The sequence below is a fragment of the Mytilus galloprovincialis genome, chromosome 9 (genome assembly GCF_965363235.1).
Source record: "Mytilus galloprovincialis chromosome 9, xbMytGall1.hap1.1, whole genome shotgun sequence".
Taxonomy (NCBI): domain Eukaryota; kingdom Metazoa; phylum Mollusca; class Bivalvia; order Mytilida; family Mytilidae; genus Mytilus; species Mytilus galloprovincialis.
In genome coordinates, this window is record NC_134846.1 from 51,790,260 (window position 1) to 51,862,348 (window position 72,089).

The following is a 72,089-nucleotide window of genomic DNA, read 5'->3' on the forward strand; positions in this document are numbered from 1 at the left end:
CCCCAACTGTTCAGGGTTCGACCTCTGCGGTCGTATAAAGCTGCGCCCTGCGGAGCACCTGGTTTACTCTGTTGACACAACTACCTGATTGTTATCCCTAAGTCTCGCTTTCTGGACTTTCCTCATCAGTGTGACAAAGTTATTTCCTTGAATTAATTTATGTTCAGTGGCTATGCTTTGGAATATAATTTCAATGAAACAACCAAACACAAAAAATTGAAAAAAAAATTTGAGAAAAACATTACTCTATTATATCATTTATTACAAAATTATCCTATTACAAATCACATCTTATCTTATATTCAATATAAATAATTACTCATCCTTGTTTGAAAATTATCAATTACAAATGCCCTCTAAAAGATAGTCATTAGGGTACAGTGATTTATATTTTGTGAAATCTTCTTTCCCAATCCAATAAAATCAAATAAATTAAGACTTTCATAAAATTACACAAATAATATGCATCCAAAATACAATCATAAAAACAAAGAATTTTAAAGAAATAAACTTACCAGTTAAAATTTACAATGTTTATACATTAATCAGAATATAGGTGTCCAGCTAATTTCTGGTTAATGAGAACTCTTGAAGATTGACAGAGTTTGAGTTTCAACACAATAGTTTATTTTTTCGACAGGAAAACAATGTTTTTCAGTGTCTTAAATTTTTACATAATTTTTAATTTCTCGTTTTGCTTTTTATCTTTTGTAAAGGTTTAGACACTAACCTTGTTGAATACCGTTATTGTCAATAACTCCTCACCATGAGGGGGTTAAACTAGCAACCTTTAGAGTTGACATGATAGTTTTCAGAACTACCTAGACTGCTCTGCCACTGTGGCAATGAACTGATAAAAAATTAGCAATCTATACAAATATTTGCCTTTCTTAAAGATTTTACAAGATGATAAAAATATTTACTAAAACAAATTGACATTTCACACAATTGAAATAAATTCATACCCAAAACAATTCATGTGAATCTCCAATTATTTAGTATAAATCCAAATTTTTGATTAATTATTACATTGAAATCTTTCAACTTATACTACAAAATCATGCATGTCTTTTCCTGAAAAACTCAAACACCAGCTGAAAAATCATTAATCACTCATGAAGATCATAAAATTTCTGATTTATAAGTTATATAAATATCTGGCTACACCGGAACTGAAGAGTAAAAATATCTTCTAAATAAGTTCATAGAGAACTTCAGGATGAATTAGAAGAACTTAGAAGATCACACACAAGCTTGGCAGACAAGGCATCTTCAATGGCAAGACCTATTAAAGAAATTAAAAAAAAATTAACATATATATGCATGTCATTTTCAAATTGTATTTTTACAATAATCTTAAGTATTTTGTAGAATAATTGGAGTAGAAAGGTTCTAGATTTATACCAAACTGTCACGACAACATTATCAAACTATTTTTAAATGTATTCTGATTTTTCACAAAAATTATTACCTAATGATTTAAATAAGGTCACTTCTGTTGCAGTTTTTCTTCCACCATTTTTACCCAGAATAACCTCACCAACTTCTGCTTCAATGTCAGCCTGTAAAAGAATATAAAGCTTTATTCGTATCATTTGAATTTGCCAACTACAAATTATGAAAAAGGAAAACATGTTGACATGAGTTTCTGTAAATTAAAAAAAAAAAAAAAATCCCAAAATACTCTAAAGGGGAGATAATCGAGAAATTTTAAACAAGTACTATTATTTCCTAAAAAAAAAAACATCTTGACTTTAGTTCCAGTCCAACTATTTAAGACTATTGGCAAATCAGAATCAAAATGTATAAAACATAACTTAGTTAATATATTTATTAAGGAATGACTGTAATAATTTTTCTGTCTATGAAGAAATAACCTAAGAAATGTGGTGCACACTGAATAACCTGTGAAGCGGGTTATTTTAAAGTGTGCACCACATTTTTTATGTTATTTCAAATAGACAGATAAAATATTACAGTTGTTATTTCTTATAAATTAATTCTAAATTCCATTTTAAACCGAAGTAAACCATGAAAAAACGCTGATGACGTCCTAGTCACATGACTAAATTATGTCTATGAGCTGATAAACTTAACAACGTCAGCCAATCAGAAGACATGTTACATCAAAAATTAAATTATTTAGTAATTAAAGAAAAAAGGAAGCGTTCAAGCTGCAGTAAAAAATAAACAAAGTGCACCAAACTAAAATCTGAAACCTTTGACAGTATGACATCTCCACTTTCTGTTAATGCTGCATCTCTACTATCAACAAACAGGGAAACAGATCTCATCAATTCTGGGTCAATCTCCTGCCAGTCTGGTCTACAAGCTCCAACAGCTTAAAATACATATTCAAATTTATAACTATAAAGTAAAGATATGTGTGCACTCAGAAAGAAATTGAATTCACTCTTTAAAGTTACACAGAAGAAGTAAAGATACAGATGTATAACTCTTTGTTTTAATTGTTGCAAAAGATTTAATTTTACTTTCTTTTTATTTATTTCTGTACACCTGCTTTGTCCTGACTATGTTTTTCTTCCAGTAAGAGAAAAATTTTCAAGCTTTTAAACTTATATTTCTTCGGCTGAATTTTTATACGCCCGTTGTCATATGGTATTTTGAACCCCCTAAAAATTGAACCCGGGGTCAAAATACCATGCAGGGTCATTTTTCACATATGGTATTTTGAACCCCCCTGCGGTATATTGAACCCCCCTGTTTTTGATAAATAGTATTGCAGATAATCTAATTTACAATTTATTGGCTATTATTTTTTTTATTTGAAGTTTTAAGTAGGGGGAGGGGGGTTCAATATACCGCAGGGGGGTCAAAATACCATGGCTATGTAAAATTTTGCAAAATATATTTTTCAGTATGCTAAATACATACAATTACTATTTATTGGAGTATTATCACTATGTTAAGGAGTTAGAATAGCTAGAATTTTTGAAATTATTGAAATTCAAGGTCTATAGTAGGGGGTTCAATATACCATGGTTGGGGGTCAAAATACCAAGGATTTTTTTTTTTTTTTTCAAAATATCATTTCCAGCATGTTTAATATATACAAACTACTTATTGGAGTATTATAGCAATGTTAACGCGTTAGAAAAGCTAGAATTTTTGAAATTCAAGGTCTATAGTAGGGGGTTCAATATACCGCAGGGGGGTCAAAATACCATGGGTAAAAAAAAATTTCAAACTATCTTTTCAAGCATATTAAATATATACAAACTACTAATTGGAGTATAATTACCATGTTAAGGAGTTCAAATAGCTAGAAATTTTGAAATTCAAGGAATAAAGTAGGGGGTTCAATATATCGCAGGGGGATCAAAATACCATGGATTTTTTTTTTCAAAATATTTTTTCCAGCATGTTAAATGCAAACAAACTACTTTTGAAGTATTATTACTATGTTAAGGATTAAGAATAGCTGGAATCTTTTAAATTGAAGGTCTATGGTAGGGGGTTCAATATACCTCAGGGGGTCAAAATACCATGGCTAAGTAAAATTTTCAAATTATCTTTTCCAGTATGTTTAATACAAACAAACAACTTATTGGAGTATTATTACAATTGTTTAGGAATTTTTGAAATTCAAGGTCTATAGTAGGGGTTCAATATACCGCAGGGGGTGGGGGGTCAAAATGCCATGGAAATTAATTTTTTTCAAAATATCTTTTGTAGCACGTTAAATGCATACAAACTACTTATTGGAGTATTTTTACTTTGTTAAGGATTAAGAATAGCTGGATTTTTTTAAATTGAAGGTCTATGGTAGGGGGTTCAATATACCACAGGGGGGTCAAAATACCATGGCTATATAAAATTTTCAAAAAAACTTTTCCAGTATGTTTAATACATACAAACAACTTATTGGAGTATTATTACAATGTTTAGGAGTTAGAATAGCTAGGATTTTTGAAATTCAAGGTCTATAGTAGGGGATTCATTATACCACAGGGGGTCAAAATACCATGGAATTTTTTTTTTCAATATATCTTTTCCAGCATGTTTAATGCATACAAACTACTTATTGGAGTATTATCACAATGTTAAGAGTTAAGAATAGCTGGAATTTTTTAAATTGAAGGTCTATGGTAGGGGGTTCAATATACCGCAGGGGGTCAAAATACCATGGAATATTTTTTTTTTCAAAATATCTTTTCCAGCATGTTAAATGCATACAAACTACTTATTGGAGTATTATCACAATGTTAAGGAGTTAGAATAGCTAGAATTTTTGAAATTCAAGGTCTATTATAATAAGTAGGGGGTTCAATATACCGCAGGGGGGTCAAAATACCATGGCTAAGTAAAATTTTCAAAATATCTTTTCAAGCATATTTAATACATGCAAATTACTTATTGGAGTATTATTACCATGTTAAGAAGTTAGAATAGCTAGAATTTTTGAAATTCAAGGTCTATAGTAGGGGGTTCAATATACCGGGGGGGGGGGGGGGGGGGGGGGGGTCAAAATACCATGGGTAAGTAAAATTTTCAAAATATCTTTTCAAGCATATTTAATACAAACAAACTACTTATTGGAGTATTATCACCATGTTAAGGAGTTAGAATAGCTAGAATTTTTGAAATTCAAGGTCTATAGTAGGGGGTTCAATATACCGGGGGGGGGGGGGGGGGGGGGGGGTCAAAATACCATGGGTAAGTAAAATTTTCAAAATATCTTTTCAAGCATATTTAATACAAACAAACTACTTATTGGAGTATTATCACCATGTTAAGGAGTTAGAATAGCTAGAATTTTTGAAATTCAATGTCTATAATAGGGGGTTCAATATACCGCAGGGGGGTCAAAATACCATTGGTAAGTAAAATTTTCAAAATATCTTTTCAAGCATATTTAATACATACAAACTACTTATTGGAGTATTATTACCATGTAAAGGAGTTCGAATAGCTAGAATTTTTGAAATTCAAGGTCTATAGTAGGGGATTCAATATACGCAGGGGGTCAAAATACCATGGAAATTTATAATAAATAATAAAATATGTATTAAACTTGCTGGAAAAGATATTTTGAAAATTTTACTTTGCCATGGTATTGACACCCCTGCAGTATATTGAACCCCCTACTCTAAGACCTTTAATTTCCAAAAATCTGGCAATTCTAACTCTTTTATGTAGTTAGAATACACCAATAAGTAGTTTGAATGTATTAATCTTGCTGGAAAAGTCATTTTGAAAATTTTACTTTGCCATGGTATTTTGACCCCCCTGCAGTATATTGAACCCCCTACTCTAGGCCTTTAATTTCAGAAATTCTGGCAATTTGAACTCTTTTATGTAGTTAGAATACACCAATAAGTAGTTTGAATGTATTAAAATAGCTGGAAAAGATATTTTGAAAATTTTACTTTGCCATGGTATTTTGACCCCCCTTTGGTATATTGAACCCCCTTCTCTAAGACCTTTAATTTCCAAAAATCTGGCAATTCTAACTCTTTTATATAGTTAGAATTCACCAATAAGTAGTTTGTATGTATTTAACTTGCTGAAAAAGATATTTTTAAAATTTTACTTTGCCATGGTATTTTGACCCCCTCCCCCTTTTTTACCATGGAAAATCAAACTACCCTTATATATATATATATATACATATGTTATAATTACAAATAATTAAAGCATTCAAGCTACATATGGTCTAGTTATAATGTGTCAATAAGTATTTTGAATGACATTTTGTTGGTAAAGACTTCAAAGCACTTATACCAAGCAAAGATATTTCTTTTAATTAAGCATGGAAAATGTACCTCCCCTTCTTGTATGAATGATTTTTTATTCATGATAAGCTTTAGAATAATGTAAAATGTTCTAATAATCATCTAGGATGAATAAAACAGGGGGGTTCAATTTACCATGGGGTTCAATTTTCCATGCAGGGGGGGGTTCAATTTACCATAGCGGTATTTTGACCCCGGGGTCAATTTACCATGGGGTTCAAAATACCATATGACACCGTCTTTTAGACGGGACGTATTATGGTATACCGTTGTCCGTCCGTCGTCCACACTTCGGACAATAACTCAAAAACACTTTCACCAATTTCCATGAAACTTAAGTGAATTGTTTATATCTATTGACGTAAGCTCCCTTTCGTTTTTTTTTTTAATTTCAGATTTTAAGTTTTGGATTTATGGGGCTTTATTCATAAAAAAGGGGGGATTTTCAACACTTTGGACAATAACTCAAAAAGGCTTTCACCAATGTCCATGAAACTTTGGTGAATTGTTTATATCTATTGATGTAAGCTCCCTTTCAATTTTGTAAATTTCAGATTTTAAGTTTTGGATTAATGGGGCTTTATTCATAAAAAAAGGGGGATTTTTAACACTTCGGACAATAACTCAACAAGAGGCTGTCACAACGACAGCAAACCGGATTTATTAACATTTATTTGTGTCCTGGCAATATCACAAGAACCATAACTGATGAACGGTGAAAGTGAAAATCGTCAATATCAAATTTGACCTATATTTTGTCATCAGTATCAACATATTAAAATTTAAAAGAGCTTAGGTTGAATGGTTCATGAGTAAATGCAACAACATGAATGGAAACGCCATTTTTTTATCTTTCAAGAACCATAACTCCTGAACGGTAAAAGTCAAAATCGTCATTCTTGAACTTGACCTCAATTTTGTCATCAGTAACAACATATTAAAATTTGGGAAGCTTTGGTTGAACAGTTCATTCGTAAATGCATGCACACGACTGGAAACACCATTTTTCAATCTTTCAAGAACCATAACTCCTGAACGATAAAAGTCAAAATCGTCATTCTTGAACTTGACCTTCATTTTGTCACCAGTAACAACATATTAAAATTTGGGAAGCTTTGGTTGAACAGTTCATGCGTAAATGCACGGACACAACTGGAAACACCATTTTTCAATCATTCAAGAACCATAACTCCTGAACGGTAAAAGTCAAAATCGTCATTCTTGAATTTGACCTTCATTTTGTTGTCAGTAACAACATATTAAAATTTTAAAAGCTTTGGATGAACAGTTCATGAGTAAATGCACGGACAACATTTGGTTGCCGCCCGCCCGACCGCCCGGCCGCCCGCCGTACATCCCCAAATCAATAACCGACATTTTTGTCACAAAAATCCGGTTAAAAAGGCATTCACCAATGTCCATGAAACTTTGGTGAATTGTTTATATCTATTGATGTAAGCTCCCTTTCAATTTTTATAAATTTCAGATTTTAAGTTTTGGATTTATGGGGCTTTATTCATAAAAAAAGGGGGATTTTTAACACTTCGGACAATAACTCAAAAAGGTTTTCACCAATGTCCATGAAACTTTGGTGAATTGTTTATATCTATTGATGTAAGCTCCCTTTCAATTTTGTAAATTTCAGATTTTAAGTTTTGGATTAATGGGGCTTTATTCATAAAAAAAGGGGGATTTTTAACACTTCGGACAATAACTCAACAAGAGGCTGTCACAACGACAGCAAACCGGATTTATTAACATTTATTTGTGTCCTGGCAATATCACAAGAACCATAACTGATGAACGGTGAAAGTGAAAATCGTCAATATCAAATTTGACCTATATTTTGTCATCAGTATCAACATATTAAAATTTAAAAGAGCTTAGGTTGAATGGTTCATGAGTAAATGCAACAACATGAATGGAAACGCCATTTTTTTATCTTTCAAGAACCATAACTCCTGAACGGTAAAAGTCAAAATCGTCATTCTTGAACTTGACCTCAATTTTGTCATCAGTAACAACATATTAAAATTTGGGAAGCTTTGGTTGAACAGTTCATTCGTAAATGCATGCACACGACTGGAAACACCATTTTTCAATCTTTCAAGAACCATAACTCCTGAACGATAAAAGTCAAAATCGTCATTCTTGAACTTGACCTTCATTTTGTCACCAGTAACAACATATTAAAATTTGGGAAGCTTTGGTTGAACAGTTCATGCGTAAATGCACGGACACAACTGGAAACACCATTTTTCAATCATTCAAGAACCATAACTCCTGAACGGTAAAAGTCAAAATCGTCATTCTTGAATTTGACCTTCATTTTGTTGTCAGTAACAACATATTAAAATTTTAAAAGCTTTGGATGAACAGTTCATGAGTAAATGCACGGACAACATTTGGTTGCCGCCCGCCCGACCGCCCGGCCGCCCGCCGTACATCCCCAAATCAATAACCGACATTTTTGTCACAAAAATCCGGTTAAAAAGGCATTCACCAATGTCCATGAAACTTTGGTGAATTGTTTATATCTATTGATGTAAGCTCCCTTTCAATTTTTATAAATTTCAGATTTTAAGTTTTGGATTTATGGGGCTTTATTCATAAAAAAAGGGGGATTTTTAACACTTCGGACAATAACTCAAAAAGGTTTTCACCAATGTCCATGAAACTTTGGTGAATTGTTTATATCTATTGATGTAACAAATAATACTTAATAATATCTGATGAAAACATAAAATTTGTAAAATCTTTAGTTCAATTTAAAACATTAAATTTCTTGTTAAAACTAGGTTCCATGAATGTCATACGTTTGTACTATTATTGAATGGTTGCAAGGATGAAAGCACATTAGCAGTCCCTGAGATACTTTTATCTTCATCATCAATGAAATCCTTACTTTCATCACCTACTTCCTCATTTAGATCATAACTTTCAGTAGAGTCACTTTCACCATCTTCACTTTCCCTGTTATCTTCTTGCTGCTCCTCATTGTCATTGTAGTCTTTTTTGCCATTTTTATACGTCTGTCGTCAATGAAATCCTTACTTTCATCACCTACTTCCTCATTTAGATCATAACTTTCAGTAGAGTCATTTTCACCATCTTCACTTTCCCTGTTATCTTCTTGCTGCTCCTCATTGTCATTGTAGTCTTTTTTGCCATTTTTATATGCCCGTCTTCTTTCAAACAACGGGCGTATCATGCGCTAAAGCGCAGCCCTTTATTCAGAAAATGTCCTACCATGAATACTCTTATCTTAACATTTAGTTATCAAAAATGTCCTCAATAATAACCTTATCAATTTCCTAAAAGCCTTAATAACAAAGGGCCAAGAAAATGAGTTTTCTACAACCTACCATTTATATGTGCTCCTGGTTTTACCCATTCCTTTTTCAGTATAGGTACTGTTGATGAAGTAACTGTTACTATGACATCTGCACCTTTTACAGCATCCTCTGCTGTGTGGCAGGCTGTTCCATTTAATTCACTTGCCAGACTTTCAAAGTTCACTTTTGTTCTGCCCCAAACCCATATCTAAAAGATTATCAATAACTTTTAAATGAAAAAAATAAACGAAATTGTACTTCTTTATATTTCATTTTTTTATTAAATTAACCAAAATCCAAGGCATGATAGATTTTGACTTTCTTTGACATATTTCAACAATAAATCATGAGCTATGACTGAAAGTTATTTCTTCTATTTTAAGGGTTAATAGAAAGCATAGGAATGAAATGTTCAATAACTTAATGTGGTACATAACAAGTAGTACAGAGAGATAACTCTGTAAAAAACAGTCTTAATCAAGTTCTATTAATAAGTTAATATTAAGCTTCTCAATGATCAAAATAAGTGCTTGTCCAAATGCTTTATGTGCAATGAAATTTTTCTGATAATGTGTTTTGTTAAAAAATTTTTAATTTTTAGATTTTTTTGTGAAAGTAAATATTTTGTCAAAATTTCAGGAAAATTAAACAAGCCAAATTGATTTTAGTCCAAGTGCCAGCTTGACGCATAGAGTTTACTGGGGGAACCAATCACTTAAGTGTCTTTCTGATAGGCTTCATCTGTTAAAGATGAATTTCACTATGGTATTATTAATGCTGCTGTGCATTGTATAATTTTGTATATTTGTTGAACTTTACTGTAACCTTCAAACAAATGTTGAATATGAGTGAACTATTGTATTTACTTGACAAATCTCACCTCTTCAAATGTATACAGTGTAGATAATGCCTGGAAATGTGATCTTGCCTGGACTCCACTTCCTAATAAGGCTAACACCTTTGGGTTTTTGTTGCAAAGAAACTGAAATTAAAAGCAAAAGGTTTTTATGACCCCGCAACAAAGTTGTCAGTGCCATATAGTTTCACCCTTGTCTGTCATTCTCTAATTCCTTAATTCCGTAATTCCATAATTCTGTAATTCCATAATTCTGTAATTTCGTCATTCCGCAACAAACCAATATATGGAGTTTTTTTCTAAACGCCTTCAGATATCATGCTGATTTTTGGTATGTGAGTTACCCATGATGAGTTACAGATCAAGTTTAAGTTTGGTTCTGCTCAGCTAATTTTTTGATATAATTTTGGGCTTTGGACTTTGATAATTTTTTTAAAATCACAGTTATACAGACTTTTTGTCTAAATGCTTTCAGATATTGGACTGATTTTTGGTGAGTTACCCATGATGAGTTACAGATCAAGTTTAAATTTCGTTCCGCTTGGCTAATTTTTGCTGTAATTTTGGGCTTTGGACTTCGATAAATTTTTGAAAATTACAGTTATACAGATCTTTTTTCTAAATGCTTTCAGATATTGGGCTGATTTTTGGTATGTGAGTTGTCCGTGATGAGTTACAGATCGAGTTTAAGTTTCATTCCGCTCCGCTAATTTTTGCCAAAATTAAGGGTTTACAACTTTGAAAATTGTTGAAAATCACAGTAATACATACTTTTTTTCTATACGCCTCCAGATTTTGAGATGTGAGACTACCATCATGTTTGTGTCCACATTTTTTGAGACGGGGCCATTCGTGTCGCTTTGACACATCTAGTTTAATTATAAATGACTATCAAATTTAAGGAAATGCATTAGACCATACCTGCCAACCCTCCTGTTTTGTGCGGGAGACTCCCGCTCAAAAGGCGAAAATCGGGAAATCTCCTGCTTGCTGAAACCCTCCCGCTTTTGGATATTACAATCTTGAATGACAAGTCAACATTAATTACGTGTTTGTATCACTGATGAAGATTGTTGTTACCTGCAAATCACAGACCATATGAAATTAAATGGCTTCACTTGACAGCTTGGGTGACAAACATAGTACTAATTAACGATCATTAACGACTTCTGCTTCAGAACACTTCAAAAGAAATTCCTAGTTACTTCCTCTTTTTAATCTTGTTTTAAGTAACCTCTCTTAAAATAATGTGAATTGATAAAACATAATTAATTAAATACAAATTAAAGAAAGAATCAAAAAAGGATGGCAATTAGTTGATTTTGTATGTCTAAGGACAAAAAAAAAATATATTTTAAAAATCACTTAAAAGAATTATACTTCTATTCAATATTTGAATTGAAATTTATAAGAAAGGTATTGAACCACCTTATTTTGAATATGTGGTTAAATACATGAAACAGAAATAACTTTTGTAAATCTGTATATTTCTGATACAAATGAGAAAGATTATTTTAAAGAATTCCTCAGTGGCGGATCCAGCCATTTTAAAAAGGGGGGGGGGGGGGTTCCCAACCCAGAGTAAAGGGGGGTTCCAACTATATGCTCCCATTCAAATGCATTGATCGGCCAAAAAAAAGGGGGGGTTCCAACCCCCGGAACCCCCCCCCCCCCCTGGATCCGCCCCTGAGGAACCAACATCACCATGCTTAAAGAAATTAAGTATATTTAGTAACACATATATGTGTTTTGTAGATAAATAAATAAAAAGGTCATACATTTCACTCGAAAATGAGGTTCGGGCAAAATCTCCCCCTCAGCTGTCATAGCTGAGTGGGAGATCTCCCTCTTTGAAGATTTCAGAGGTTGGCTGGTATGATTAAACTTTAAAAAAAGTAATTAACCATAAATCTTTAATGGCATCTCAGGTTTTGTTTCAAAGTTTAGGTCTTAGAAGGGGAAGTTAAATCTTAGATGTTTTCATTGTTCACATGTTTTTGAATAGTGAAATGTGCACAAAGGGTACAATATCCTTTTTGCATCAAAATATAAAAATAAAAGGATGTGGTATGATTTTCAATAAGACAACTCTCCAGAACAGACCAAATGACACAGAAATTAACAACCATAGGTCACTTTATGGCCTTCAACAATGAGCCAAACCCATACATAATTCCAACCTAGAATATAGTGAAAAATATAAATACAAAAAAGAGGGGGCGCAATAGGGGGTCTGTTAACATGTTAACAACACCTCGATATTGGCAAAAACAGTTAACAACAAATGCAAAAATGCTGATAACAGTTAACAAAGTGGGTTGAAAACAGTTAACAGTTTAAATTTATCTCAGATAACTCTTGAAAAGGGCCAAAACAGGTTAACATAAAAAGGTATTGCCCGTCCCTCAAAAAATGTCCTGATGTAAAGTAATTGAATAAGCTGTTTACGATAATATAAATAATTTTATAAATTTATGTTTCTTGTATGTTATTTTATAGGTTAATTTCAAAGTGCTGACCAATCATTGATAATATAAAAGGTTTTCGCTGTGCAAAGCAATGTCCAATATAAAGAGTTAAAATTAAAAAAAATTAAAATACAACAAAAACATACTTTGAGAGATTTTTGTTATAAACCTTGGTACTAGTTTCAGTTAACCTTCAGAAGGAAATATGGGGTAAATATCATTGACATAGTTTTGCTGATTGCATAACTTCAGTAAAATTCAATTTCCTCTGAGCAAACATCATAACCATAATCATTTCAAACTTTAACATTTTGGTCATGTATTATTAAAGTAGGGTAAGAGAATTTCTACAATCTGTCTAAAATCAGATCCTTCAGCTTATTTCCTAAGATTTGTTTTTTTCTGCCTGTAAGATCTCAAGACGGCCCATAAGGGTCATGTTGATATGATCTTTTATGCTAATTTTTAATTAACCAATCATTTTGAGTGACAGGCTAGTACTTTGATTACAATTTTCCAACCACAAACAGATTGACGGAATTAATTAAAAATTCAATATTCTTTTTATTGTAGATTTAATCAACTTGTGATTAATGATATAAACAAGATACACACAACGAAATGTCTCATCTGATTTACTGATCATGATGGATTGTATGTTGAAGTCTTAAATATAGGTTTTACTACTGTCACATAAACTTAACATTAGGAAGATTGATTTAAATGAAGTAAAGGTCAGATGAACCATGCCAGACAGACATGTTCACCTGACAATCAGTCCATATACCAAAAAAAGTAATCCTTTTGCTTATAGAAATAGTTCTTACTATAAAAACTTAACATTGAGCAATGAACCATGGAATGAGATCAAGACCTAAAAAAAATACCTGACCGACAGATATTTTCACTACCAGTCATTATATACATAAAATATACTGACCTATTGCTTTGCGAAACATACCTAACCACATATATTGACATTGACCAATAAAAATTTGTAAGGGTTCCGTGGAACCCAGTGTTTCACCTACTTTTTCTGTTAATCCCAGGCTCAACAAAAATGAGGACAAAAAATAATAAAATATTCCTCTCGATACTATCTTTTGATTGTAAGAAGCTTCTGTCCAAGTTTGGTCAAAATCCAGAATAGTTCATGAATCTAATAAATGTTTTAAAAACTAACTGCAGACTGTATGTAATATTAACTGGAAGAAAAACAAAGTCCATTTGTAAGTAAAATACAGATAAACAGGTACAAAATTTTAACATAAACAAGCTTCTGTCCAAGTTTGGTACAAATCCAGGATAGCTTAAGAAAGTTATTAAAAATTTTAAAATTTTAACCACAGAGTGAATGTAATGTTACCTGGCAGAAAACTAAGTCCATTTATATGTAAAATACAGAAAAACATGAGTTTCATTTTTACAAAATTTACTTCTGGTTACTACCTTATGATCATAAACAAGCTTCTATAAATGGTATAAATCAGAATAGATTAAGAAAGTAATTAAAATTTCAAAAAACTTTAACCACAGAGGTAATATTTGTGGACTCCGCTGCCGCCGGAATGTAGGATTACTATCTATCGCTTTTTCGACTAAATTCAAAGGCTCAACAAAAAAGAAAAAGGTCAAAGTCATATGACACCTGTCAGTTAGTACAGCAAAGCTTTAAAAAGACCTTAAGGGGGCTCGCAGGTCTACATCAATTATTTTTTTAAATATAGGATTTTGCTATTTTTTTTCCAAAAATAAACTTTATCCTATACTTAATGGAAAAATTAAATAAAAAAATGGGGTCACTGTTCATTTAAGCTCACAATCTGCCTTTGAAAGAAGCATGCATTTTTGATAAGGTACTTTTTTTCTGTAGGACTAATAGGAGAAAAAAATGTAAAATTGAAATAAAAAAAAGAACTGAATTACAGAAATCACTTAAATCTTACAATAGTTAAGTTTAAGTACAGTTCATTTGAAGAAAAAAAATATAGGTCACTGATGAGTTAAAAAAGTTATTTTAATTTGTATGCCAAAAAAATGACATTTGTTCACCACCGGGAGATAATTTGGAGCTTTTTCAATGATATAAACATTTCAAAAGTCATCTGGGGCCAAAACAAATTAATTTTTTTGGTTGAATTTTGAACCATATCATAAAGTAAAAACTAATAGTGTAATAAATAAAATTTGTAATGAAAAAACAAATGTTTTCATTTTTGCTGCTTTTTTTGTACCCTCGAGCCTCCTTAAGCTCATGGATCTGAGAAAGAGAATTTATAATGTAACTTTAAACTTAATCAATGATCCATGAAATGATGTCAAAAGCAGGTAAACCAGACCTTGCAAAGTTCCCATATACCAAATACAGGAGTTTCAGAGCGCATTATACATTTTTTTGTTTTTTCATGTCTTTTATCTATTAGATATGGAGATGTATGTCTTTCAGTTTGACTTACAATATTATTACTGCACTCTAGCTATCTTGGTACTGTTTAAAATGATATATAGCACCCTAAAGATTTTGCAATACAACTCTATACTTTTTCAATACTTAAAATTATCAAATTTGGTACAAAATATACAGCCTAATGAAAAGTTTCTTTACCTTCGTAGCGACCGCAGAAACAGCTGCTGTTCTCATAGCTGTAATAACTTCACCATCAACTATCTGTAATTATGTAACATTGTGGTTCAGAAATTTAGGATGTTACAATGATAATTTGGAGAAAAAGTTTACATGTAACAATTAATTAAAAAAATTGTTCTGTGCAGAAACCAAAGTGTTTCTTCTCTAAATCTTTTCCTTTTTAACTGACCTTTACTGTCATGAATGTGTACTTTTAAATTTTTACTTTGGCACTTTTCTCTAGTAAACTAGCCTCAAAGATAAAGTCTAGATACAATTATGACATCTCATATTTTGACTTATTTGTATGATTTTCTTTTCCCTGAAGCATCTTTGATTAACTGGTTGAATTAGAAGCATTTTGTTTTCATGAATCAATCCAAACCATATGTTTAACAAAAAGGAAATTGAACCATGTTGAATACTGCAAAAGAAAACAAATTCAAATGCAGGGATGTAAAATTTTGCCTAACAGCCGATTACGTTTTAAAAACCAATATATTGTAATTTCGTTCTATTTTTATCAATGCAAAGATGATAATAAAGATTGTATTCCACATACATGAGTCTTGGATTTAATATTTACAATCACATTTGACTTTTTCCATATTTTACCCATTTTGTATAGACAAACAGAAACCCCTAGCATGGGATTTTTTGGTCAAGCAGAATATGACTTTGTAAAAAATATATTTCCACCAGCAACTTTTTGGATACATTACAAAGGTTTGTAAAACAATTTCAGAAAGTGGTAGTAATATGTTACTATCATTATAAAAAATTTATGTAAATGAATTTATTTTGTATTTTAATACCTACAACTTCTGGTACTCCATTTGATGCATTAAACATGGCAATAACTGCATTGTGAGTGGGAACATCCTTGTTGTTCGGATAAAATGATACCAGTTTAGTAGCAAGAACATTGTCTTCAGAGCATAATGATGGCATCAAACCAAAAAATCTGTGAAAGAATACACTTGAATGATAAACATTTGATATAAGAATCAAGAATATGTTGAAGAGCATAATGAACAGAACACCATGTCATTCTCGTAAATGATATTGTCTCATTTCCATGTTCAGTGAACCATGAAATATGGGTAAAAATCCTAATTTGGCATATATTTTGTAAAGTCCACATCACAATGGACAACCACTGAATTACAGCCTCCTGACTTGGGACAGACACATTCATACAGAATGTGGCAGGGTTAAACATATGTAAGCAGGATCCCAACCCTCCCCTAATCTGGGATAGTGGTGTAACAGTACAACATAAGAATGAACTATAACCAGATGCTACACAGGGCGCAGCTTTATACGACCGCAGAGGTCGAACCATGAACAGTTGGGGCAAGTATGGACACAACATTCAAGCTTGATACAGCTCTGAATTTGGATTGTGATTAAATAGTTGACACAGCAAAGGTTTCTGACACAGAATGAATTTGGTCTTATGAACTCAATTTATAAATAAGGCCGTTAGTTTTCTCGTTTGAATTGTTTTACATTGTCATATTGGGGCCTTTTATAGCTGACTATGCGGTATGGGCTTTGCTCATTGTTGAAGGCTGTACGGTGACCTACAGTTGTTAATGTCGGTGTCATTTTGGTCTCTTTTGGACAGTTGTCTCATTGGCAATAATACCACATCTTCTTTCTGATATTAAAAACAAAATTTTGCTTTTAAGCAATACACTATGCTGTTGAAAATAAATATCCTCAAAAAAAGAAATTTGAAGAAAAATTCTTTTTAATTTCTGAAATCTGAAATGAGAAAAAAATTACCACCACCCCTCCCCATTTTTTCCCCTCCCCCAATCCCTTATTCCAAAAATAATCTCAATTCAAATTTCTAATTAAGTTGGCAACAATAAATACTCATTTAAATACATCATAAAGTATTAAAATATAAAATAGCTTACAGTCATGGTTAAAATTAATATTAATTAACAGTAACTTCTAAAAATGTATTTAAAAAAGCTACAGATCTCAAGACAATTATCACGTTCTTTAACATAATTTTCAAGCAGTATAAGGGAGGAAATCAAGTAATCAAACATATATATATATAAATGTCTAAGAATATAACTTAAACACGCTAATTTTCTAATAGATTTTAAATAGAAATACGCAATATTTCGCTAAACAAATTAGCTTCATCAGGCGTGTGCATCTCTCAAGGTGAAATTGGATGCATGACAAAAAAAATATTTTTGTAGCTTCATCTCTACAAGAGTTGAAGAAAAGTGTAACATGTTGATTGATGTTGCATAAAATATGTTAGTAGCTACAACTACATGAAGTTGGAATAAAAGTTTAACACATTAATAGATGTTCGATTAATTGTATGAATTTCTATAAATTAATTTGTATAATTTCAATATAATTATAAATGGTTTTGATTTGCTTTTAAATCTTTTTTCGTCTCTCTCATTGAGTCCATCAGGTTCAAGAGTTCGTAACTGGTGCATCCAAAATCTCTCTCTTTTTTGTCTTCCTTGTGTATCCCAATTTTGATTTTTCTCAATGATTTGAAATGTGACGTTTTCAAAATCATGTCCTGCTCTTAAAAGGTGTCTTGTAATTGGGCAGTTCCTTTTTTTTGTATAAAATGACCGATGGTTATTTAGTCGGATGTTAAATGGTGTTTCTGTTTCACCAACATATTGTAATTTGCAAGTTCCACACGTTAGAACATAAATGCAATTTTGCGTTTTGCAATTTGATGTTATAAATATGTTGTATTTTTTCTTTGTGACTGTGCTGACGAATTGGGTTTCGATGTTGGCGACTTTGCAGCACTTACAATTGCCCCTTCCGCATGGTTTATAACCTCCGATTGTTGATATCTCCTGTTTAGATACTTTGGATGTTACTAGAATATCTTTGAAGTTTTTGGGTCTGCGGTAAGCCATAACGGGAGGTGATGGAAAAATCTCTTTTAAGGAAGGATCATTTTCAATAAGACGCCAGTGTTTGTGGACAATTGATGAAAGATTTGTCAGGTGAGGATGAAAGCTAACAACAAACGGGATTTTATTTGTCTGGGTCGTCTTTTCTTTGTATTCAAGTAGTATTGTTCGGTCTTTTTCTTTTGCTTTACCGAAAGCTTCTGAAATATTTTTGTTCTTATAACCTCTTGATTTGAGTTGCTGTCTGAGTTGCCCAAAACGATGGTTTAATTTTGATTCCGATGAACAAATCCGTTTTAACCTGATGGCTTGGCTGTACGGAATGCTCCGGGAGCAGTGTTTCAGGTGACAACTCTTCGGAGAGAGAAATTGGTGTTTATCAGTTTTTTTGGTGTGAAGGTCGGTTGTCATGACTCCGTTTTCTAAAGTTATGGTGGTGTTGAGAAACGCAAATTTCTCATTTGAAACTTCAGATGTGAACTTAATCGATTGATGAAAGTTGTTACAGAAATTGAGAAATTCTTGCAGACGTTCTGCAGTTTCGTTCCATTTGATGTCGATGTCATCAATATAACGGAGCCAAGACAAGGGTTTGTATGGTACATTCGAAAGGATGCGTTCTTCGAGACTCCCCATGAAAATGTTGACAAAAGAAGGTGCCATTTTGGTTCCCATACTGGTACCGTCAACCTGCAAGTAGTGCTGGTCGTTGAATACAAAATTGTTGTTTTCAAGCACTAGTCGCAGCAACTGAACCAGACAGTCTGTTGGGGGATGTTTATCCTTACGATTGTTCCATACTTGTTCACAAGCGACTATTCCTTCATTTTTGGGAATATTTGTGTATAAAGAGGACACATCCATCGATACCAAAATTGTGTTGTTTGGTAAGGGATTTAATGAATCCATTTTCTTCAAATAATCTGTAGTATCTTGAATGTAAGATGGCATTGTTCTAACATGTGGTCTAAGACGGTAATCCACGAATTCAGATATTTTTTCGGTTGGATGGCCATTTGCAGATACTATCGGTCTTCCCGGAATTCCTTCTTTATGAAGTTTTGGGAGCAAGTAAAATCGACAGGGTGTGCAGGTTTCATCAGGGCGTAGATAGTCGTACGTGTCGTCATCTATGTGTTTTTTGCTGTTCATGTCTGAAAGGACCTCATTAATTTGTTTACTTATTTCTTTTGTAGGATCACTTTCTAAATGTTTGTAAAATTTTGTATTTGAAAGCTGACGATTCCCTTCTTCAATGTAGTCGGTTTTGTTGATCACTACAACTGCACTTCCTTTGTCTGCTTGTTTAATAACAATATCATCACGGCTTTTTAAATTATTAATGGCTTGGCTTTCTTGTTCAGAGAGATTCCGTAAACGTTTGCCACTGACTGATGATTTTACTTCAATTTTAATAAATGATATAAAGGATTCTAAATTGTCGTTCTTACTCCTTGGTGGATTCCATTTGCTTTTCTTTTTAAATCTTGGGATGCACTTGTCCTCTTTATCACTCTCATATTCCGAATCATTCATTCCGGCTTCTTGTAAGTTTTTTTTGTGTTGCCTATTAAAATGTTCTTTTAGGCGAAGACGTCTTGCAAATTGATCCACATCTGTCTCCAATTGTAGTTTGTTAATGTTTGCTGGTATAGGACAGAAGTTTAGACCTCTACTTAATAATTTTTCTTCAGAGCTGGTTAATTCTGTTGACGACAGATTAACAACTAAATTATTCTCCGCGGGGTGTGTCCGTTTTTTAAACCGTCTTTTTCTTGGTTGTTTTAAATCACTCTCTTTTAAAATATTATTTATATCAAAATTTGAAAATTGCTGTTTAAGACCATCTCTGGTATCGATGGATGTGTCCTCTTTATACACAAATATTCCCAAAAATGAAGGAATAGTCTCTTGTGAACAAGTATGGAACAATCGTAAGGATAAACATCCCCCAACAGACTGTCTGGTTCAGTTGCTGCGACTAGTGTTTGAAAACAACAATTTTGTATTCAACGACCAGCACTACTTGCAGGTTGACGGTACCAGTATGGGAACCAAAATGGCACCTTCTTTTGTAAACATTTTCATGGGGAGTCTCGAAGAACGCATCCTTTCGAATGTACCATACAAACCCTTGTCTTGGCTCCGTTATATTGATGACATCGACATCAAATGGAACGAAACTGCAGAACGTCTGCAAGAATTTCTCGATTTCTGTAACAACTTTCATCAATCGATAAAGTTCACATCTGAAGTTTCAAATGAGAAAATTGCGTTTTTCGACACCACCATAACTTTAGAAAAAGGAGTCATGACAACTGACCTTCACACCAAAAAAACAGATAAACACCAATTTCTCTCTCCGAAGAGTTGTCACCCGAAACACTGCTCCCGGAGCATTCCGTACAGCCAAGCCATCAGGTTAAAACGGATTTGTTCATCGGAATCAAAATTAAACCATCGTTTGGGGCAACTCAGACAGCAACTCAAATCAAGAGGTTATAAGAACAAAAATATTTCAGAAGCTTTCGGTAAAGCAAAAGAAAAAGACCGAACAAACCTACTTGAATACAAAGAAAAGACGGCCCAGACAAATAAAATCCCGTTTGTTGTTAGCTTTCATCCTCACCTGACAAATCTTTCATCAATTGTCCACAAACACTGGCGTCTTATTGAAAATGATCCTTCCTTAAAAGAGATTTTTCCATCACCTCCCGTTATGGCTTACCGCAGACCCAAAAACCTCAAAGATATTCTATTAACATCCAAAGTATCTAAACAGGAGATATCAACAATCAGAGGTTATAAACCATGCGGAAGGGGCAATTGTAAGTGCTGCAAAGTCGCCAACATCGAAACCCAATTCGTCAGCACAGTCACAAAGAAAAAATACAACATATTTATAACATCAAATTGCAAAACGCAAAATTGCATTTATGTTCTAACGTGTGGAACTTGCAAATTACAATATGTTGGTGAAACAGAAACACCATTTAACATCCGACTAAATAACCATCGGTCATTTTATACAAAAGAAAGGAACTGCCCAATTACAAGACACCTTTTAAGAGCAGGACATGATTTTGAAAACGTCACATTTCAAATCATTGAGAAAAATCAAAATTGGGATACACAAGGAAGACAAAAAAGAGAGAGATTTTGGATGCACCAGTTACGAACTCTTGAACCTGATGGACTCAATGAGAGAGACGAAAAAAGATTTAAAAGCAAATCAAAACCATAATTATATTGAAATCATACAAATTAATTTATAGAAATTCATACAATTAATCGAACATCTATTAATGTGATAAACTTTTATTCCAACTTCATGTAGTTGTAGCTACAAACATATTTTATGCAACATCAATCAATATGTTACACTTTTCTTCAACTCTTGTAGAGATGAAGCTACAAAAATATTTTTTGTCATGCATCCAATTTCACCTTGAGAGATGCACACGCCTGATGAAGCTAATTTGTTTAGCGAAATATTGCGTATTTCTATTTAAAATCTATTAGAAAATTAACGTGTTTAAGTTATATTCTTAGACATTTATATAATTTTAATTCAGTAACTGTATCAGTTTATTTTCACAAGCTGATCCACGCTTAAATAGATTGAATGTTGATTGTTGCTATTTTTAGACATTGTATATATATATATAAGTACGTCTGAGTCAGTGACAACTCTACAACAGATTAATCCATCGGATCGCCATCAATGATGGTGATACATGGCTGTGTACATTATGTATATACAACTCGTCTAAACATCAACCCAACAATGTTAGATCTGTAAATTTGCTTTCGCAAATTTTTGGTTCTTCCCTCGCCGGGATTCGAACACATGCTACTGTGATATCGTGACACCAAATCGCCTGCACTGTGTGGTCTAGCGGGACGGCTGCAGTGCAGGCGATTTGATGTCACGATATCACAGTAGCATGGGTTCGAATCCCGGCGAGGGAAGAACCAAAAATTTGCAAAAGCAAATTTACAGATGGGTTGATGTTTAGACGAGTTGTATATATATATATATATATATATATATATATATATATAAGTATTCATTAAATTGGAATTGGAATTGGATTACCTCCCGTACACTGCTTTTAACCTTTTTTGCCCCTAATTGCTTAATGATTTGATCCATTACCCCTATAACCACCCCTTTGTAGTACGGAAACTTGTGGTATAATTTCAGAGAGATTTATATACTTAAATACAAGTTATTGACTGAAAACTACAAAAATGCTTATTTGGGGCCCTTTTTTAGCACCTCACTTGTGAACCCCCCCTTGGAGCAAGAACCCCAAATCTCAATTCCAGGCTTTCCTTTGTAGTAAGAAACCTTGTGGTATAATTTCAGAGAGATTTATATACTTAAATACAAGTTGTTGTCTGTAAACTAGAAAAAATGCTTCTTTTTTGGCCCTTTTTGGGTCCCTCATTCCTAAATGTTCAGGGATATTAACCCAAAACTGACACCGAGCCTTATATGAAACCTTCTGGTACAATGTCAGAGAGATCCATACAGTTAAACATAAGATATTGTCCCAAAACTTCAAAAATGCTTTTTTTTCCCCTTTTTGGCCTAGACTGTTTGCCCCATAACCCTTAAAATAAATCTCAACCGTCTACTTAATGGTATGAACATTGTGGTTCAATTTCAGAGTAATTGAAATACTTTTTTGCGGTCGTATAAAAATCAGATGGATACATGTACACATAGAAATACATTTAACAAGAACTAGAGGCTCTAAAGAGCCTGTGTCGCTCACCTTGGTCTATGTGAATATTAAACAATGGACACAGATGGATTCATGACAAAATTGTGTTTTGGTGATGGTGATGTGTTTGTAGATCTTACTTTACTAAACATTCTTGCTGCTTACAATTATCTCTATCTATAACAGTACTTTCTGTGGAAAATGTTATTGAAAATCTTCAAATTTTAAGAAAATTGTTAAAAATTGACTATGAAGGGCAATAACTCCTAGGGAGTCAATTGACTATTTTGGTCATACTGACTTATTTTTAGTTCTTACTTTGCTGTACATTATTACTGTTTACAGTTTATCTCTATCTATAATAATATTCAAGATAATAACAAAAAAACAGCTAAATTTCCTCAAAATTACCAATTCAGGGGCAGCAACCTAACAACCGATTATCCGATTCATCTGAAAATTCCAGGGCAGATAGATCATGACCTGATCAACAATTTTACTTCCTGTCAGATTTGCTCTTAATGCTTTGGTTTTTGAGTTATAAGCCAAAAACTGCATTTTACCCCCATGTTCTATTTTTAGCCATGGCGGCCATCTTGGTTTGTTGCCTGAGTTACCGGACACATTTTTTTAACTAGATACCCCAATGATGATTATGGCTAAGTTTGGTTAAATTTGGAACAGTAGTTTCAGAGGAGAAGATTTTTCTAAAAGATTACTAAGATTTACGAAAAATGGTTAAAAATTGACTATAAAGGGCAATTACTCCTAAAGTGGTCAACTGACCATTTTGGTCATGTTGACTTATTTGTAGATCTTAGTTTGCTGAACATTATTGCTGTTTACAGTTTATCTCTATCTATAATAATATTCAAGATAATAACCAAAAACAGCTAAATTTCCTTAAAATTACCATTTCAGGGGCAGCAACCCAACAACGGAATGTCCGATTCATCTGAAAATTTCAGGACCGATAGATCTTGACCTAATGAACAATTTTACTCTTCAGATTTTCCCTTAAATGCTTTGGTTTTTGAGTTATAAGCCAAAAACTGCATTTTACCCCTATGTTCTATTTTTAGCCATGGCGGCCATCTTGGTTGGTTGGCCGGGTCACCGGACACATTTTTCAAACTAGATACCCCAATGATGATTATAGCCAAGTTTGGTTAAATTTGGAACAGTAGTTTCAGAGGAGAAGATTTTTCTAAAAGATTACTAAGATTTACGAAAAATGGTTAAAAATTGACTATAAAGGGCAATAACTCCTAAAGTGGTCAACTGACCATTTTGGTCATGTTGACTTATTTGTAGATCTTACTTTGCTGAACATTATTGCTGTTACAGTTTATCTCTATCTATAATAATATTCAAGATAATAACCAAAAACAGCTAAATTTCCTTAAAATTACCATTTCAGGGGCAGCAACCCAACAACGAAATGTCCGATTCATCTGAAAATTTCAGGGCAGATAGATCTTGACCTGATGAACAATATTACCCCCATGTCAGATTTGCTCTAAATGCTTTGGTTTTTGAGTTATAAGCCAAAAACTGCATTTTACCCCTATGTTCTATTTTTAGCCATGGCGGCCATCTTGGTTGGTTGGCCGGGTCACCGGACACATTTTTTAAACTAAATACCCCAATGATGATTATGGCCAAGTTTGGTTAAATTTGGCCCAGTAGTTTCAGAGGAGAAGATTTTTGTAAAAGTTAACGCAGGACGACGACGACGGACGACGACGGACGACGGACGACGACGGACGCCAAGTGATGAGAAAAGCTCACTTGGCCTTTCGGCCAGGTGAGCTAAAAATGATTCGCTGAGCGTAGCCTGATTGACCCTCAGAGGTCAAACCCTGAACAGTTGGGGCATGGTTGGACACAATATTCAAGCTTAATACTGTCTGAATTGGGATTGTGATCAAATTTTGACATAATAAAGGTTTCTGACACAAAAATAAATGTGGTCAAAGGTCTTAAAAACCTATTGTGCAATACTGTGCAATTGGAGATTTCTTCTGGATACATTTCAAAAAATTTGCAGAAAAAAATATGAAACCCTCCCCCACCCCTCTTGGAGTAATTACCCCCAAAACTCAATCCTAGAATTCCCTTTGTGGTATGGAACCTTGTGGTACAATTTCAGAGAGATCCCTTATTTCTCAATGTCATATGAGAAAGTTATGAAAATCAAAAGGGAACTTACATCAATAGATATAAATAATTCATTAGTTTCACAAGAATTGCTGAAAGCATTTTAGAATTACTGGTATTGTCTGAAAACTGGAAAATCACGAAACGTAAAATATGTAAAATTCTAAAGGGAGCTTACATCAATAGATTATAAACAATTCACCAAAGTTTCATGAGAACTGCTGAGTTATTGTTCGAAAACTGGAAAATCCCCCCCTTTTTATGAATAATACCCTGCATTTCGGAAATGTAAAATCTTAAATTTATAAAAATCGAAAGGGAGCTCATGTTAATAGATATAAACAATTCACCAAAATTTCTTGAAAGTTGGTGAAATTATTCTTGAGTTATTGTCTGAAAACTGGAAAATGACCTTTTTTTTTAATAAAAAAAAACCCCTATAACTCTGTTAACATCCAACATCCAATGGATTCAGTGTAAAGACGTCATAAATAGTTAAAGAAAAGCATGACCTTGTGCAATGCCGAGATACAAGTATCAACATTGTAGATCCATGAATGTGTATATATGTATATAACATTAATACTATTTACTTTTCTTTTAATTTACTGTTAACAAAATCAATATTTAAATACCAATAAAAACAATATTTCATGATCTAATTACAGTGTTGAATAGTTTTAACCTTTTAGAATAAGTTTATTTAAAGGATTGATTAGTTTACCAGGATCATTTCTAAATTTCTTGGCATGGTAAACAACATTTCGTAAAAAGCATTTGATAAAGTGGTTGAGGTAGTATCAGGTCCGTTCGCGCCCAATATACTTTCGCACCCTACACGTTCGCACCTCTCACGTTCGCACCCAAGGTCCGTTCGCACTCTACACGTTCGCGCCCAATTTTAATTCAAATTCCAGTTGAATAATTGGAAAATCATCATTGTTGTTTTTAATAGCTTTCGTGTAAATACTGAATGTATTTATAGCTTGGTATGAGTAAAAGATTGAAGATTTTAAATGAAAAACACAAAAGATAATTGTTTTTAACAGCTGGGTCCCTTTGATTTGAAACAATAAAATATAGCAATACAATATTATAACCAAAATATGATAAAATTTAATCAACACACAAAAAAAAAAAACGTAGTCAGAATCTCACTTCATTTTGAAACAATTAAGTCAATGAAACAAAGTTATAGCAATACACTAACCAAAACATGATAATTTAAAGAGTTATTCAACACAAAATAAAACGTTGACAGAATCCCACTTTATTTAGAAAGGAATATTAATTTTTTTAACAATACACTATCCAAAACATGATTAAGATTTATTCAACACAAAATAAAATGCTGTATCACTTTGAAAATAAAAAACAATAATACGTTATAAGAATATTACTTGATTACAAAGTTAAAATTAGGCGCGAACATGTAGGGTGCGAACGGACTTTGGGTGCGAACATGTAGGGTGCGAAAGTGAAAGGGGGCGAACATGAGTGGGTGCGAACGCGAATGGGCGCGAACGGACCCGGATTCGGTTGAGGTGAGCTTGTGGTTGTGTGTTTTTACATGAATTGTAATTCATTTATGATTTTGGGATGGTTAAATTTCTGGTAGTAAAGTCCTGTGACGCCAAGCCTTAGGCAATCCCATTGATCATGGGCTTATACATTGTGCCAAATGTTTTTCTTTACATCATAACTCATGATGGTGCTCCTAAGAAAGGAGGGTTATAAATATGTATATAGTGTGCATACATACCCACCAGATTCCTTGACAGGAATAACAGATCTTACAGGTTGAACAACTTTTTTGTCTGAAAATTTGGCAAGAGCCTTTTCCATTTGTGGAATAAGCGATTCAAATGTAAGAACATTTTTTACTTGAGAAGCAGATATAAATTTCATATGTTCCATTCTGAATTTTGACCTCAAGTTCTAGTATGAGAACTTGACTCCGACCTCAATAGTTTGGGGTTTTGTAAAATAACTAAAAAATGTATTTTGATATATGTACAAACAAATGAACAGTTTTCAAAACATAATTTTATTAAATATTCTGTAAAAGAGTATTTTTGTAAAATGTAAAGTCAAAAGGAAAAATTACATCAGATCCAGAATATTTAATTTAGCGCACCCCTTGTGAAAGGGAAATAACCAAAATGGCCGAGCGGGAAAAAGTCTATTGCCAGGTTTTAATTTCTTTAATTATTTAATCAATTTCATTCATTTAGTACATCAAACAGCATTTTCAACACATTTTGGCTTCAATGTTTCTTTCAAATTTGGTTATTTGTTCATTTAATCGCGTCTTTTTCTGAACCTTTTACCACTTTTCATAAAAAAAAAAAATTTGACCCACTCAAGAAAAACTTATGAATTATTTCTCTTAATTATAACGTACTATTTGGATCAGCTTCCATCTTTCTGAAGTATAAAAAAATGCAGTTTTTACAAACAAATGATACATATCAATTAAACCTCTATGATCTATCTGTCCGCTATCCAAACAATTGAAGGGAAACATCGTTTGTGAAGTCAGTTATTTTTTTTCGAGAAAAATCATCAGTTCTTCTTCCTAGTTAGGGAAAGACTCTGGTGCCGGAGTGCGGAATATTGTTAAGTTGAAAGATGATGTATTTTTGTCTTAAATGACTGTTTTTATTTTTTTTTTGTGTGTTGCGTTGCCACATCACATAATTCTGTATGTGCTTGTCCCAAGTCAGAAATCTGTAATTCAGTGACAGTATTTACTGGATACCTTTTTTTCCCGGTTCCACCTTTTTCTGGTTCGAATTGTTTTACATTGATAATTTATGGGGCTTTTAAAGCTGACTCTATGTATGTGGTTTGTTCATTGACAGTTGTTGAAGGTCCTTCAGACCTACACTACAGTGACCTATTAACATTTATATCATTCTGTCTCTGGTGGAGAGTTGTCTCATTGGCAATCATACCACATATATATTGTTTTCATATTAGCAAAAATTTACATGAAGTGTATTGGCATTTGTTTTGTCAAGGATTAGCCATTTGAATACAGTATGTTGTGAAACACAAGAACACAAGACTTTCTTACAAGTCACATTTGCATTAGATAAAGACATTGTACAATGTAAAAAAGAAAAAAAGTAAAAATCAATTATTATATAGTTCCGTCATTGTCCATAAGAAGCGAAATTATGAGACGTGAAAACCATCTAATAAGATTTTTACTACAAAATGAATTCCGTTTTGCCTTATTTCACATTGGCCTTTTACATCTTTGCTATCCATTATGGATTTTGTTCTGTGTTGAAGGCCTTGTATATGAATTAATTTTGTTGTTAATAATTATACTCTTTGTTCTTTTTCAGACTATATATGACCCAGCATGTACTGCAGGGTTGCAGTCAACATGGGGATTTGGGAACCAGCTGTTTGTATTTCCTGGAAGAAAACCAACTTTGTATCCAGGTATTTGTTACATGTACTTGTGTTATAGATCAAAAATCACATTTATTAGTCTTTATTTGTTTTCTTTTCTTTAATGTTTTTATTAGATTTTTTTTTTCATTGTCAGATTTTAAAAATTTTCTGTTCAACAGGTTAATAGGATTTTTTCATGAGATCATATACAGACATAATAATTTTTATGAAATTTGTTTAGTACCACCTATTGTAACAATGTGTTTTATGTATTCTTGTCACTGTGTGTATTATGCATTTTTGTCACAATGTGTGTTATGTATTCTTATCACAATGTGTATTACATGTATGTATTCTTGTCACAATGTGTATTACATGTATGTATTCTTGTCACAATGTGTATTACATGTATGTATTCTTGTCAAAATGTGTATTATGTATTATCTCAATGTGTATTACATGTATGTATTCTTTTTACCATGTGTATCATGTACATGTATTCTTGTCATAATGTGTAATACATTTTAATCTTGTCACTGAAATGGTCATTGTATTATTTTTCTGTTTTAGAAAATCAGTTACACTGTAGAAGATTACAAGAGATAAGGGAAGTAAGATGGGACATAGATTTATATCACCCTGTCATGAGAAAGCTTGTCAATGAATCTCATAGTAAGTAGATCATCTATATCAAGAGACAGTTTTGAATCTCATATAGTGAGTTATGGAATATTTAAGCCAATCATGAAACAGGTTGTCATTGTGGGAATATAAATTTACACCATTCATGAAACAGTTTGTCATTGAATAACATAGCATGTTATTGGCTTAAATATTCTCAATGGTACCCATTCACAAAATGTCAGTTATATATTTAGACTTTATTTGTTAAATATTCATAAGTCTTGAATAAAGATATTAAAGCATAAGTTATTAATTATGTATGTTCTTATTTGAAGAAGAAAACATAACACTTGAGCAAAAGAAAAGAAAAAGAATGATTTTTGTTTAGGCCAAATAAAAATATATGTGTGGTTCCAGTAACCCGACCGACCCTAGTTAAAACCCCCCGACCCTAGAACTTTTTTTTTCATTTCTGAAAAATAAATTTTCAAACGATCAAATTTTGAGGAATGTGAATTAAAATAATTAAATTCATAGATTTCTGTCATCTGAATTTCCATCACAAGTATCTGTTATGGCTAAAATGCAACAATTCATAACAGAATGCAACAAAATTAACTAAAAACGTATCATGACTGTTTATTTTACAACCAAACACATGTAAAAATGGTGCACTTCCGGTTGGGGCGTGTATAATACCGGAAAAAATTTCGGTAAACACACGATTTTTTTCCGGATTTTGACATTAAAAAAAAAAAAAAAAAAAAAAAAAATTGCCGACCTACCGACCCTATTTTTTAAAAGTATGTAACTGGAACCACACATATATTTTTATTTGGCCTTAGTTTTTCCATTGACAAAATTTAAGTTGGAGTTATTTCCCTTTGTATTCATGTTTAAATAGTTGGCAATGTGCAAAATCCTTGTAAATCAACCAAATTTAATTTGTAATACAGATTGATGTATTATGAATCATTTTCATTTGATTATACCATGTTAAATTCATAAACCACTATCTAGAAACTCCCATGTCATATTTCATTATTATACAGTTTGATTCAAAAAGTATGTAAAATGAGAAATTTAATAGCTAAAATCATACAAATATGTTTTTTTTTTCTATTTTAGATATTTTTGTCATGCTACAGAAACATGCAGCAGAAAAAGCTGTTGGAGGAAGTATACATCCATTGTAAGTGTCTGAAAATTTAATTAAAACATTTGTAATTGGAGTGATAATCATAAAAAAAACAATTATGGTAGTGTAATTGAAATGACTTGTTTCAGAAATTTTTGTATATATGTTTAATTTTTATATGATTTGTATATTAGGGAATATGTAAAGTCGTTGATATGATTGGATAAGACGACTTCCGGTAGTTGATCTTGGCGTTGTTTATTTTTTGATAGATGACATTGACCAAACTCTTTTCGTAACCAACGTAAACAAACGGCGACGATAATAATACCGATGTTAACATTATTTATTTTCACTGCATGTTAACCGTAAATTAAATTATAAACAAAAAGACATTGGTTTGAATGATAAGAGTTTTTGTAGTTTATTTTTTATCAGATTTCATTGAGCACAATTCTTTTTGCATAAACCAACAGATATATTCATGCACAAGACCTATTGAATGACACAAATATACAATTTAAGTGTGATAGAGGTTACGAGTGTGGAAAAATGTATTCCTTATCTCCAATTTTAAAGAATTATAAGGATTAAACGCATTTTAACAGAATTTATTGGTGTATAAACTTGACCAATTCACTCACAAACAAATAAAAGTCTTTATATCATAATAGTCCTTCAGACTTTTATTTGTTCGTGAGTGAATTGGTTGAGTTTATACACCAATAAATTCCTTTAAAAAGGTGTTTAATCCTATAGTATCTGCAGGCTTTTCAATGGTAACATGTCAGAGTAAAATAAGAGGTTAGGTTAATAATACTGTTGGGACTTGTAATAAGATAAGAAACCTTAATTTGGTTTAGCATATGTCAAATACATACAACACAAGCTGTACTGAGCTTTTGACCAAATGTTAAAGGAAAGTGATGTGCAATACAGCTAATTTAAATATACTGTAAATTCAGAAATTATTTGGAGGTTTTTATGTGAACTTTAAAATTATATGCAACTTGAAAGTTTTTACCTCAATTTCAAAGTTCACTGGACCATGAAATGACGAATTGTAAAATCAGTACATTGTCAGGTAACCCTTTTAGATCAAGGTAGTTAACAATCAAATTATAATCATATCAACTTGAAACTTAGTTCACATTTTTATACGACCGCAAAAATTGAAAATTTTTTGGTCGTATATTGGTATGATGTTGGCGTCGTCGTCTGCGTCGTTGTCGTCCGAATACTTTTAGTTTTCGCACTCTAACTTTAGTAAAAGTGAATAGAAATCTATGAAATTTTAACACAAGGTTTATGACCACAAAAGGAAGGTTGGGATTGATTTTGGGAGTTTTGGTCCCAATATTGTAGGAATTAGGGGCCAAAAAGGGCCCAAATAAGCATTTTCTTGGTTTTCGCACTATAACTTTAGTTTAAGTAAATAGAAATCTATGAAATTTTGACACAAGGTTTATGACCACAAAAGGAAGGTTGGAATTGATTTTGGGATGTTTGGTTTCAACAGTTTAGGAATTAGGGGCCAAAAAAGGGCCCAAATAAGCATTATTCTTGGTTTTCGCACAATAACTTTAGTATAAGTAAATAGAAATCAATGAAATGTAAATTCAAGGTTTATGACCACAAAAGGAAGGTTGGAATTGATTTTGGGAGTTGAGGTCCCAACAGTTTAGGAATAAGGGGCCAAAAAGGGGCCCAAATAAGCATTATTCTTGGTTTTCGCACCATAACTGTAGTATAAGTAAATAGAAATCTATGAAATTTAAACACAAGGTTTATGACCATAAAAGGAAGGTTGGGTTTGATTTTGGGAGTTTTGGTCCCAACAGTTTAGGAATAAGGGGCCCAAAGGGTCCAAAATTGAACTTTGTTTGATTTCATCAAAAATTGAATAATTGGGGTTCTTTGATATGCCGAATCTAATTGTGTATGTAGATTCTTAAGTTTTGGTCCCGTTTTCAAATTGGTCTCCATTAAGGTCCAAAGGGTCCAAAATTAAACTTAGTTTGATTTTAACAAAAATTGAATCCTTGGGGTTCTTTGATATGCTGAATATAAAAATGTACATAGATTTTTGATTATTGGTCCAGTTTTCAAGTTGGTCCAAATCGGGGTCCAAAATTAAACTTTGTTTGATATTCAAAAATTGAATAATTGGGGTTCTTTGATATGCCAAATCTAACTGTGTATGTAGATTCTTAATTTTTGGTCCAGTTTTCAAATTGGTCTACATTAAAGTCCAAAGGGTCCAAAATTAAACTAAGTTTGATTTTAACAAAAAAATGAATTCTTGGGCTTTTTTTGATATGCTGAATCTAAACATGTACTTAGATTTTTGATTATGGACCCAGTTTTCAAGTTGGTTCAAATCAGGATCCAAAATTATAATATATAGTATTGTGCAATAGCAAGAAATTTTCAATTGCACAGTATTCAGCAATAGCAAGAAATCTTCAATTGCACAGTATTGTGCAATAGCAAGAAATTTTCAATTGCACAGTATTGCGCAATAGCAAGAAATCTTCAATTGCACAGTATTGTGCAATAGCAAATATTTTCAATTGCACAGTATTGCGCAATAGCAAGAAATATCTAATTACACAATATTGTGCAATAGCAAGAAATTTTAAATTGGAGTTATCTTTCTTTGTTCAGAATAGTAGTTGAATCAACTTAAATCATTGTTTTATACAATATACAATGTATATTCACTTTTACTACCAACCAATCTTTACCATTCAGTGATAACAAGCACTTTTTTTTACATTTTAATATATTATGATGTATTTAAAAGAGTAGTTATTGTTGCAAACTCCATTAGAAATTTGAATTGATATCAGTTTTGGAAAAAGGGAAAGGGGTGTGTGAAAAAAAAATGGGAGGTGGGGTTAAATTTTTCTCATTTCTGATTTCATAAATAAAAATTTCTTCAAACATTTTTTTGAAAGGATTAATATTCAACAGCATAGTGAATTGCTCAAAGGCAAATAAAAAAAAATTAAGTTCATTAGACCACATTCATTCTGTGTCAGAAACCTATGCTGTGTCAACTATTTAATTTTAGATTTAAATAAGTTTGAAGAAGAAATCTTTAATTGATTTGTAAAATCTTGACATTTGTTTTGTGTAAAAAAACCATATAATGTCAAAAATTTGATCACAATCCAAATTCAGAGCTGTATCACGCTTGAATGTTTTGTCCATACTTGCCTTAACTGTTCAGGGTTCGACCTCCGCGGTCGTATAAAGCTGCACCCTGCGGAGCACCTGGTTTTATAACGATTTTGACCATGATATTTGGAGAAGTCAAGGTGTTCCATCAACACATATTCTTGTTTGTGATATACATTAAAACAGTTGATAACAAAATTGTATTGAACCTATTATTTGTTATTGTAGAATACTGAAATCAAGTAGACAATACATTGCAGTGTTAATAGCATACAGTGATGAATTAAAGAAGCTAGCTGGTATAGTATAAATAGAATTAGAAACATTACATAGTCAAGAAAGATAAAACAATCATTACTTTAAAATGTATTGTAAAAATACTTATAGGATTGGGAAACAATTTCAATCTGTAAACATAAATGAATTTTTTAGGTGAATAACATTGCCACAAAAACTTCTCAAATTGAAGACTAAATTTTTTTCAATTGATTATTATAAAATGCTACATGTAATTTCATATAAAAAAAAATTTTTTTGATTGAGGAAATTTCTTTTTCTTCTTTATGTAAATTGTAATGAATTGTTTTCATTGTAGATGCAACCATAGATGAAGACAAGAAGGAGAACTATTTAGATTTATTACGGTTGTTAAAGATGTCAGAACTTATCTGGAGTTTGTGTGAAATATTGTTCCTTGACAGCCCTGCTGGTAAAGTCTTAATTTAGATGTAAAATTCACAAGTAGAATTAGTGTCTATTGTAAAATAAGGTGGAAATTGTCGATTAATACAAACTGTAACATTTAAACTTCTACTGAATACAAGATTTGTATTATGTATGCCAGAATATATCACCAGTTTTTGCTGTGAAATTTAAATACATTACTCATCTTTTAAAGCAACATACCTAATAGATTTCTGCTTATTTCATAGCCTTTAAAGAAAACATCATATGAGGGGCTGACTTCAATTTAATTTAAGCTAAATGCAAGGTTCATTTGCCTCATTCTTACATCATGTATAAAGATTGTTGTCATGTTTATATTGTAAACTCTTGAAACTAACTTTTCTGTATGTGTTTTGTATTACAGGAGGGCTAGTGATAACCCAGCTATTGGATTGGATAAGAATTCATTTTACTGATGAAGAGACTATTTTGCAGATTTTACAAGAAGACAGACCAGATAGTCATCAATTCTACTGGGATTCAGTAAGTATTATAATTTGGTTGTTTTGGGGTTAAGATTGCATTAAATGCAATCAGAACCCTATGGTACTGACTATACATCTAAGTCTTCCAAGGTTGATCACTACTTTTGAGATACACAAAATTCAGTGCATTAAGATAAAATTCTAAACACCCTTTCCATGAACATTTACTGAAACTTAATAATGAAATTTATGCTCAGTTATTTAAGTTTCAGAATGATGTTATACTTAGTAGTTACATTACTAGTGCAGGGTGCAGGAATCTAATATCTGTCATGAAAAAAATCATTGTTAAAGTATTCTTAGAAATTGAAGTTATCTCCCACAATCCATAATTGTTGTTGAATCAACTACAACCAACGATTCATACTATACAGTATACAGTGCTCAGTTTGATTTCCAACTGATAAATAAAAGTATTCTTTATACTTCAGTGCTTACAAGCACTATGGTTCTTTTTTCTGTTGTAAGAGGAAAGAAGTAGATTAATTTAGAAAAAAGTTATATATATTTTACATATTAAATTAAATACCAACTTATTTTCTTTCCAGGTATATAGACTGGTTTTACAGGGTCAGATTGACCATGCTAGACGACTACTTTCAAAACACACAGCAGCATATTCTGACAGTTTTCAAAGCATAGATGATCTCTTGAAAAGAATGCCTATATTTTCTGTAAGTCATATTAAAGGATTAGTTTTGTGTACTTTTCTGACAATTCAAACTAAATGCAAAGATGTAATTTGTATTTTTGTTTCAAATCAAATTTTAAACAAACTTTCAGTTTTATACCCTTGTATTTTCACTTTCAAACCAGAATATAAAACTGTCAGCATCATGTAGTAAGATAATGCATATTGCACAATATTTCACAACTATCTACAAAAAAAGATAATGTTATGAAGAATTCACTTTGTGTATTGACAAAGGCATGAGAACCTCACCCTTATATTTTCAACAAGTGATGGGTTAAGAAAAAGAGATTGTCAAATGAGAGATGTATCTGATAAAAGAATGAGAAAACAACTATCATTCTTCTGTAATAACTTTTGTTAAAGCCGATATGTTATGTTTTCAGCAAATGTCAAGAGGACACTCTGTAGCAGAATTTGACATGAAATGGAGACACTGGCAGGATGATGCACAGAGGAGATTAGAGGAACAAGAATTTGCTTCAAATAAACAATTACGAACTATCTGCAGGGTAATTTACATGTTTGGCATAAAAATTGTCTTGCTTTAGTTTGAACATATTTATTTAAAGTGGATTGGGAAACAAATTATTAATCCCTTTCTACGTTGCATGTGCGAGTGCTGCCTTGTAGCGGCATTAGCCTGCTCTTTTTCGAAAATCTACATGGATATCTTGTATGTGCAAGATATATTGCTCTCTCACACAGGTCAGCCAATTATCGTCCCCTTCCAACAGACTAACATCTTTTCTCAAGATTATACTCTGATGGATTACACTAATGTCCTGACAATGTCCTGACAGTGTCCTGACAGAAATGAAAATGCTAAATTCTTTTTTATTATTGTAAGGATTTACTTGAAATATGGAATCAAGCAAGATGAGAAGTTATATTTAATAAATAAAATTTAAAAAAATAAAAAAAATATTTATAAGAGTTAGAAAACTTGACCTGACCAACTTGACTTTGAAACTACTAAATTATGTCCTGTCCGATATGCAACGGATTGCTATTTAATTTTACACTGTTGTAAGATATCATGTGTGATTTGCATATTGATTTTTTTCAATTGAGAAGTTTCAGATTAAATGTTCAGGAACATAGATAATAGACAATATTTTTTTAGAACCAGTTCTACAGTATGCTTTGGATTGCAGTAAAATTTTAACAATTTTTTACCATTACATCCAGATATGCATATCTTTCTGAAGATTTTTGGATCATTAGTTCAAAAGTTGTCACAATTTATGATGAAAATCAGTTTTCCTACATTGTTGTTTTGAATGAAGTTACATATTGCACAGTTGTTTACTAACACGTGTATAGTTTTTAAAACGCCTGTCCCATTTAAGTTGGGTTTTTTTGCCTTTCTGAATGTTCCACTGAAAAGCAACTTGATAGTTTACTACTATTGTTTTTAAAAATGTCCCTAAAATGTATAATGCAGATTTTGGCTGGTGAAGAAGCAGTTTTTACAGAATTGCAGGATATCTGTGGAACCTGGTACCATATGTTAGTTTCCAAAATGTTATATCAACATCCTACAGTCAAAGCCATAGATCTTCAGTATTATGTACAGGTAAGTCTCTCTCAAGTATTATATAAACATTTCAAAAATTGAGATCCTAGATTTTAGTATAAATTCTATAGAAATGAAAGGAGATGTGAAATACCACTGAAACAACAATTCATAAGGCCAAATAAAAATATATGTGTGGTTCCAGTAACCCGACCGACCCTAGTTAAAACCCCCCGACCCTAGAACTTTTTTTTTCATTTCTGAAAAATAAATTTTCAAACAATCAAATTTTGAGGATTGTGAATTAAAATAATTAAATTAATAGATTTCTGTCATCTGAATTTCCATCACAAGTATCTGTTGTGGCTAAAATGCAAGAATTCATAACAGAATGCAACGAAATTAACTAAAAACGTATTAGACTGTTTATTTTACAACCCAACACATGTTAAAACTGGCTGACTTCCGGTTGGAAAGTGTAAAATACCGGAAACAATTTCGGTAAACACACGATTTTTTTCCGGATTTTGACATTCAAAAAAAAAAAATAAAAATTGCCGACCTACCGACCCTATTTTTCAAAAGTATGTAACGGGAACCACACATATATTTTTATTTGGCCTAAAGGCGAAACGACAAAAAGATGATTAATTAAAGGTCACTGTACAGCCTTCAACAATAAGCAAAACCATACTGCACAGTATTAAAACTTCTTGGATGGCAAAATGAGAAACAATTCATAAGAAAAGACCTAGGGCCTTTGTATTTTATTGAACACTTTGATTTGTGGTTCATTTAAACCCAAAAAGTCTTCAAAAGATTGAACCTCAAAAACAAGTAATCCACAGTACGATATGAACATTCCAAAATTATTGACATCTTTAGTTTGTAGTTTGATACTTAAAGAATCAAACCAACAGACATGGATAATCATAAAACGTAAGGTAGGAAATTTTGAAGGCTTGAAATGATACTGAGAACACATGACTATGCCACTTGTTTTATCCATTAAAATTAATTTTTCAGTGGTTTGCAAGGTGCTTGTGAAATAGCAGCAACGTTTAATTGTTGATGCTTGTAGTAAGTCTGGTGAAACCGAGCAGGCCTTAGAGTTATTTAATCAGATTCAAATCTATTCCATGTTGATCATGTTTTGCAATCTATAAATGTTAGAATTTTATTTTGTAGAGTTGTTTAGATGTTTACAGAAATAGCCAACAGAGATTAGGAGAATTAGATAATATATTATTGGTGGCTTTAGAGTTTGATATACACCAGGTTATAAAGGAAAGCAGGTAATTTCTTCAAAAAGTATATATTGTAGTACGGTAATATCAATAAAATTGAGAATGGAAATGGGGAATGTGTCAGAGACAACAACCTGACAAATAGCAGATAACAGCCAATGGCCATCAATGGGTCTTCAACGCAGCGAGAAAATTCTGATATACTATACTAATATTTTTCTTCATTGACTTATTGCTGTGTTTACAATGTCATACCATTCGATGATAGTCCAAAAAGATTTTTTTGTTTGTGTGAAGTAACTGCTTGTTGTTGGTACTTAATATTACATTCTTAGCATAATTTACATTTTTTGTTTTAGTTCTATGTTCAGCAATTGGTGGTTTGTGGCACATCTTACAGACTTATTACAACATTGTGGTCAGTTGGAAGCTCATAAACTACAGTGAGTACAAATTGTTATGCAAAGTTGGTGAATTAATGGTTTGTTTAGTTTAATTTCAAATTGTAAAACAAAAAACTATATAAACATTACATGAATTTTACATAAGGCCAAATAAAAATATATGTGTGGTTCTAGTAACCCGACCGTCCCTAGTTTAAACCCCCCGACCCTAGAACTTTTTTTTCATTTCTGAAAAATAAATTTCATACGATCTTATTTTGAGAATAATATAAAATTCGTAGATTTCTGTCATTTGAATCTCCATAAGAAGAATCTGTTTTTGGTAAAATGCAAGAATTCATAACAATTTGTTGTCAAAATGCAACAAAATTAATGAAAAACGTAAATGACTGTCTTTATTTTGCAACCAAACACTTTTAAAATTGTCGACTTCCGGTATTGACGTGTGTAATACTGGAAACAATTTCGGTAAACACGATTTTTTTCCGGATTTTGACAATCCTAAATAAAATTTAGAAAAAAATAAATAAAATTTGCCGACCTACCGACCCTATTTTTCAAAAGTATGTAACTGGAACCACACATATATTTTTATTTGGCCTAAACAGTAATGCATTATGATCGTCAAATATTTTCAAAAGCATGCTAAACGCATATTTATTTCAACCTCATAGATTTCATAGAAATTTATCCACCAACCATATCCAATAGAATAAAACTACTGAATGAAAACAACAAAAATCAGATATCTAAAAGTAAATTACAAAATTGTTGATAATTTTACCCCAACCTACTTTTGAAAATCTGCACTTTCCATGTTTTGAAAATGGTTGACTATTACAGATGACTCTCATCATTATACACACATGATTTCTGTAATTTTGTATCTGAGTAATCTATAGAATTTAAAAGGATCATGGCAATATATTCAAATATTCTACAGTACTGATACATAAATGATGGGGGGTATAATGTATTGTTTTTATGCCCCAATAATGGGCATTATGTTTTCTGGTCTGTGTGTCTGTTCGTTCGTCCGTCCGTTCGTCTGTCCCGCTTCAGGTTAAAGTTTTTGGTCAAGGAAGTTTTTGATGAAGTTGAAGTCCAATCAACTTTAAACTTAGTAAACATGTTCCTTGTGATATGATCTTTCTAATTTTTAATGCCAAATTATAGATTTTATCCAATTTTCATGGTCCACTGAACATAGAAAATGATAGTGCGGATAGGGCATCTCATTGGGACACATTCTTGTTTAAAAACCAAAATAGTCTGTTTGTATCATGTTTTAGTTTATATTTAGTGTAATTAAATTATTTTACATTTCAGATATGGTTCAAATTTAAGAGAATTTTTATTATTAGACTTTACATTTCAGATATGGTTCAAATTTAAGAGAATTTTTATTATTAGACTATGCCAGTAGTCTTATGTCAAATAAAAGGTAAATCACAGTATTTATTTTCTCTCTACTATTTCTAAAGCTTATCTGATTAAATGAAACCATTTCCTCACTTTTATCTCCCCTTGATAGAGTCCAGGAGCGTGTCATACGTTTGCTGTTTACAGCATCAGCTGCATTGTAAACAATGTATTAGCTTGTGATTAGGGCATTTATGCAGAACCACAAGCGGTAGATCAGTGATATTTGGTATAAGCATTGGAACGTCTCCATTTCCATGAAAATTAATTGGCCCTGCCCCCTGCTGCTCACATCATGTGGTTAATTTGGAACCAATTTTAGTAGGTGAATGATGTTAGGTATGTAGCTGTATTAATATTTCACATCTTATTTTTTGATTGTTTGGCCCTGCCCCTGCTGCTCACATCATGTGGTTAATTTAAAACCAATTTTAGTAGGTGAATGATGTTAGGTATGTAGCTGTATTAATATTTCACATCTTATTTCGATTGTTTGGCCCCTAAAATATTGCTATTTTAATTTCGAAAATTGCATTTAACAATTAAAAATAAAGAGGCGAGACATATCTCTGTGTCAACAATTTAAAGTAAGAATAAGAAGTCTTTATTAATTGTTATAGCTTTAACAATATGAATATTTTATCTTGTGAAAAGTAATGGACAATGTGTGACCATTGCATTGACCCTGCTTTATAAAAATATTTCGAATTATTTCCACAAGCATAAAAGATTGTTTGAACAAAAACAATAATTTTATAACAATATATTTATGATTTTATTTTTTCAGTTTATGGGTTGTTGGTGTGAGTTATTTAGACCACTGTCCTGAATTTGGAAGGTAAGGAGGACACTTGTTTTGAGTAACATCTCTCCCAGGTTATGTTTTGCAATAGATATAAAAAAAAAAAAAAGGATTTAAAAAAAGAAACGAAATAGATTAAACACCAAGAACATATTTAAACTAATTAAACCAAAATATAAAAATCAACAGTCACTGAAAAGATCATGACATAAGACTGACACACAAGCATTGACAACTATGGATGGTAGATATTTAATCATTACATAATCAGATCATAATTTTTTACACAAACATCGTGGTGATGTAACTGATAAAAATCACTCCATCAATCCTCCAGCCCTTTCACATATTTAGCAATTGTCAGGGTTAGTAACATCTAAGGATTAGATCTACTCATTATTGCAGAATATTCAATGAATATACATTCATCGGTTTATTGAATATATCGGGTAATTGGATATTTTAAGCTGACATTTTGGGTATCCTATTTGCCAGAGTCTTCTGTAATACATTGGAAAATATATGCCAGAAGCAAAACAGAAAAAAAGTCATGTAATCCAATATGTTCTCTTATCAATGTGAGAGAAGACCAAAACAATTAAATTCTAAAAGTTGTTTGCTCACAATAGAATATTTGGTATTACATGTACATGTAGTTTTTTTAGTGTGAAGGAAAAAAAACAAAAAACAGAAAGTTTTTTGATACCTGTATAGCTGTTTTGACGATTAGTTATTTGACATTATATTTTCTTTCCTACTGTGATGCCAATGTACTATGGTCTTTTATCATCAAATAATCTTACATTTTATAAATTCATGATTTCTATTGATTAATTTATGTAAATGCATCTATTTGTAGACATTACTTGGAAAATTTCATAGAAAATATGCCTATAGAAACAGAAAGGAAAGCACAGAAACTATTGAATATTTGTAAGGAGAGAAATATGACTGAACAAGGTAATTGATAGGTGGTTTTAATGACAAGAATTTATATCTGAACTATGGATTGGTTTAGTTAGAAAAACAATTTAGAACTAATTGGTATTTTTATTTCAAAGATATACAAAGAAGGTTATTGTATAATATATATAAATGAATTGTGTGAAAATTAAACAAAAAAGTAATCAACTTTTACATAGCTGGACATAATTTTCTGACTTTAGCTATACCTCTTGTTAGATCCTCTGTCTTTAAAAAGTAGCTGCTATATATTAAGAATAAGACTTTAGATACATAATGTTTTAAGCTCTTCTATGTAGCAAACTCCATATAATCAGCAAGTTGTTCAAGATATTATAACTCCTTTATATCGCTGAACCTCTTTGTTTTTGCATTTCCCAGGCAACTAATCTAAAAAGAACATAATGCCTTAATGCTAAAAAAAATTGAAGGAAACTTCAACACAACATTAAGGTGTAATACCACCATTGATTTTCCCCTATTAGTCTTTGTTAAATTTGCACTTTTCAAAATAGTGTGTAGAATTTATCTTTGTTTCAAATAAAGAAATACTTGGCATGAGTAAAGTTTTATCCTGTCCAGTTCTATAGAAAAAAATCACATAACATTTCATTGCATATAAGAAAATAACCATCATTGGAAGTTAACCAATCAAATTTCTCCCCTTATTTTATCTGTGTACAAGGTTTAGTCACCATGTAACCTCAAGATTACAAAATTTTCTATAGAAATCCCAAATAAAAAATAATGGTATTTTGAAATACCCAAGACATATGTTTATGACACAGAAATGGTTTTACTGCAATAAAATGTAGAATTAATTACCTACAACTGTCAAATTCAAGGGAATATTTTTTTCGACCTACTTTCGTATACAACTGGATGTGACATACCATGATTTAGTGGTATTACACCTTAACAAGATTATTATTTCTGACTAGTTGGAATATGAAGAACAGTTAAATTTTTGGATAGATCTTGGGGGAAAAAAAAGAAAGTTATTGTTCAGTTCAAATCCATCTATCATTTAATAGATTTATAAATATTAGAGTGTATAAGATAACAAAATATTACTTTGTACATTTACAGCAAGAAGTATATGTAAAGTTGTTGGAATGAGACATCTCAATAATATTACTTTGTATGTTTACAGCAAAAAGTATATGTAAAGTTGTTGGAATGAGACATCTCAATAATATTACTTTGTATGTTTACAGCCAGAAGTATATGTAAAGTTGTTGGAATGAGACATCTCAATAATATTACTTGTATGTTTACAGCCAGAAGTATATGTAAAGTTGTTGGAATGAGACATCTCAATAATATTACTTTGTATGTTTACAGCCAGAAGTATATGTAAAGTTGTTGGAATGAGACATCTCAATAATATTACTTTGTACATTTACAGCAAGAAGTATATGTAAAGTTGTTGGAATGAGACATCTCAATAATATTACTTGTATGTTTACAGCCAGAAGTATATGTAAAGTTGTTGGAATGAGACATCTCAAAAAAAAAATTCTCAATAATATTACTTTGTATGTTTACAGCCAGAAGTATATGTAAAGTTGTTGCAATGAGACATCTCAATAATATTACTTTGTATGTTTACAGCCAGAAGTATATGTAAAGTTGTTGCAATGAGACATCTCAATAATATTACTTTGTACATTTACAGCAAGAAGTATATGTAAAGTTGTTGGAATGAGACATCTCAATAATATTACTTGTATGTTTACAGCCAGAAGTATATGTAAAGTTGTTGGAATGAGACATCTCAATAATATTACTTTGTATGTTTACAGCCAGAAGTATATGTAAAGTTGTTGGAATGAGACATCTCAATAATATTACTTTGTATGTTTACAGCCAGAAGTATATGTACAGTTGTTGGAATGAGACATCTCAATAATATTACTTTGTATGTTTACAGCCAGAAGTATATGTAAAGTTGTTGGAATGAGACATCTCAATAATATTACTTTGTATGTTTACAGCAAGAAGTATATGTAAAGTTGTTGGAATGAGACATCTCAATAATAAAAGACTAGGAGCAGCATTAACATGGTTCTTAAGGTCAAAGGTAATAAATGCTTTTACATCCACATATATTTTTACCCTATTAATAAACGCTAGGATTTGATCATTGTTTTTATGCAAAGCAGCTCTTGATTTTGCAAGAGATTTCATTAAACAATTTTATAAATTTCATACACTTTAAAAGTGGTGACTGTACTGCAATTCAGGGCTTCCAAAAAATATTTGAGCCAGTCCGACACTTTATATCTGATCCCGATTTTAATCCCTAAGACTAAGTCACAAAAGGCAATTATGGTAATTAGATGGCCATCCGAATGAAAAACAATATTAAACATTACTTTGATATGAATTTGTTGTGCTGACGTAAATTGTTAAATTGGCAGTGCATCATTCAAAGTATGCACATCAGACCGTTTTGGAAGCCTTGCTGCAATTACCTTGTCGTCTGCTTTTAGGTCCATTCATCCAACAAATATTTTCGTCACACTTTTTTGTGAACTTCTAAAACATAAAGACTTCATTTTGGTTTTAGCTACTTGAAAGTAATGATTAGCACCTTGGGAAAACTTTAAATTGTCAAATACTTCTTCCTGTTGCTGATTTTTTAAAACATTGATAGAACTTTAGAAAAATTTGTCACATTTTTAAAAACTACTAAACAGAATTACATCATATTTGTCAGTAGCTCAACAGTGATAAGTTGTAAAATGTGTGAGCACTTTCTGGATGTTTCCGAAACCATCATGTTTGTTAAAAGCTCCACATTTTTAAGTTACCAAAAAGGTAACTTTCATCTTGTCTTTTGTATATACGAAATAGGCTGATAAATGTTAACATCAACAAATATATAAAAATAAAATCTAATTAAATACTGTTTTTGTCCTTTTAGGATGTTGCTTTTGCTACTGTTATTGCAGAAAAGTAAGTACAACTTTTAAGCTCTGAATGCATGCAAATAGGCCTTTTTATTGAAACTAGCCCAGTTGGGATTTACAACATTAAAGTTGTGTCAAGAATTCAGGAAAACAGTGAAAAAATGCCTACATTTTATATCTTATATAATTTCGGACAGGTTATTTTATACTCTCATCTTAAATATTAACATATACATGTGATACATTAGAAATAATGAAATTTCAAAATAATACCTCGCTGAACAACAAACAGTATCAACCTAAAAAAAAAATCAAAGATCACAAAAAATGGAAAACAACACGTTTAATAATTTATTGCGTCCGAAGCGCTTTTCTGGATTTACCTTCATCAGGAACGCTCAAAGCCAAACATTTGAAATCCGAAGATGTATAAGTACCGAAAATCGTTGAAGAGCTATATGTTAAAAATACCTAAAATAAATAGCCAAATTCATCTAAAGCCAACTTTGCCTGAGGGAGTTGAAACCTTAGTTTCATAATAATTTCAAAATTTATAAACGGACAATTTTAGTAAAGTTTGTTAAATCATGTCAGTACCGAAGCACTGACTACTGAGCTGATGATACCCTCGGGGACTGATAGTCCACCAGCAGAGGTATCGACCCAGTGATGTAAAAAATGGAAAACAACACGTTTAATAATTTATTGCGTCCGAAGCGCTTTTCTGGATTTACCTTCATCAGGAACGCTCAAAGCCAAACATTTGAAATCCGAAGATGTATAAGTACCGAAAATCGTTGAAGAGCTATATGTTAAAAATACCTAAAATAAATAGCCAAATTCATCTAAAGCCAACTTTGCCTGAGGGAGTTGAAACCTTAGTTTCATAATAATTTCAAAATTTATAAACGGACAATTTTAGTAAAGTTTGTTAAATCATGTCAGTACCGAAGCACTGACTACTGAGCTGATGATACCCTCGGGGACTGATAGTCCACCAGCAGAGGTATCGACCCAGTGATGTAAAAAATGGAAAACAACACGTTTAATAATTTATTGCGTCCGAAGCGCTTTTCTGGATTTACCTTCATCAGGAACGCTCAAAGCCAAACATTTGAAATCCGAAGATGTATAAGTACCGAAAATCGTTGAAGAGCTATATGTTAAAAATACCTAAAATAAATAGCCAAATTCATCTAAAGCCAACTTTGCCTGAGGGAGTTGAAACCTTAGTTTCATAATAATTTCAAAATTTATAAACGGACAATTTTAGTAAAGTTTGTTAAATCATGTCAGTACCGAAGCACTGACTACTGAGCTGATGATACCCTCGGGGACTGATAGTCCACCAGCAGAGGTATCGACCCAGTGATGTAAAAAATGGAAAACAACACGTTTAATAATTTATTGCGTCCGAAGCGCTTTTCTGGATTTACCTTCATCAGGAACGCTCAAAGCCAAACATTTGAAATCCGAAGATGTATAAGTACCGAAAATCGTTGAAGAGCTATATGTTAAAAATACCTAAAATAAATAGCCAAATTCATCTAAAGCCAACTTTGCCTGAGGGAGTTGAAACCTTAGTTTCATAATAATTTCAAAATTTATAAACGGACAATTTTAGTAAAGTTTGTTAAATCATGTCAGTACCGAAGCACTGACTACTGAGCTGATGATACCCTCGGGGACTGACACAGTCTGGACCTGAATTATGATACTGAATTAATTATAACTATTCATATTTGAAGTAACTTATTTGAACTTATTTTGACATGTTATTTTTTACAGATTTTTGTTAGAATACAGTGAAAGTGGTTCCTTTACAAACTTAGATCTAATTGATAATTTAGGACCATCAATGTTGCTGAGCAACCGACTAACATTTTTAGGTTAGTATTATTTTTTATGTCCCCACCCTAAGGGAGGGAGCATTAAGTTTTACCCTTGTCCATCTGTACTTTATTTTATAAAAAAATCATTGTCTGTTAGCTTCTAGGACTTGACTTGTAATGTAGTTTATGTTCACTATAAAATCAATCTATAAATGTAGATTAAAAAAATACACATTTCCCTACTCCATTGTATTTTTTATAATTATGTCACCCTGACGGAGGTCGGGTGACATATTGTTATTGTACAATTCTTTTTTATACAACCACAAAATGTTTTTGCGTTCGTATAATGGTATGATGTCGTCGTCTGCGTCGTCGTCCGAAGACACAATTGATGTCCGGACAATAACTTTAGTTTAAGTGAATGGATCTCTATGAAATTTTGTAAAAAGGTTCAATACCTCAAAAGGAAGGTTGGGATTGATTTGGGGATGATGGTCCCTACCGTTTTGGAATTAGGGGCCCAAAAGGGGCCCAAAACAAGCATTTTTCTACTTTCAGGATATCTACTTATGTATAAGCACTTCAATTGCTCTGAAATTGTACCAAAATGTTTAATACCACAGGAAGAAAGTTTGGATTGAATTTGAGAGTTATGGTCCAAAATGTGTAGGAATTTGGGGCCAAAATAAGCATTTTTTTATTTTTCAATCAATAACATGTGTTTAAGTTTCCATACTTCAAAGGTATGGTTTAGGGGGGAGGGGGGTTACTGTTCAAATCATCAAGCAATTCGGGACAAAAAAGTGGGGAAAAAAGGGTTTTTCTTGTTAAAGGACAATTTAGAAAATTTAAAAGCAGTGAAGGGGAGGTAATCAAATTAAAAGAACACTGTTATATATATGTTTGATTACTTGATAACCTCCCTTACACTGCTTGAAAATTATTTATTAAGAAATGATGATTGTCTTGAGATGTGTAGCTGTAAATTTATTTTTTAGAAGTTACTGTTTATTAATGTTAATTTTAACCATGACTGTATGTCATTTTATATTTTAATATTTTATGATGTATTTAAACAAGTAGTTTTATTACCAACTCCATTAGAAAGAATTGAGATTATTTTTTTTAATAAGGAAACGTTGGAGGTGAAAACAAATGTGGGAGGGGGTTTGGGGTAGGGGTGTAAAATTTTTCTCATTTCAGATTTCAGAAATTAAAATGAATTTTTCTGCAAATATTTTTTTTTTGAGGGGAATAATATTCAACAGCAAAGTGTATTGCTCAATAGCAAAAAAATATTTTTTAAGTTCATTAGGCCACATTCATTCTGTGTCAGAAACCTATGATGTGTCAACTACTTAATCACAATCCAAATTCAGAGCTGTACATGTATCAAGCTTGAATGTTGTGTCCATACTTGCCCTAACTGTTCATGGTTCGACCACTGTGGTTGTATATAGCTGCGCAATGCGGAGCATCTGGTTTCTTCTTCATATTATTATTCCACACATTTTATCCATACTATTTCTTGGAATCGTATGGACCAATTGTAATGGAACTTTACCAGAATGTTAATAACCATTGTCAGAAGTGCAGTCGAGGTTGGCACTTTCAGGATGTCTGCTGTAAAAAAATTAAGTTTTAGTTTTTGGTGGATAATTTGACTCTGACAAAACATTTAATCGTCATATTTTTATACAATATAGCTGTCCTCTATATACATGCTGTGGATGTTTTTGAGATTCATTGGAAACTGATCAAAAATATCAAAATACTGAAAATTCTTTAAAATGTATAACACTTTTACAGAAATGTTGTCTGGCCAATCTAGACGTAGCATTTAACTTTGGAATTTCCAAAATGGCTGCAGTTACCTTGGAAACAAGGCAAAAATATCGAAATGCTCAAAACTTAGAGAAACTGTATAAAAATGGTTCACACCAAACATAGATGTTGTCTTTTATTTTGAATTTTCAAAATGGCCGCCGTTGCCATGGAAACAGCACAATTGTTGAAAATTGAAAAATGTACTTGAAAGATCTGTTGTTATGCATATATCTGCATTCACTGATGAAAAAAATCAAATTGGCTGCCATTTAGTGGCAATTGGGGAACCAGGGTGACATCGGCTATTGCTTGCAATGGCAATTCTAGTTTTATTTGAGTTTTTAACTCAATGACTTTGAGGTTCTTTGCACAAAATATTTAGAAAAGTATAGGTAATTCTTTGTGAGCAAAAGAAAGACGAAATCTATTTTTAAGGTGAATTATCAATGACTTATAGAAACATTGTATTTTATTTTACTACATGCAGTAGATATAAGTTGATAATGAAGTAGAATGAATGCTTTGAGAATCATGTAAATTTTGAATATTAAAAAGGGCACCTGAAAAAATTTCTTTGTACATTTTAGCTATTTAGGTTATTTAAAAATGATTCACTGAAAAGTCAGAAATTAATGTGTGCATTTATTATTACGAATCACTGATTACTGGTAGAATGTGAGATCTTATAAATGTGATTTCGAAAAAAAATGTTTTTTAAAAAATCACTCCTGAAATTATGAATGCAAGTTTTATTTTTATGAACCTAATACAATGTACTGTTGCATTATTTTTACATTAATTAAAACATCCCATTAGTTTATGAACTAACTGTATTACAATACGTAGTGATTTATTTTGAAAAAACTATATATAATTTCTCATTACCAAGTTTACTATATTTAGATATATTAACATATGTTTTAGGTAAATACAGAGAGTTCCATAAGTTATATGAAGATGGAGATTTCTTTGCTGCAGGATCATTATTACTTTCACTTCTAGATTCAAGGCTAGCTCCAAAAGAGTAAGTATACTGGACCAAAACTTGTGATATACACTAGTCTCAGTTATTTTTATGTCACTTGTGGACATCAGAATTTCTTTGTCATTCATAGTTCTCATAAAATCCTAAAGTAGGGAACAGATCTTCCTGAAATAAACATCATGTATGAAAATTAAAAAGAAAACAGGCTTCTCAAAATCAAAACATGCATTTTAACTTGAAAATCTGTAAAAAAAAAATAGCTGTCTGTTCTCACTGCCTCCAATACAAATTATTGATTTCATGGTAAACTAGTAAAGTTTCATCTTGATCTACAGTAGATGTCATAGAGGAATGATTTTAAATCAGTGGAGTTTTTTTTGTATTTAGCACAGAAGTTACTCTTATCAATTTAATAAATAATGGCAAATCTTGTCAGTTTGTTAAAGCGTTATCATTAAACAAGTAATTGGAAAGTGGGTGTGTTTCATATATAAATGTACTAAGATGGTTTATTAAGTCTGCATTTCGTTCCATTCTTATTTGACAAAGTAATCTAACATTTTCTTAAAATAGCTGCCATAATATTAAAAATGTAAGCAGAGCAGTTCTCTTAATATCTGTTGCAGTTTGAAATTAAAGCATGTTTTATAAAAGTTGACAGTGTATTTTAAGATATTTTGATTTTTTTTAGATTTTGGTTAACTCTGTTAAAAGATGCGATTCCTTTGCTTGAGGCAAGAGAAGTGAGTTTACCAATTACAAACTACTATTCTTTAATATCTTAATAGTCATAACTGATTAACAAAAATCTGAAACCTTAAACTGCTTAACCAAATTGAACATAAACATGTATGATAAAACCATCTTTTTTATTTAAAAGATGTCTTTTTTTTTCAAATAGGGCATTTAACAATGGCATTTTGTCATCTTTCTTTTTTCTATTTTGCTGTGTAGCAAGTAGGTCATAAATCTATTGTAACAAATTAACAGATTTATCTTTCAAGGGAGACAAGACCATGTCTCTGTTCTAATGTACAAACAGCCTATTATTTAATCTGAGCTCATTTCATTAATTTGTATAATTCTAATTTTTGTTGAGCCTTCGACTTTAGTCGATAAAGCGAGACATAGCGATCCTACATTTCTTCATCGTCGGAAGCGGCAGCAGCATCCACAAATATTCACATTGTGGTTAAAGTTTTTGAAATTTTAATAACTTTCTTAAACTATCCTGGATTTGTACCAAACTTGGACAGAAGCTTGTTTATGATCATAAAATAGTATCCGGAAGTAAATTTTGTAAAAAAAAATCCATTTTTTCCGTATTTTACTTATAACTGGACTTAGTTTTTCTGCCGAGATACAATACATTCACACTGTAGTTAAAAGTTTTTAAAATTTTATATCTTTTTTATACTATCATGGATTTGTACCAAAATTGGACTGAAGCTTGTTTATAATCAAAAGCTAGTATCTAGAAGGAAATTTTGCTCAAATTTTGTACCTGTTTATCCATATTTTACTTATAAATGGACTTAATTTTCATCCAGTTAATATTACATACAGTCTGCAGTTAAAGTTTTTAAAACAATTATTAGATTTATAAACTATCCTGGATTTTTACCAAACTTGGACAGAAGCTTCTTACAATTTTAAGACAATATTGAGAGAAATATTTCTATCGAATTTTTTCTTTCATTTTTGTTGAGCCTGCGATTAACAGCAAAAGAAGGCTGAATACTGTGTTCTGCGGAACCCTTACAAATTTTTTTATTGTTAACATCAAGTCCCAATTTAATTGCACAAGCTGACATATTGAATTTCTGAAACTCAGCATGTTGAGTAATGTCAATAAAATGCCACTAACCAAAAGTTTCAGATACCTATATGTTTATCCATTTTATATTTCAGTTGATATTTAGCAGTTCTGATACATACCAGTTGATGCACTGTTTAGAAGAACTAACAAAGGAGTTTGATGTGATGAAACAGAAAGATGGAAAAAGAAGGGTAATTCTTTAGGAAATATTTTAAAGAGTTAGAAAATAAAAGCAAAGATAAATAAAGGGCCCCAATAGTAATGATAAAGAAGAAGTCTCATAGCATGGCTATTGAGAGACTTACAAACAAAGATGTTTTACAACCAAAGATGTTGAAGAAATTGTTATGAACTTTTGATCTGACAGATGGATTCAACATTGTAAAATGATCTCCCTTTGGGACATAGAGCTAGAAAAAACTGTCAGATCGAAAATTCATAACAAAGTTCTAAGTATATTTGCTAATTTTTATGCCCCACCTACGATAGTAGAGGGGCATTATGTTTTCTGGTCTGTGCGTCCGTTCGTCCGTTCGTTCGTCCGTTCGTTCGTCCGTTCGTCCGTCTGTCCCGCTTCAGGTTAAAGTTTTTGGTCGAGGTAGTTTTTGATGAAGTTGAAGTCCAATCAACTTGAAACTTAGTATACATGTGCCCTATGATATGATCTTTCTAATTTAAATGCCAAATTAGAGTTTTGACCCCAATTTTACGGTTCACTGAACATAGAAAATGATAGTGCAAATTTCAGGTTAAAGTTTTTGGTCAAGGTAGTTTTTGATGAAGTTGAAGTCCAATCAACTTGAAACTTAGTATACATGTGCCCTATGATATGATCTTTCTAATTTAAATGCCAAATTAGAGTTTTGACCCCAATTTTACGGTTCACTGAACATAGAAAATGATAGTGCAAATTTCAGGTTAAAGTTTTTGGCTTCAGGTTAAAGTTTTTGGTCAAGGTAGTTTTTGATGAAGTTGAAGTCCAATCAACTTGAAACTTAGTATACATGTGCCCTATGATATGATCTTTCTAATTTAAATGCCAAATTAGAGTTTTGACCCCAATTTTACGGTTCACTGAACATAGAAAATGATAGTGCAAATTTCAGGTTAAAGTTTTTGGCTTCAGGTTAAAGTTTTTGGCTTCAGGTTAAAGTTTTTGGTCAAGGTAGTTTTTGATGAAGTTGAAGTCCAATCAACTTGAAACTTAGTATACATGTGCCCTATGATATGATCTTTCTAATTTAAATGCCAAATTAGAGTTTTGACCCCAATTTTACGGTTCACTGAACATAGAAAATGATAGTGCAAATTTCAGGTTAAAGTTTTTGGCTTCAGGTTAAAGTTTTTGGTCAAGGTAGTTTTTGATGAAGTTGAAGTCCAATCAACTTGAAACTTAGTATACATGTGCCCTATGATATGATCTTTCTAATTTTAATGCCAAATTAGATTTTTACCCTATTTCACGGTCCATGGAACATGGAAAATGATTGAGTGGGGCATCCGTGTACTTTGGACACATTCTTGTTATTGTATGCTGTGTGTATGTTTTTATCTTTCTATTACAGGTAGTGTTCTATCTAAGACTAAAAGATACTTTATGGGCTTTATGTTCTATGGTCTGTGCGTCCATTCGTCTGTCTGTTAGGTCCCGGTTTAGGTTATAAATTTTTTGGTCAAGGTAGTTTTGAATGAAGTTGAAGTCCAATGAACTTGAAACTTAGTACACATGTTCCCTATGATATGATCTTTTAAATTTAGATGCCAAATTAGAGAGTTTCACCCCAATTTCACGGTCTTCTAAACATAGAAAATGATAGTATGAGTGGTGCATCTGTGTACTTTGTACACTTCTTGTTTTGTTATGTTTATGGTTTTCAGTGGTCAAATGCTCCTTATAGCTTGTGTTACACTGTAAATTCAGAAATTATTGCGAGGTTTTTATTATTGCGAAAAATGTGACAGAGTTGTAAACGCAATAATTTAAACTTGCATTTTGAAATATTTTATATGAATTAAACAGGATTTTTCTCAAAATCGTAAAAATTTAAAACGCATTTAAGTCTTAAATGACAAAATAGCAATTTTAAATGCACGCAATAATTTCTGAATTTACAGTATATTAAACTTATGCTTAAACTTAAGTAATTGATAAAATAATAATTGATACACTGAAAAATTTTAAATGCACAGAAATTTATTTTGTGATTGCTTTTAAGAAACTAACAATTTGTATTTTCAGTCATTTTCTGAACATGAGAAGGAAAAGTTGGATTTACTGAAATTAGGACTAACAAGAAACTTATCTAGGGCTATTGTTACAGAGGGTAGTATTAAATTGAGCTGAGATGATATTAGTTTCCAGGAATAAATTTTGAGACAGACTTAAAAACAGAATAATGTGAATAAAATCTTGAAAAATGTAATTTTCATGGTTAAAAGAAAATGTGAAATTATGTGGATTAAAGTCAAGGTTACTGTAAAGCATCATGAGTGCTATGTCTTAGCCAACGAGACACAAAATATTGGAATGTCACTGGACAAGAAAACTGAAATGTGAAAGATTAAAATGTATGTCAAAATTAAACTTGTTTTGTAAGTGTGACTGCCTTTTAATTTTAAGTATACTGGGTATATATAATCAATATGTTTATCATTCTTCACCACTTAATTTCTTAGGAAACAAGTACATGGGTTGTTTTTTTAATGTTATCTATATTTACTGCACTCTGACATCCCACATCCCCATTATGTCATGATTCTCATGAAAAAGGGTTCTATATTAGAGTAATCTTGGACTAGGTAAATCCCTAATTAAAAGATCTGTCCCAAGGGGATTGTCTACTATAAGGATGTTACATTTATTATCTGAGCAGGTGCACTCATTCATATACAAATTATTTTAATGATTTGGATATTTTTCTGGATTAGTCCTGTTGCTGAGTAAATTCGATTCACAGGTCCACAATTTTAGAATGTTAATTTATTGTAAAAGGTATATTATATCTGACAAGTTCCAGTGATCAGATTTACTTCAGTTTAAGTGTGGAAGATTAGGTCTGTTTTCGATTATTTATGCATGACAAGGGAAAAATATTTTATATGTGATTTTCCTCACTGACATAGGTTAACTTTTTAATACTACTTCAGCAAATAAGTTTATAAGCAAATACAAATAATTTATGTTTTAATAAGGGGATGTAGTATGATTCCTTAAGAGACAAATTTCCACCAGTGTTCAAATGAGTTGAATGTAAGCAATTATAAGTCACTTTAGCCTACAACAATGAAAACAAAATTTGAATTTCAGGTCTAGTACCTGCTCTGTCTATCAATCCCTCCAAATGACATTAAGAAGAAAACGTTTGTTGAACTTTTCTCTGCTATTACATGTATTATGGAAGTGAATGATCTAAAATTTGGTCTGGAGCTTATTGCTAACCTAAGCTTTTTGTAGCCTAAAGCAATATTTTACTAAGAGATGCAACCACTTCTTGATTTCCAATTATTTGAAATTTTAATATGCTCACTGTACAAGGAATTTTTCTTGATCAGTTATGCTCAGTATACATGTTGCCCTTAATCAATTGGACAAAGCAACACAAGTTCGGACCTAGTTATACTCTTGGTCAATAAAATAATTGGTCTGTTTGATTTTAAACTTAACAGTACTCAATTATTTAAAATTTTACCATTTAGAATTGCTGCACTTCAATAAATGTCGACAAATTTGAGTTAGTACAAAATAATTTCAGAGAATTTACTTCTAATTGCCATTTGCATCTTGAAATAAAAAATCCACAGAAATAAATCTTCATGTATTTTTTCCTGTTGAGTATTTGTCTCATAATTTTTACAAGGAAAGACTCATGGATTAATAATTATAATATATTGTCAGTTTTTAAATCATCAATGCAAGAGTAAAACAAAATTATTTCATTCAAACAGTGAGACCATGTGAGTCAGCTGATGATGTATTCTGATATTGTGATTTTTTTTTTTTTTTTTTTTTTGCTCATAAATTGCTAGAAAAGTTACTATCTCGTTCAAAATCTTAATAAAAACATTCTTGCTTATATTTTGATTATTGAGGTACATGAAAGGATCAAGCAGAATATTAGTTATTAGTTATTAATCAAGAAAAAGAAGTGGATAGTGGGAGACTGAATTTATTACATTTGTCATAAATCCTAGTTGTGTATCTTTGATCTTCATCATCTTCATCATGTGTGCATTATAATATATTATAAGATAAATACTAGCTGATGGGGATTGTTAAGTCAAAGGACATAAATATATCTGTGATTGAAATTAAGTAGATTTTTTTCCCTGTTGTATTCAAGAAGATTTGCCCTAATTCTGCATTCCAAATAGGAATACAAGAAGCAGGTATTCTGGAAGGGGAGCACAATTAGTTTCCATCTGAAAAAGAAATGCTTATTCAACAAATGCAACACCTCAAATCAAATCAAAATTTTATTTATTATCGATACATTGTAAACAAAGTAAGTGAGCTTTTAAAATTGACATTATTAAATACATTAAACATAAGCAAAATGACATGCAATGCAAACAAACACACATATTAAGACAAATATACATACATTACACAAAACATAAAACATCTAACACATAAACAAAATAAAATAATACTGTTCATGCAGATAAGTTATAAAATCAAAGTGAACTAATTTTAATATAAAAGCAGCAAAGGTCTGCTTAATGAAATTAAAGTTTACTACAAGAAAGATAAACATGGCAACAATACAGAATTTTTTTCAGTTACTTTAACAAGGCTGTTCCACTTAAACAATATATAAAAATGTAATTGTTATTTTTTGGTGCTAAATGCCTATGTGTGTGTTGGATTATTATGCCCTGGAAAAAAAAAGACAAACTAAATGCACTAGTTTATTAAAGTAGTGATTAACATTTTTTCAATACTTTTTTTTTTTTTTTTTAGATTTGAAGAAGGAAATTTAAATTATTACCTTTAATCTACATTAATATTTGAAACAATGAAGGATAGAATCGATATCAGGCTTGATAATAAGCAAGAAAATCTTTTTTAAAAAAATCTGCCACATCATCTAGTTAATAGATATAATGGTTTTACAATTGATGTTGAATTAATCCTGTCAGAGTAGCAATATTTTATTTATAGTGCTTAGTTTACCTATATCACTACAACATAACTGCTGAATCACCCTACTACATTTGATAAAATAATAAATTGCTTTACTAATACCAACTAAAATATACTTTGTATCTAGGACGATTATGATTGACAAATTAATAAACCTTCACTGCTGAGATTTATCATTATTCATTTGTCCATTTCTGTAATTGTATATACCATCTATCATACCAACATATTAGTTATGTATTTAATCTGGTACCCCAGATACTGGCATCAAAGAGATCTGCATATTAGGATGACAGTTATCTGCTTCTAAGGGACCAGTCAGGGGTATATTTAAGTATTGCTTTGATACATAGACCCATTTTATCAGTAAATAGAATAAGATTGCGAAAAAGCCTTTTAACTGAAAGTAAATATTTATTCATTTTATACTGTAACGAAAATGAATTTATCTAACGTTTTTTTCTTTTTGTATTTTGTTAGATTATACTAACTTTACTGCCATCGTTTGAAGTTGATAACAAATTCGTAGATAAAATACCCCACATGTATACCTCTTAACAGTAAAATCTTGTATTTATGAAATTACAAAATCATTTTCAAATTTAAAATTTTATCTTCTGTGTATTGAAATGTTTTAATTGTAACTTCTACGCTTAGTGACTCACAACTTTCATGACAACTCTTACCAGCTTGTTTCTCCGATTTTAAATGTCGCCAAATTTTCCACTTGCAGAAGCAGATAAAACAGTTTATAGCAACACGCACCCTTGTTAATAAATTGTTACTCTATAACGCATTTAAAAGAATTGTACACTGTGGGTGGCTTAAAGTTCATGTTTTCTGAATTTGTACATGTAATATATATGTTTTTGAAAATCTGTCTGTTTTTAGAATTGATAAATATGGGGGCTTTTGAAAAGACCGCCTGGTTATGTTTACCGAATGATAAATCAAATATTCAGTTTAAACTGTTAAAATAAATTTCGCATGACTGTACAGTTGATTTTGCTTTAATGTCATAATAGACCTATCTTAATATCATAATTGATATTTGAGTTTTGTATTGATTACTTTCAAGTAGATTGATAGCAATATTTACGTATTTACACCTTGCCGTCAAATAAATCACAGAGTCGAGCGGACACATAGATTATGGCTTTCCCAATTTGTCTGGTCTGCTTATATGATTTACGATAGATTAAGCATAAATTTAAATGCAAATATGATGTAGAAAATAATGTACTTGTTTGTGTACTATTTTTTTCCTATTTACATCTGTGTGTAAAATTTATTTAATAGAAGTGTTCAAATCTTATTGAAAAAATAATTAATTACAGTCTATGGAGCAGGTCACAGTGCAAAACGTCTCTGAAAGTGAACTTATAGAGGAGTCTGTAATTCAGTAGTTGTCGTTTGTTTCTGTGTTACATGTCTGTTTTTCGTTCATTTTTTTGTACATTAATTAGGCAGTTAGTTTTCTCATTTGAATTGTTTAACATTTGTGATTTCGGGACCTTTTTTTTATATATATATTTGGAAGAAGGCAAGAAGAAGAGAAAAAAACACCCGTGGAGAATCAAAAACTTACCACACCATAATTTTTTTCAATTTGTAACTTTCTTGCATCTGATAAATCAGAGAACCACGATGATATTAAAATGAAGAAAAATGTAAAGACAAAAAAAAAGTCTGCGTTATATCTTTATTAAGCACATCTAAACAAGTCTGCTGAGTTTCATAGGAGACGGGAACACAGGACAAAACTATTTTGCAACATATTTTCAAAACAAAATAATAACTGAGTAATGAATCTTAGAAAACTGCAGTTTAAGCTGTAAACTCCCTTATACTTATGCAGTAAAAATACATATTGAAAGTGAAACGCTTACTTTTTTATGGGTTTATTTTACTTGTCAATATATTTTTTTGGCCGGGAAACAATTTGGTGTTGTGGTTCCGACCGTTTTACAGCCATGTTGTAATCGACATTGGGATACATGCACTACCCCCAAAAAAACGTATAAAACAGTCCAACCTTGTTCAATATTCTCATGTTTATGACATATGGCTATAGATTGATAATGATGATAACGATGGATTTGGGTTTAACGTCCAGCGGCAAATCTCACACATATCATAAATGGTTAATGATACGAATGTAAGCCTTGTTTTGTAAAAGACTTGACTTTTGACGTGTTGGTTCATAAGTCAACAATTAAAAAAAAGAGATGACCAGATACCATGTCTTGACTCTGAGCTGACCATTATGTGTTCTTACTCCTGAAAAGAAGTACTAGTATAACATACCAATTTTCAGATCTCTGGTTGACTTGGGCGGTTGTCGATATTGAGATCCCCCGCCCTTGAATTTTAATAAAATTTGGCACTTTGATTAAAATACAGATTCTTTGTCCAGATAGAACGTACTATATATAAATGAAAGTGAAGTGTGGACACAAGAAAATAGCATTTTCGGTTTTTCAGTTGACAATAAGATACAGCTTTTGAGTGCGATGTATGTTTTTTTCTTCTTCAGATGATAATAACTTTGTTAAGACTTCCTAGAACGTATTGCACATGAAAAAAAACTTTTAAGTTAACATCTACCGCAAAGTTTTTTGAAAATATATATCTTTCGTTTTCCGTTTTTTAACTGTAGATTTTGAAAATGCTTTTTAGGGTTAAGGATTTTAGACACCAACAACTGAGTCAAACTTGAAAATTAAAAAAAAGTTGTCTTCTTTTATTTCTTTTTTTTGGGGGGATTCAACAATATTTTTCAACTCACAGCAACAGTAGCAGGCTAGACACATGTTCTGCGGGAGCCTTCATGATTATTCTGCCAACAGTTCAACTTGTCATTATTCTTAAGATGTTTTATCTAGTTAAGATATTGATCCCGCTGTGCGCCAATACTATCAATGATTCCAAGTTGTCCAAATTCCAATCTTTGATTATATCATCTTTCTGTCAATTGTGGAAATAACATTCCAATTTATATATTAGGGAAACATGCATTATATCAGATTTATTGTACATGAAAGGATACACATAAATTCATCAAAAGATTATCCATCGGCGACAGAAGAATTTGAGAGTTAAATGTATTAAAATATTTAAGCAAGGGTCATCTTTTCGATAAGTTATGTCAATATTTTTGTAAATAGGTGTTATTCAATCTAAGTTATCTATGAAAGTTAAACTAGCACTATATTTTATGTACCTCGGAATATGTCTCGGTGCTAGCTATCATGTTTATATGATGTTTATTTCTTGTGTCACCATTTCGTTATACATGTATAATTTTTTTCTAAATAATCTTGTTGCATCTGTTTCATTATTTTTCAACCTTTTGTTTTTAATACTCTTATTTAGAAAATAGATGTAACTTCAATGTACATGCAACATAATTATTTGCTTTGCATGGTAAATAGTCGTAGAATTTTATAAATTTAAAAATAATATTATGGTATTCCAAGGGTGTTAAACGTATAGCAAATTGAAAAGACATCATACTCGTATTTCTCACGTTTTTTAAAAGTATTTTATAAACCCAAACACCATCCTTATAAGTTTGATGTCGTGGAACTAAGAAAACAGATTCCCCAAAAGGCACCAGTGGTTATTAATCAATTACTAGATATAGAACCATCTTTTTTTCTATCATCCAATCGGAATACAACATTTTTTTCTGAAATCACAAACAGACCCGGCAGATGACAACCTAGATTAACTCATGTTGTTCTTGAAATAAATTTTCCCTTGAAGATCATGACAAAATAAAAATTTGCCTATCAATCAACACTGAAATTGACAACTGTTTACCACTCGTCCATTACCGGTATAAACAAAGGGATTCGCGAAGTAGTTCTGCCTAGTAACCTAAGATAATGAGGAATACACATGTTATCTTCTGACGGATTCGTATCTTCCAAATACCATTGTTTCTCAAGAAAACCCTCCGCCGTGCTAATTCGACGTGATTTCGTTGTTCCGTTTCTTGATTTCGAAGTATCCGTAATACAAGAACAATAAAATAAATGATTTGCTTGAAGAAAACTTATTAAATATAAATCAATGAACTTCGGGCAAAATACAGACTTTTCCCAAGAGAAAAGTATGTCCAGACAGACTGCAGACAAATAGTTTGGGAACAAACACAAAAATTGGATATAATGTCCTGTTGAAATAATCATAATATCCTAAATAGGATTAAATTTGCAAAGGCAGTGTAGAAATAAGAATTTTAACATTTTAAAAGTGACGCGATATTTGTATCGTAAGCAACAACTTTAAGAAATGTCAGACAAATAAACAACCTCCGAATGTCTCAATTCGGAACTCCGGCAATTTTAACTACCACAATTACCTCCATCCAAATTTATGGTTCCTTTTAAGTGTCGAGTAAAAAGTAGTATATTAAAATGTAACACCGTGGCTAAGTTTTCATTTCTATCAAATAAATTACTTATGTTAATATGGAGAAAATAAAACTACTTTTTTTTAGACGTTGATTTTTGGTACTTTATTTTTTGGGCCAAATGATATGGAGCAAATAATATCAAGTATAATCAAATTGTGTTGTTGGGTTTAATTGCACTCTAAAATTCTGAAACAAAGCATTTCGATATATAAATGATTGATTTTAGTGTTTTTTTTTAAATACTGTAACGAAAGATTGACAGTCTACAATGGAACCAAATGCTCATTCTTGAGGATAAAAGTAATAATCCAAAACATGATTTTCCGTACAGTGCCAATGGTGTCTGAAAAATACGTTCTGTTTTCCAATTTAATATAATAATTGTTGTATTGGCTAATTATCAAGTTCAAATCGATAAATATCTAAGTTTTGAAGCGAAATTACTCTTTGAAATGAAGTGACCATACCATGACTTTACATGGAATTTCGATGAACATTGATATTTTTCTTCTTCATTTTTACATAAAAAAAACACGTTATCATCATGCATCACTGGTTAAAAACAGGCGCTTGCAGAAAAGAGAAAAGCGATACTGAATGTGAAGAGGGAATAATTCTAAACTAATTGATGTTGTTTGTGATCACAACAGGGTTAAGAATTTGAGTATTGACTATATAACTTTATAGGAACCAACCAAAAAACATTAATAAACTGAGAAATAAAGTACTGGGCATCGGACATGAGTTGCCCTGTCTGCGAATTCATTTCTCCTTTTCACCAATTTTATTCATTCTCTTAACAAATAAACAAAATAAAATAAACCTGCATGTATAAGTTTTAATCCACGTTTCTATAACCTTAAAATTTAAAAATAGCATCCCGTATTCCAATTTGACCAGGATTTTAACCCAAACATAAGACGTGTTCTTGTGCATGCTTTTATTAACTCTACCAGTGACGAGCGTCTGCTGCACATGTGAATGTTTTGTTTCTGCCCTGAGACGACTGAAAACTCAGGAAAGGGCATGCATGAGTGGCGAGAGATTGTGAGGTCTTGTCACTCCATGCTCATCGCGATAAGGATGTCAGCAGACCAAATATTCTGAAACGAGTTGACGAAACCGGCCATAAAAAAATCGGCTAACTCAAGTAGGAATAATAATTTCTACTGATACGATGTTTTGAACATATGTTCTGGCGTCAAATTGATATTTGAATGTTTATCTGACATATAAATTTCAATAAAAATGTTATAAAGTTTGTGTTAGTAAATATCTTTAAATATGAAAAAAAAAAAAAAAATAAAAAGTGTCCAAATTTCAAAAAATTTCAAGCTCACTGGGAATGACCAGAAAGCAGGATTTTGCACCATTCATTCTATATACTATTCTATATCAAAACAGTTTCGCCTCGTTTCGCTCGGCTCAATAAGTCCGCCTCACTGAAATATTATGCCTAGTTACGGTCTTGGCCCTGTACTAATAACTATGCTGAATTGCTTATCAAAGTGAACGATGGCAGCATAGACGCTGAGAAATCTCATATTTAAAAAAAGCACCAAATTCAAATTTTCATGATGAAAATACAATTTTATCAAAGAAAAAGGTTATGCGTATACCAGATCGACCTATAGACACAAAATACCAAAAACGACATATGGATATTTTTATGATGTATGATTTAGCTGACAATATGCAAAGTTTCCAGTAAAATCGAATTATAAATTCCAAAGAATATCAACAACTAACGTTCTTTTCATGTATTGGCAGTTTTCACTATAAACCGGGACTGAACAGTGGAAACTACCCTGACTGTTCAATTGATAGTAATGTAACAGCCCCAATGTCAAATTTGAATAATGTATGTAGAGAAAAAAAATAAAGCTCTTTGCAAGTATGTTTCATAGATGTGCAATTTATATATTTGTGGTGTGATTGAAAAGCTCCGAAATATAGTATTTTTCACAGAGGCGATATAATCTGGTCACCTGAATAAACAATTACCTTAAATATTCAATGTTTGATATATTTTAAAAAGTGTTTGTACGTTTTCTTCGTGCGTTTCAACATGTAATATCTTAATTTAATTTTTACTTTGATTCAACATCAAAATGAATTGTTAAAAAAAAAGAAGCTTTAGAATAAACCAGTTAATTGTGTTGAAATGGCAAAGGTTTAACAGACTGCATTTATATGCAATAACACCTGGAGAACAATAGAAACTAACAAGACCCGTAAAGAAATTGTACCCTTTTTTTTTTTAATTTATTTTATTTTGGTTCATTTTATATCAAAAGTGGGGGGTAATAATTATTTTTTTAATTTTTCAGCATACGATTGGCATTGGACGGAATCACCCGATGATTAAATATTGTTTGCCATAACTTTTTTTTTCGCCTAATACAAGCTTTTATTTATTAACACGATTTAAAAAAAATTATATATATATCTTGGAATTACGCCAAACGTCATGCCGTATATAGTTTTTAATCGATTGTTTCATCTCGTGTTTTTTTTACAACTAAAGAGTATACTCTATTTCATTTTTTTTTACATATTTGAATGAACTAATTATTTTCTTCAGCGATACAACCTGAGCATCATATTTCGTTAGTTTTCATGTTTGACTCATCCAACTGTAAACAGTAAATCAAGTAGAGAATTAAATTATTAAATTATGAAAGAAATATAAGTTTAACATTAAAACAACGAAAAAGCCTTCATGCGACCTTTGAAATAATTCTTGCATACATGTTGCCCAAAAAACTTCAAAAGTAACACAAGTCTTAACCGTCTGGGAAAATTTTCTTTTTGCACAAGTGTAGCTAGATTATTTTTTTTCAAAGATCAATTAATTATAATGATGTTACGTGCAATGGTTTCTTTTTTGTCCCTTTTCGAGAAATATGCTTGTTTACCATTTTTGTATGACCAGCGCAAAACTTATTTATATTAATAATTCTTTTATGATCAAAGTTTTCTTTTGTTTTCATAAAAGGAAACATTTTTGAATAGAATAAAAATGATAAAAAGTCGTTATTCTTCTCTCTGGACATTTATATAAACATTTTTTTTATACATGGAGATACTGTAGGAAACTTCTTAAAGCTCATTTACACTATCATGTGTTTTTGTACTGTAAAATACAATGCCTTCTACGATGTACAGCCGCCTATATTATAATGCAGGACTACCAAATATGACATACCAGCAGACTTAATTACCATTACATTTTCAATTACCCCATCCCTGTATACTAGTATCGAATAAGTATCGAATAGTCAGGAACCACGCCGATCATGATCTTCGGGGTTATCTTGTTCTTTTGACAATTTGATGTTAATGACATACTTTGTTTTACTTCGTAGTTTTTTTGGTTTTTTTTTACTTTTCTAGACTTGGAGCCATTCAGAGCTTTACTCAGGCCCGTAGCCAGGAATTTGGACTCATGAACTCGACTTTAACAGTCACGATTTGAACAAAACGTTGACTTTAACAGTGCTTATTTGATTTCAAGGGGGGGGGGGGGGTTCGTCCGAACCCCCCGACCCCCCCCCCCCTGGCTACGGGTATGGGCTTTACATTATATATATGTGTTAGTCGATTGTTAAGTACTACATGTGGATATCTAGATATCTATTGTTACTGTCTCATTGGCGTATACCAATCTCCCTTAATTAGAAATCGCTGGCATGGTAATTGTATTCATGGTTTCAAAATTAATATTGTCAACTGATATAAACACATGAAATTACTACTTATATCAGTATATTGAAAGAATTAAATTAACTATTTTTGTCAAGGTCGGCTGCTCTGTTTCGGTTGTCATGAACTCAACGAGGTTAGACATTGTATAGTACCAATTATATTTCCATTTTTTATGGTATAAATATAATTTTTGTTAATTTAAGGTTCAATCTTGGTTCATTTAGGTATGTTGTAGTTTGATAACATCTTTACTAATTCAACAATTTGAAGAATATAATTGCATATGAACAAATCTCTCTACATATTTTGTGACAAAAACTTCACCTCCTTATCAATCTTAAAATAAACTGTTAACAAAAGTGAATATGGAATTCTTTGAATCCAGTTTATTTTCCATCTTCTTGTAGAATAGATACGGATGCATGAGCTTGCTTTTCGTTCTTGTGTTTCGTTGATTCTATAAATTGGACAGATATTCAAACAATTTGTACAGAGGACATCGTCAAATTGATAAGACATGTCTAATGCACACATTATGCATATGTTCAATATTACAATTTAAAAAATATCGCAACTTGATTTCATAATCTAGAAAAGTAATGATTCAAAAAAAGTGTTGAGAACAATTAAGCTCATTTATATGAGTGATTCGTTGCATATTATGTAATGTTGAAATCCATGATATTGACATAGTGCACATCACATTTTACACTAAAAGGCAAATGATATCAGAAACATACGAACCAACATCATTCAATTGCCTTGTTACATCAGCAGTCGTCATCGACTGTATTAATATCTAGCAATCGCAACATCTCTAAATCAGAAGAAAACGAAATATCAATTTGTATTAAGATATAAAAATTACTAGTGTAAAACCATTCAAACGGGAAAACCAACGGTCTAATCTATATAAAAAACGAGAAACAAGAGACATTTATGAACCACATCAACAAACGACAACCACTTCAACAAAAAATGCAGCGGGTTTAAGCGTTTTAATAGGTACCAATCTTCAACCTTACCTGGAACAATAGTGTAACATCACAACATAGAAAGACACACTAAATGAATTTATATTGTATGTTTTGTTTTATCGATAGTTTTGCGAGTTTCCTTGTTATGTGAGTTAATGTTAAAGGCTGCCTCTCTTGGACCCGTCCATTTTATTGATGTAGAATTTGTATTTACTTGCAAATGAGTTTGATTCTAATATTTTTTTTTAAATGCACCAAGTATTTGTCTAGCAATATTATACACATTATTTGATGCATGCATATGGAGAGCTCCTGGTGCTTTCGATAGTATTTCTGTTCGTTCAAAGTTTACAGATTAACTTCTCAGTAAGTTAAAGTTATGTTAATACAAATTTAAATTATTGCATGAATGTTGTGTTCATGCATTTTAAATCAGCAATATCATAAATTGGAAAAAGAATGATCGCAGTTACTGGTAAATACCGACATTAAAGCCCTCACAAGCCCAGGTATATACGTCAAGTTATTGCAATGCTCTGTAGTAATTTATGGACATATACTCAAAGATAATGCTTATTTATGGCGAGCTTTAATGTCTCATTGAAAAGTCATTTAATATCAATTTAAAACATTTTATGTGAAGATATCTCTCTAAAATCGTAGAAATATTGCACCTCGCGTAAATAAATCTTCGTTGAGAATAAAGTGTAAATCACAGACTTATAAAAGCTATACAATGATGTTTGAAAAATACTGTTACTTTTTTCAGTAAGGCTGTCCAAAGGGATGGTTAAAATTGAACTCATATATATACATTCACACATGGAACAATTGAAAGTAGCTACTTTACTTTTAAAACTTAGTACTTAAATATAACTTATAGAACCTGAGCAGTGTCAAAATCATCATGAAATTTTTAGTACCAAATTTGAAACGATAACCACTATAGAGTTAAAGACAAATAATATACACCTATTATGGATGAATAAAATGAATGCAAAACAGAAAAACGTTGAAACGCGAGAAATGGAAGGTGGTCAAAACATGAAAGGATTTTACGCATATCTATAGTTACATGTACCATTGCAAGCATAACAAACACATTATTTTAGGTTCAATTGCCTTAAACGAAATACCAACGAACATACTGAGAACCGATTAGGTCACAAAATTTGAAAGGAAAACAGTGAGAATGGAAAGGCAGCTTTCTGTTACTACTCGAAATAAAGTGCACATTTTTCATGGAGTTTCGTAATCCTGTATTGATGTTTTTCATTGGTAAAAACTTTCCGTCAATGCCGAAAGCATTGAATGTTAAATGACGATAACCAATGATAATAATAACAATGAAACATGTGAAATCGGTCAAACTACATGTTAGAAGGGATTTATAATAAAATATATGAACGTTGTTGATGAACATTTCTTAAATACTGAATTTGTTCAATAAATAAAATTGTATCTCCCGTTAGCTGCTTTCATTGTGTTTGCTGACCTTTCTTGCTTTTTTTTTATAAATACATAATCGCTGAGTTTTATTTGTTGTTGTTGAAATGAGAATTATCCCTGAAAATAAATAACATGCTGAATATGTCAACATCAGTAGGCATGTCAGTTAACTGCTGGTAGTCTGTTGTTATTTATGTATTATTGTCATTTTATTTATTTTCTCTTGTTACATCTTCTGACATCGGACTCGGACTTCTCTTGAACTGAATTTTAATGTGCGTATAGTTATGCGTTTACTTTTCTACATTGGCTAGAGGTATTGGGGGAGGGTTGAGATCTCATAAACATGTTCAACTCCGCCGCAATTTTGAGCCTGTCAGGAGCCTCTGGCCTTTGTTAGTCTTGTATGATTTTAAATTTTGGTTTCTTGTGTACATAATTCGGAGTTCAGTATAACGTCTATTATCACTGTACAAGTATACATATTTTTTAAGGGGCCAGCTGAAGGACGCCAACAGGTGCGGGAGTTTCTCGCTACATTGAAGACCCATTGGTGGCCTTCGGCTGTTGTCTGCTCTATGGCCGGGTTGTTGTCGCTTTGACACATTCCCTATTTCCTTTCTCAATTTTATTTTTATTCCTTTACACTTTCTTTTGTGGGTTAAATGTAATGTTCATCAAAAGGTTCATTTAGTTTTGGGTCTTTGCAAAGAGTTATGTTTTATCTTGTATTGTAACCCAGTACATTTCTTGCTCTTAAAAGTGTTGAATATTGTCTATAATATATATAAGTTGTGTAGGGAATAGTTTGATTTTATAATGTTATATGTAAAGCTTAAATATTTGTGAACATTTTACTTTTTAATATAATATGCATTACACAATTCTGTAAAGTGTGTCATGGAAATGAATATGAGATATGTCCTTAATAAACAAACTTCTAATTTGGTTTGAGATGTAAATGGATTCACTAAAATTGCACTGTAATATTTGTACCCTGTTGAATATTTCATTTGTTTGTTTTCCCATTTTGGCAATACATTTTTCAGAATCACAATTGTTCCATGACAGACTCTGCCGATCCAATACTCATTTCACTTGAACTGAATTCTTCTTCTTCGCCACGCGCCCATGATTGCAGAAGATCACTAAAGTCTGGTGCGCGCGACGATTGAAGAGCATTTGTTCCATTTAATCTTGAGTCACTATTTGTTCCTGGCTCTTTCCAAAAAGAGTCTGGCAGTTTTCTTTGTTGCATAGGTATAATTTCTTCAATTTTTTTCTCGATTTTTGGGCGTTTGATTTTCTTTGTATTTACTTTTTTCAGTCCAAGATCGAACAGTTCATTTAATGGACCGAGACCAGCTTTCGTGTCCATTTTCCCTGTATATCGATATTTTGAGTCATTATTATTATTTGGTGAGTTTTGTGACGACATGTTTTTGATTGTTTTGTTCAATTCCACAGATTCACCATGTGCTATTCGTAAGAGATCTGCATAGTAGAGTTCCCTGCCAGACTTCGTAGCCACCCATTTGTCTTCGTAAATGTCACATGACTCATCGTCCTTTTTCCTCCCAAAGAATTTTTTAATATCTTGATTAACCATATCTGCAAAATTCAGCAGACGTTGAGTAATATCAGGAGTTTTTTCTTGTTCCTTCTCAAGAGTAAAATCACAATCTTCAAAGTCTTCGGAATAATGAGAATCATGGTCACTAAAATCGTCATCTTCCATTTTATCGTCATATCTAGGACACTTATAATTTTCAGGCAGAGTGTCTACTGTTGGTTTCGCCAAAGGTTCAAAAGGCCGCTTAATAATTGAGCTTCTGACATCATTCTGTGAGTGAGGAGACATTCGTGTACCATGGATGGCGGCCATTGGTTCATTGTCATGCATTTTTGGTGTTTGAAAAATATGCATTTAATTCCTTGAATTATGATTTTTTTTTAGGAATTTGTTGTCATTTTTCTATTAACACCCAAACCTGGAAAAGAAAAAGATAAATTACACACTTGTTTATTTGTCATTACTATAGACAAAGCTTTTTGAATGGTTGTCAATTCGTGTTTTTCGTTTTGTTTGCCAGTAACCCCATTCCTGCTTAGCAAAATCATAAAGACGAAATATTAGCAGTTTAGATGACACACTGTTAGAAATTTCATTTACAGAATCCGTAGCGTGTGCTGTATGCGAAATTTTTATATATATAATCCTAGGCCTGGGCTACAATTTTTTTCATCTACAGTAAGCTAGATAGCTAACATTATTTGTGTTTCCTTTTTCCCTGTTGCTTCAATGTCTTATCAACGCAAAATTTCAGGAAACCATCTCGCAACTCTGGTTTACAGTTAACATTAATTGACAATAAGCAGCATAATTGTAATAATATCAAAATTATATCATTTCTTTCAAGTCCGCATAAAATACATCAAATTAGCTGGAACTCTTACAAATAGAATTGTACTCTTATGAGTAAACAATGTAGTCATGAAACATCTTTAAGGGTATGCGAGAGGAAGAAGCGGGGTAAATTTCATTAAGACAGAACTCTAAAAACACAACAAATACACCTAACGGTTGGCATTTGAAAGTACATATACTAAATGCTTAAGTATTAGATAGAAAATATAGTGAATTGCTTAATAAATAGATAGAAAATACAGGGACTTCATTAATTAATAGATAGCAAATATAGCCAAATGCTTAATGCATATATAAAAATACAGCGACAGACTAACTAAGAAGGTTACAAATACAGCGACAGCCTTACTAAGAAGGTTACAATTACAGCGTCAGCCTTACTAAGAAGGTTACAAATACAGCGAAAGCCTTAATAAGAAGGTTACAAATACAGCGAAAGCCTTACAGAGAAGGTTACAAATACAGCGACAGCCTTACTAAGAAGGTTACAAATACAGCGACAGCCTTACTGAGAAGGTTACAAATACAGCGACAGCCTTACTAAAAAGGTTACAAATACATCGACAGCCTTACTGAGAAGTAACAAATACAGCGACAGCCTTACAAAGAAAGTTACAAATACAGCGACAGGCTAACTACGAAGGTTACAAATACAGCGACATGCTAACTAAGAAGGTTACAAATACAGCGACAGCCTTACTGAGAAGGTTACAAATACAGAAACAGACTTACTGAATATATATATAACAATGCAGAGACAGGCTTTGTGAATGGATAGAAAAGGCATCGACAGTTTTACTGAATATATATTAAATATTGCGATAGGATTTTTTTCTTAAAAAAAATCAGTAGGCTTGTCACTGTATTAAAACATATTTCGAGTTTAGGAGGGATATTTTATCATTTGCATTATAACTGAATGAAACCGTTTCTTTACTAGTCTTATTCAGTGGAATTAAGCAGACAACATTTCTACCATAACATAAGCTGTTCATTTTGATAAATTCGACACGAACTGTAAAAACTAAAAATGTTCTCATATTATGTGACAAAGCAATTTCGTTTCAACATGTGTATCACAGGTGCACAATTGTCTAAAGTATTAAATAGATAAAAGAATGACGCCATCAAAGTCAACAAATATCGATTGCAATGTTATTCGTGCATGCAAACACTGCATGGAACTTTGATAACCTAAATTTCAACACAATCGGGCTTTCAACTATGACTGATTTCTAAAGGTTATAAGACTAAAAGGTATAAGATTATGGATGAAAGGAGATATGGGTGTTATACGTGACTGAAAAAGCAACGCAGCAACAAAAAACGCAACCTTTAAAGGTATTGAGGTCTTCATGGGGTCCTTCATTTACGTATTCTTTAAATATCTAGGTCATTTTTTCTCTACTTTTCTCTATTTTTTTTGCCAATTGTTCTAAACTCTTTATATTATGGCCACTTTTCTTAGTTTTTTCATTGTCCATTTTTTGTAGTCAAAGCCAATTATTCTCTTTTCTGTAAACCCCATCTAGACCCTTATATATGATATCAAGCAACAATACAGAAAATTAGTTAGCAAGTTTAACAGATTCGAAGGATTTGGCACCAACACAAAATACTCTTAAATGACAAAATTAAAAAAAGTATTTAAAGAATATAGCAATTGACTACCATATAAACTATACTTTAAGAGGCCCCGTTTATGTGTATAGCTTGACTGTTGTGTTTATACTGTGCTGTATACACTATTTGTTTGTGATTGACCCTTATTGTTGTAATTTGTTGACTGCTGTATCCCTCTTTTTGACATTTTTACCTATTACTGTGGATTCATTTATTCGTGGGTACCAATTTTCGTGGTTTGAAGAAAAATTACATATTCGTGGATGTTCAATTTCTTGGTATTTGCAAAGTCTGCATTTACTCCTTTAAACAATTTGTAATTCGTTGAATATTTTAATTTGTGGTTTTCCTGTCCCACGACATTCACAAATATTGGTATCCCAACGAATATTAATGAATCCACAGTATGTTTGTTTGTTTTATTCACACATCGTTGTCAAATAATGGAATGTTATCCGACTGTCATACAAATGAGAGGTTTAGCAAGCTATACATTCAGGTTTAATCCACCAATTTCTACATATGAAATTGTCTGTACCAAGTCAGGAATATGACAGTTGTTATCCTTTCTTTTGAATTTATCGAGACTTAATACCTTCCTCTATTCTGTTCTGCTTAGGTATTTTTGTTATTTTACATTTTTCAAATAAAATCAGTTATGAAATGATTATGTTTCTTGAAGATACTTCTATAAAAAGAGATTGAAAATAATGGTGCTTCGTAATGTCCAGCTTCAACTGTATCCTACTAATTCAGGACATGTACAAAAGTAACGAAATAAAAGTGGATAATTGAGAACAATTGGAAAACTGTTCCTGTTACTGGAAAGAAGGCGTCTTATGCCATTTGTAGCAATTATTATTGGTAGCAATAAGTTGGTATCTGAACAAAAACAGTATCAGCAGACTTATTTTTAAAATAAAGAAATAGCCCACAAAGGTCTGCTGACAAGGCTAAACTGACTAACTAAAATACATCCATGTTACTGCCGTACAACTGCTCTTGCATGTGTCAATTAAATCTGCGTTAACATGGGTTCAAAATGTATATTTATATTTGTGTTATAAAAGAGGCATTAAAAGCTTACTTATTAAAGCTGCATTATACATTAACATTGAAATAAACAGTAAAGTAAATAATTTCGCAATTAATGTCGGTCTTTTAAGTTCATTCCACCTGTTTGAATGATTTATTACCCAATCTCAAATCTATCACAATCTCCGTCTTAAAACCAATAAAACCTATTATTAAATCCAAATAAATAATTATTGAAGGCGAGTGATAACATTTCCTCTTCTGACGAAATAAACAAGGATTTGAGAAATTGACACGTTGTTTCTATATCTATTGTCACATAAACCGAATCAATAAAATAAGAAATAGGGTAGATAGCAACAGGGTTTTTGGTCATCTCCTAACATGGGTAAAGCTTAAGTTGTATATAATTTTCAGTTGAATGATACTGCTTTTTCCAAATTTGATAAATTTTCTTG

At 31.7% G+C, this 72,089-nt stretch overlaps 3 protein-coding genes across 3 annotated transcripts in view; 1 reads left to right on the forward strand and 2 right to left on the reverse strand.

Annotated features, from left to right (window-relative positions):
• Positions 1–237: 237 nt before the first annotated feature.
• LOC143045247 (ketimine reductase mu-crystallin-like) lies at positions 238–26,791 on the reverse strand. The gene is made up of 8 exons (XM_076217622.1): positions 26,615–26,791; positions 15,861–16,005; positions 15,021–15,083; positions 9,972–10,073; positions 9,122–9,299; positions 2,220–2,341; positions 1,472–1,562; positions 238–1,285 (listed from the first exon to the last, which is right to left on the reverse strand). Exons 1-8 carry the CDS (start codon positions 26,767–26,769, stop codon positions 1,215–1,217), a joined length of 927 nt encoding a protein of 308 aa, XP_076073737.1. The 5' UTR covers positions 26,770–26,791; the 3' UTR covers positions 238–1,214.
• A 206-nt stretch (positions 26,792–26,997) lies between these two features.
• LOC143045248 (nuclear pore complex protein Nup85-like) lies at positions 26,998–53,444 on the forward strand. Its single transcript, XM_076217623.1, has 22 exons — positions 26,998–27,044; positions 28,209–28,308; positions 28,831–28,932; positions 30,013–30,076; positions 33,434–33,504; positions 33,801–33,914; positions 34,296–34,414; positions 34,965–35,090; positions 35,494–35,619; positions 36,555–36,686; positions 37,815–37,921; positions 38,233–38,316; positions 39,656–39,721; positions 40,487–40,537; positions 41,361–41,461; positions 43,462–43,547; positions 44,394–44,425; positions 46,168–46,268; positions 48,966–49,065; positions 49,718–49,769; positions 50,938–51,036; positions 53,085–53,444. The coding sequence occupies exons 1-22, from the start codon at positions 27,015–27,017 to the stop codon at positions 53,187–53,189; spliced, it is 1,968 nt and encodes a 655-aa protein (XP_076073738.1). The 5' UTR covers positions 26,998–27,014; the 3' UTR covers positions 53,190–53,444.
• A 13,943-nt stretch (positions 53,445–67,387) lies between these two features.
• LOC143045249 (protein PERCC1-like) overlaps positions 67,388–72,089 on the reverse strand; it is a 7,651-nt gene continuing 2,949 nt past the window's right edge. The window contains exon 2 of the mRNA XM_076217625.1: positions 67,388–68,536. Coding sequence (XP_076073740.1) covers positions 67,597–68,472 — 876 coding nt within the window. The 5' untranslated portion in view covers positions 68,473–68,536 and the 3' untranslated portion in view covers positions 67,388–67,596. The remainder of the gene's footprint in view (positions 68,537–72,089) is intronic.

Bases quoted from the DNA above. Each gene is read 5' to 3' on its own strand.
- LOC143045248 (XM_076217623.1), top strand. From the start codon at position 27,015: ATGGCCGAGCGGGAAAAAGTCTATTGCCAG. The intron at 30,077-33,433 runs GTAAGTGTCTGA...TTGTTATTGTAG, and splicing joins GGAGGAAGTATACATCCATT to AATACTGAAATCAAGTAGAC. The intron at 44,426-46,167 runs GTAAGTACAACT...TATTTTTTACAG, and splicing joins GCTACTGTTATTGCAGAAAA to ATTTTTGTTAGAATACAGTG.
- LOC143045247 (XM_076217622.1), bottom strand. From the start codon at position 26,769: ATGGAACATATGAAATTTATATCTGCTTCTCAAGTAAAAAATGTTCTT. The intron at 16,006-26,614 runs GTATGTATGCAC...ATTCTTTCACAG, and splicing joins CCTGTCAAGGAATCTGGTGG to ATTTTTTGGTTTGATGCCAT. The intron at 1,286-1,471 runs GTAATAATTTTT...TTTCTTTAATAG, and splicing joins GACCTTATTTAAATCATTAG to GTCTTGCCATTGAAGATGCC.